Here is a 72,089-nt window from a genome sequence, read left to right on the forward strand (position 1 = left end):
GGAGCATGGGAGGAACAGACAAACTCTAGATAGGGCTGAGGGGTTGGAGGGAAAGAGAGGGGGCATGGGTAATTAATGATGGTGGAATGTGATGATCATTACTGTCCAAAGTACATGTATGAAGACACGAATTGGTGTGAATGTACTATGTATACAACCAGAGATATAAAAAATTGAGCTCTATACGTGTAATAAGAATTGAAATGCATTCTTCTTTCATATATAAATTTTTAAAAATTACATGAAAATAATAATAAATACTGGCAAAATGTGAAAAAAACCCCAAATACATAAAAATGACTAAATTTCAAGTTCAACAATTTCAATTTAATCTGGCACCATTGTATTAAAATATTTGTAGTCAGTGTTCAGCTTTTTTATGTACAAGCTGAATATGTGTTAGGATATAACAGGTTAATGCATTTACATACTCTATACATTAGATATATATTTATTCAATTAGTTTGAAAGTTCAGGCACACTTCTGTGCACTTACGGCCTATGAAAGAAAAAGGTAGAAAGGATCTCTGTGCTCCACATTCTACAGGGAAATAAAATAACTTTAAAAAGTACAATAATACATTAGATGTTGTTCTTATATGACCAATTAAGTAATAATACTACAGAAAAATATTGGAGCAACAAAATAACACCAAGTTAGTTATAGTAAGGAAATTAATGTTCAGATAAAGTAGTAATGGATAGGACTAACAGAAACAAAAAGTGGAATTTGAATAAAGTGCAAAGGGGTGTGAAGGAGTTGGAGTAGTATATGTATGGAAAGAACATTCTAGAAAGAATCAAGAGACAGAAGAAGGTTTATCAGGCACAATGATACCTGGTATGTTTCACAATTTGCAAGAAGTCCAGCATTGCTATGACAGAGGGAGAGAGGGAGAAGGTAAGTTCTGAGGAACATCCTAAGTGGGGGCATTCAGCCACAAAGCCTTGGTCTTTGCTTTGAGTGAAATGGAAAGCTACTGGGAAGTTTAGGGAGAGAAATGATTTTCATTTAAAAAGATGGGTGTGTTGTAAAGAATAAGAAGAAGCTAGAGCACAAGTTTAAAGACTATTGTAGTAAGTTCATATCCCTTAGATCAAGATAATAACAATTGAGGTGATTTAGATATAAATCATGATAATTGTCCAAATATATAAGCTGTGAGAGAAACATTCAAGATCATTCCAAATGAGCAACTAGAAGATGGTGTTATTGAAAGTTATAAAAAGGAAAGTGCAGATGAACTGTATTTTAGGTCAAGATGGTGGAAGGTATGCTTAGTTTCATGAAAAGTGAATTTTGAGAATTTAATTGTACCACCATGTACATGTAGAGGACCTTTATATTCTTAAACAAATTCAAAGGTCAGGAGATTAAGCTAGAATTTGACATTATATGTTGTGGGAAATCAATTTGTGGAAGGTATTTAAATCCAAGTGGAAGATGTAAAATCCAAGCAGTAGATGTAATCTCCAAGTGAGAGAGAAAACAAAGAAAAAAGAGAGAGAGAAATGAGGACTGCATCTGGAATATTCCAATTAAAATGGGTTGAGAGAAAAGAGAAGCCAAGAAGGCAGGACAAGAGGATACTGGAAGTAAAAGGGAAAATGTTCAGAAAAAAGTGAGGTGATCCCTGTGTGTTATAGGGTCTTTGATAAGCTTGAAAAAGCAATTTTTGTGAATCTGTATGAATTAGACAAAAAGCTTCATTGGACAAAAGAGAGTATGGAAAAACAGACTTTGAATAAATTAACCTCAAACATCATTTTCAAAACTTTTGGGAGAGAAGAGCTGAGAAAGACTTGTAGAGTGGTAAATGGAAGGAGACAATTAAAATTTTGTAAAGGTTTTATTAAAATATCAGGTATTTATTAAAATAATAGGTATTTGGATGCTAATTTGAATAATTTAGTAGAGACATAAAATATGATAATATGGACTATAGGAGAATTGTAAGACTGATGACCTTAGGCAAAATGCAATGAAAGTACTTACATATATATTTGACGGTACATAATTGAGACAAAAATGTGAACAGTTAAGCTGTCGAAAAAGTTAAGGAGACAGAAAAGTAAGGAATAGATCCTGGTAGCCTAGTAACTGGGTGTGGGAAATATGTGAAATTCCCTTCTAATTTCTCCATTTTTATGAGTTCATGGAGCAAGTATATGAATTACTAATACATGAATGTTTTGTCTAATATTTGGAAACTAACCTACAATAAGGGGGTGGGGGTCAAGGAGAAGAATAGAACTGCAATAGATTAGACAGTGGAGAATGGAGGTAAGAAGGGGAGATAGGCAAAGGAAAGATGGGAGAATGAAACTGACATATTTTTTCCCATGTACATTTATAAAAATAATACAGTGGATCCCACCACCATGTGCATCCATAAGAATGGGATTTTAACTAGAATAAGATATATTCCATACTATATAACTATATCAAAATAGACTCTGCTGTTATGAATAACTAAACACACACATATGTATGTGTGTGTGTGTGTGTGTGTGTGTGTGTGTGTATATATATATTTATATAATGCATAAAGGGAAAGGGGAACTTTTAAGGAGCTACAAGTTTGAAGTGGTTGTCAAGGAAAAGAGGATAATACAATACAAAGGTACCAGCTACATTATTTACTGGAAATAAAGATCCACTTGAAGTTTTGGGTCATAAATTTGAATTTTAATTTGTACGTTTGATCACATTTGTTTGGGGTTATTCTCTCAAAAATCAATGGAATTTTGGCAATTACCAACCCAAATCATGTAACATTTGCTTTGTATTATACTAAGTGCCTATCATAGCATCTGTCACTTCAGTCAATTTTGTAACATAGAGACTTTTTTCCTTCATAGAGGGAAAGCTTTAAATATAAGCTAATGACTTCCTGTCAATGAAATTTAAGATATAATAATAGGATAATAGAAAGCTTGCCCAAGTGCCGCATCTTTACTAATTAGCATATTTTGATTGGTTGGCATATTCTAACCAGTGCCTTGTAACATTAATTTTGCATTTTATAAGCGAAATGATTGTTAGATTTGAAATGAAAGGTTAAAGATACCTCGATCAAATCAAATGTTTTTTTTTTGTATGTCATTTTTATATGGTCTAAGTTTATTTTGGACCTTAAAGCAAAAATAACAGTGGAAGGTAACCATATAATCCAAGCTATCAAGAGAACTCATTAGGATCATTCTTGCCATGAGCTTGTCCTCCCTCCATGTTGACCTACCTCAATATATGCACATATAGTTTCTTGGCTAATTAAGTGCCATCGAGTTCATTGCAGAAAATTATTTCTAACACTTATATACAGGCTTAAAAATTCCAATTCTGAAGGTATTCTTGGAATTAGCAAAAACTATAATTATAAGAATAGTGTCATGTAAATTCTTTAATGTAAGTTTTTTATTGAACAATGTCTTTGACAATCTTTGTTTTAATCACTATAGTAGTTAGAGATAAAAAAGGCTTTCACTTAGTGAATATTAGAGGCAAGATTTTTTTCCATATTAACATTTGAAGTATTTATTAATGATGTGTCATTAATAGCTATTAGATAACATCTTGATCACTTTATAATATTATGGATTTTAATTAATAAAATATGGTTTAATCAGTGAAATAAAATATTTAGTTTACAAAACATTTTTTCTCTATGAAGTCAGTATAACTGATACCGAGACAGACAAAGGAAATAGTAAATTGCTTAATAACAACATTACTCTCTGAGCTGTTTTCAAAAGTTATTTGATAGTCTTTAGCATTTTAACATGAAACATATTTTTGTTTAAAACTAATGGATGCTCTACTCTTTTAAAGTTCACATAAAAATGTGAAAATTTAGTTTTAAAAAATTAATGGCAAGTTTATATACAATTAACAAAATTAAACATCTTGCCATCTATATAACACAATAGAAATTTCTAATACAAACCCCCAAAACTGAACTGTCAGCTTTTCATTTGCTCTAAAATGTTTATTTTTAAATGTTTAATTTCTCGTCTGTGTATACTACAACAACATATTCATTATTAATGTATACAGCTTGAATGTAGAATATTTTATTTTGAAAATTGCATAATGGAATAATAACATCTCACTCAAATTACATGTTTACTAATTTCAAAATCAACTTTACAGATATTAACTCCTTTAAGACTAACTTTAACATTCTTTCACTATCAAAACACTCAGCAAACTAGGAATGGAAGGAAAGTGACTCAACGTATTAGAAATGAAAAGGTTATAAAAGAAAATTTCATGTTAAATATTATATTAAATCGAATAATAAAAGGCTGCAAGCTTCCTGTGAGATCAAGAACACGATAAAAATGCCAGCTTTCATCATTTCTACTCAGCGTAGTACTAGAAACTCTAGCCAAAGCAATTAGAGGGGAAAAAAACGAAGTAGCCAAATTGGGAAAAAAGGTCATAGATGACCTTTCTTTTTAAGTAGAAAACCTTAATTATGCTTTTAAAAAAAAATCCCAAACAAAAAGCCAGAACTAATAAATTCAGCAAATTTGAAGGTACAAAACACGCAAAAATTGTGTACCTATACATTAAAAATAATCAATTCTATTAGAAAATTAAGAAAATAATCCCAGCCTGGAAAAAGATGGCAGAGTAGAAGAGGTTGCTTTCCTGGCAGCTCCATGACCTGAGAACAGGAAAGCAGATAAGTAACTTCTCAGTGAGATCAGCTAAAAGGAGGAACTTCCTGGGCTTACTACTGCATTTTCAGAGCAGTTTCAGGACTCAGAAATTTGGATACAATAAAATTTAAAAAGAAGAAGGGAGAAGGAAGAAGAAGAAGAAGAAAATAAAACCCGTAGCTAGCACCAGCAGCCATCAGAATGGATCCTCCCTGGGCTAAAGCAGACAGAGGGACTAAGACAACCTGCGTTTCAGGTGGCATTGTGGAATATCTTGATATGGAGGAAGCAGAGACCAAAAACATCCTTGAGGACTGATCCAGTGAGTGAGCTATATTATATTCTCATGTGGGAAAGGTGGGAAAGATGTTGCACATCACATCACAATAAATATTTTAGGAATAATGTAATTGTGTTTTAGTACAAGAATAAAATTATTGAACATTCATTTAAATCCTATGAATATTTTATATATAAATGTAATATTCTGTGCTTTATAGTGCAGCCAGTATGAAAAGCAGTATGGAGATTCCTTGGAAAGCTGGGAATGGAACCACTATTTGACCCAACTGTCCCACTCCTCAGTCTATATCCAAAGGACTTAAAAACAGTATACTATAGGAACACAGCCATATCAATGTTTATTGAAGCATAATTCACAATAGCTAAACTGTGGAACCAACCTGATGCTCTTCAATAGATGAATGAATAAAAAAAAATGTGGCATATATACACAATGGAATGTTACTCAGCAATAAAAGAGAATAAAATCATGGCATTTTCAGGTAAGTGGATGAAGATGGAGAAGATAATGCTAAGTGAAGTTAGCCAATTCCAATAAATAAATAAATAAATAAATAAATAAATAAATAAATAAATAAATAAATAAATAAAAACAAATGCCAAATGTTTTCTCTGATATAAGGAGGCTGATTCATAGTGGGGTAGGGAGAAGGAGCATGGGAGGAATAGACTAACTCTACATAGTGCCAAAGGGAGGGAGGGGAAGAAAGGAGGCAAGGTGGGTAAAAAAGATGTTGGAATGAGATGGACTTCATTACCCTAAGTACATGTATAAAGATATGAATGGTGTGAATATACTTTTTATACAATCAAAGATATGAAAAATTGTGCTCTAGATGTGTAATATAAGTTGTAGTGCATTCTCCTGTCATATATAACAAGTCAGAATAATTTTTTTAAAGGAATTGACTATGTAAAGAAGCCATTTAAACTCTAAGGAATCAAAGGACAACAAATGTAGGGGAAGGTATTAACTCTACAATGAAGGAAGAGTAAGTGTAGAAAGACAATTGGAAGATGCCTAACCATGGCTATGATTCAGAACTCATTGTAAAATGAGGGTCTTGTTTAACTGGAAAACAGAGTAGTTTAACTCTCGAGGACCAGCAGAACTCCCTGGAGCATGGCATCACTGGGTCACTGGCATGTTGTCAACAGTTATCTGCCTAGAAGTTTGTCAGCTGAACTTACTGGAAACTGCAAACTTGTTGCTATCAAATATATTTGTTGTCAGCAAGGAGAGCCTACAAATGCCTCAACAGAACAGAGAAAAAGGCCTAGGTCCAAAATTGCTGTTAAAACCTGCACAATCTAAATGTGAAAATAGTAAAGTGTTCTTATAGTATTGACAATAGGAAAGAAACCAAGAAGTACACATTGTTCCATAACATAAAGTGAATTTGGGTGAGATTTTTTTTACTCTTATGAGAGAATTTTGCTTAACTGAGTATGTCATAATTATTAAAAAATATTAACATAAAACATAACATTTGAAAAAAATTTAAATTATAATACAATTGTCTTTTTGATCTCTTAATAGACAGTACAGATATTACTTCATGGAATTTACATAGAATTTTTAATATCTGACTACTGTATATGCAATATATATATATAGTTACATGGTTATATACTCATAACTATATCTTTATGGTTGTATATGTTTGCATATTGTACAGACACATACACAAACACACATTTTCCCATTTTGTAGGTTCTGTAATTTATTATGTGTTTTAGTCAGTTCTTTGGCTGCTGTGACTAAAAGATCCAACCATAAAAATTGTAGTGGATGAAAAGTTTAATTGAGACATTATGGTTTCAGAAGTCTTAGTCTGTATGCAGCTGGCTCCATCATGGCAGAAGAGTATGGCAGAGGGAAGCAGCTCACATGAAGAGAGAGAGAGAAAGAGACAGAGAGACACAGAGAGAGAGAGAGAGAGAGAGACAGAGAGAGACTTCATTCTCTAGATACAAAATATATACACCATAGACACACCCCCAAGATAACATTTCCTCCAATCACAATTCACCTTTGTCCAGTTACCACTTCATTAATCCCATAGGAATTAATTCACTGATTAGGTTAAGGCTATAACCCAACTATTTCTCCTCCAAACCTCCTTGCATTGTCTCACATGTGAGGTTTTGGGGCACACCATATTTAAACCATAACACTGTGGTAAAGAAAAACTTTAGCCAGGCATGGTGGTGCACACCATGTTTTCCTAGACACTTGGCAGCCTGATGCAGGAGGATTACAAATTAGAAGCCACATGTTCAGCAACTTAGTGAGACCCTGTCTCAAAATAAAATAAATAAATAAATAAATAAAGATGGTTGAAGATCTGGCTCATTTGTAAAGCTCCTCTGGATTCAATCTCGAGTACTAAAATAAGAATAATAACAACAACAACTTATTAACCAAACTTTTAACGAATTACAAACATCATTTGAAATAGATTGTTAGACAATAAATAGTGTTATCAATTGCATTCTTATTTATGAAAAATTATAGATGCTATATTCGTCAGGATTCTCTACAGGAACAGAATCAACAGGAAGTATAAGTATAAAAGGGGGACTTATTAGGTTGGCTTACATGACCAGAAGCTGGATATCTACAATGGCCATCTTTAGGCTGGAGAGCTGGAAGAACCAGTAGCTGCACAGTCCAAGAGGAGGCTAAAGCCCCAGAATAAGAGGGTTCAATGGTGCTACCCCAGTCTGAGCCCAAAGGCTTCTGGAGAATCCACTTTGGAAGAGTAAAGAAGTGAGAGTCTGATATCCTCAGAGAAGCATAGCAGCAACTAAGAACCCATTCAAAAAGAATCAAACTTGCATCTGCTGCTGCTTCCTTGCTCTTCCAACTTGTATTCCATTGAAGCCATCATCCTATTTGTTGGTGCTGTCCATACTTAGGGAGGATCTCCAGTTCAGCTGACTATCCACATGCATGCAAATCATTCTTAGACACACCCTCACTGACAAACCCATAATCCTCTTAATCCTTGGCATCTCTTAATTCTATTAAGTTGATAATTCAAATTAACCATTACAGATGCTGTAGTTTGTTTAGAAAATATAAAAATGTATAGTAAGTATATGCTACATGTGATGGTTTAAATATAAATTGTCTCCAACAATTTATGTGTGAGACCATGCAAAATTGTACATAGGTGAAATGATAAGACTAAAAAGTATAACTTTTTAGTCTTATCATTTGATAACTGAGTGGTAACTATATTTAGATAAGTATAGCTGGAGGAAGTAGGTTGTTGCGGGTGGGACTTTGGGGTTTATATTTGTCTTTGGTAAATAGAACTCTTTCTCTTCTTTCTGGCTGTCACATCCGAAGCTGATTGATTCTACATCATTTTTCCATGATGTTCTTCCTCAGCTTGGGCCTAGAGCTCAGTAGTCAATCTATGGTGGACTGAACCTCTGAAACCATAATCAAAATAAACATTTTCCCTTCTAAGTTGTTCACTTTGGTCACAGTAATGAAACTCTGACTAAAATACTACTTGAAAGAATATTAAGTAAAATAATGTGATCATGTTATAGGTAAGCCTTCTTTAGTGATTGTCATAGGAAAATTGCTAAATTGAAAATCTTACAGGAAAAATTTCTCTGCTACATAAAATAATTTTTGTTGTTTAGAAAATAGGCTTACTTTCAAAGCATAGTTACAATTTATTAGTATAGAATATTATGCTAAGTCCACATCTCTGAGCCAGAGATTTAAAACTTCATGATTAGACATCTATAATTACTTATGAATTTTTGTATTACCAATAAATATTCTTTTATGATTTGAGAAACATCACTACTATTGGTTCCATAATTTATTATAATTATAAAGCCTGGAGTTTAAGAAAATATGTTGGAATGGGATCATTCACACAAATCATATGTTACCTTAAAAGTGATCTGCATTTCTATTTGAAAAAAAAGTTCATTATATTTTCAAGAAGTGTTGGTAAAGGACAGGCTTTTGAGTAAACTTGTGTTATAAACGTACTCAGCAGCATAGTGACTGTGTAAAATTAGGGACTTAAAATTAAGACGCATATTTGATTTATTTTTCAAATATTTTGAATGTTTATTTTTTCAGACACTATGTAAATTATTACTATCTTATATTTCTAATGGTCCAGGAGCTACTTGGTTAGATATTATATTGCAAAATTTCATTCTGGTGAATTAGATATTGTTAAGTACCTGGAAAATGATGCTGGGTGAGCCTTCTGGGCTGAAAAGGCAAACTGGGACCCAGAAGAGAGATAGATCTCATGAAAAGAAAATTCTGGGCCTTCACAATGCTATCAACTTGTTACTAAGTGGATGTTTTCATCTACTGGAGTAATAATGCCATACCAGTTACTTAGGGTTTGGTTTGTGTCTGACTACCTGGGTATTGAAAAGGAGCAGCAGCCACACTAAACTTGACAGTCATGAATCCATGCTTTTGGCCATGTCTAATTTCTGCCTCTGCTATTATGGTCACTCCATTAATGGACTCATTATAGTAGTTTTGTAGCTAGTCGATGGTGAAGGACAGGAGAGTCTATTTAAGTAAAATATTAATAAATGGAAGTGATTGTACCTTGGAGAAGATTGTGGCCAGGTTAAAAGGGAATCTTGTAGTAGGCTTAAAAATGTCCCCAAGGATACCATGGTATAGTTTCCAGAACCAAAGTACAATTCCTTATATTGTAAAGGGTGTGATTCATTATGGGATGGAAGTGGTTATCTGTCATATGAAATCAGACACATCATCACAAGAGATATTTAAGACAGAAAAAGGATAACTCACAGAAGAGGAGAAGGTAATATTGAGACAGAAACATAGACCACACACAGGCAATCATGCAAAGGGTTTTGGAGAAAACAATAAGAAGGAATAGAGAATTGGAAGACAAGCTTCTGACCCCAGCTATTCCTAGCCACAAGGATAGTTCCTTAGCCACCAGCCAACACCAACCATAAAAGGTACTTCCTCTTCTTCCAATAGACCCTCACAGCCACTCTTGTGCAGAGTAAGGCTTAGTAATCACTTTTCTATGGATTTACTGAAGAAAACAATGTAGAGAGAGTTGATTGGCACCTTACTGAATCCTACATCTCACTAGTCATCTATAGGGACAGACCAAACCCATAAAAACCCCTAGAAAACAGACTCTCATTGACATCCCTTGCTTGGAACAGCCTCCCTTTGGGGGATTTCTGCTTTCTTTCTACTATTCTTAATAAATAGGGTTACTTTGCTATCACCCTTGTATCTCTGGATTTCATTCTTTTAATTTGCAAAACAAAGAACCCACCTGACATCCACACTCCATGATACACTATGACCACAGAGGCCAGGATTGAATTTATGCAATTCTATGTGTCAAGGAACAGCAGCAGCCACTGAAATCCAGAAGAAGGAAGGATCTGATTCTTCTCTAAAGCTTTTAGAGGAAAAGCAACTCTGCTAACTGATTTTGGTCCAGTGTTACAAATTTTAGACTTGTAAAATCTAGAATTGATTAGAAAAATTTGAATTGTTTGAAGCCACCAAGGTGGCTTGGAAATATCCTGCAGAGCGTGTGGCATCGCATAAATGCAGTGGTAAATAAAACAGGACATCGGCAAGGACCTTCAATCAAGGCCTTCTAGTGTAAGTGATCAGAAAGGAACATTTCCATGAACAATAGTATATTCTATTGATAGGTATAAATAAAAAGAACCAATAAAAAAGAAAATAAATAAAAAAGAAAGGAAGACCCAAATAGCTACATTCATAGAAAATTGGAGTAGATGAAAGTAATGAATGAGAAATCACAAACTACATACATTTTTAAAGAGTTCTCTCTTTTGAGGTAATAAAATAGCAGGCATCTGAAATATTAATTGGCAAAATATTGAAAGTAAACAGAATTAGAAATAAGCAAAAGAACATAACCGCAGGTGTTGGTGAATTTAAACAGATAATAAATGGATTACACTATACTAATATATTTGAAGATTCAGATAAGATACCAGTTACCCAACCTGATGCAAGAAATCAAAGAAAAAATACAATACATAATGGTCAGATTGAATTTATATAAATAATAGAGGTTACTTTATTAATAGAAATGTCAATCAATGTAATTTAATATACTAACATATAAAAGATGAAAGAATGCATAAATTTTCCTCAAGGTTAGAAAGATAAAGGTGCTAACTAGCAACATTTCTATTGAACATTGGCCTAAAGAAAATAGCACAATAAGGAAAAATAAATAGAAGACACTAACATTAGAAACTACTTTGGCATTATTTTCAAATTATACATAGGACCAAATAGATAATAACTTAACTGCCCTATAGGGACATGATCTTAAAGTAAATGTACAGTAACTAAAATTTCAGGCATATTTTTGCAATATCTTTTAGAGAGGGATAAATTCAAAATGCCTATAATATATAATTATATTAAAATTTAAGTTTATGATATTAATTAAGTCAAATATTTAGAACATAATACTTCAGAGAGTAAGAATTTACCAAATCCTATTAGTTTTTCTTGATTTTCATGGAGGTTAGCAAGATTAAATTTTAGTTATTTGATAAATTTCTTCTACTTATTCCTAGTAAAACACCTCCCACAAAAGTGGTACATTTGTTACAACTAATAAACTTACATTGACATATTATCACCCTAAGTCCATAGCTTACATTAGGGTTCATTATCAGGGTTGTTCATGGTATCTTGGTGTTATACTTAGTGTCTTTTAGTTTTGACTAATGTGTAATAGCTTGTATCCATCACTGGAAAATCTCACAGAGCAATTTCATTGTATTAAAAATTACTTGTGTTCATTTGTCTCTACACACTCCCTGGTAACCACTGATCTTTCTAATGCTATATGATTTGACTTTTTCAGAATGTCATATACTAGTGATCACACAGTGTGTATACTTTTCAGATCATGGTCTTTCACATAGCAATGTTCTTTTAGTGTAGTTCCAGGTTTTCTAATGGCTCATTTCTTTTAAGTGCTAAATAATATTTCACTGTCTGGATGTAGCACAGCTTATTTATATGTTCACCTCTTGGAAGACATCTTGGTTGCTTCTATATTTTAGTAATTATAAATACATTTACTATAAATATCTTAATGCAGGTTTTTTTGTGTGTATGTAAATTTTTGAGTCCTTTGGATCAATATCAAGGAGTATGTTTGTGAAATCATACAATAAGACAATGTTTTTTCTTTAAGAAATACTTAATTGGATTCCAAAATGGCTATACAATTTACATTCATTCCAACAATGAATGAGAGTTTCGGTGGTTCAGAGTTTATTGTGAATTTTGGAAAACTGTCCATATCTTGGTATGATCAGGTTGCTATAACAAAAATATCATAAACTGTGGGTTTTATTTTTTAAAAAATTTCTGACAGTTTTGGAGTCTTGAAGTCTAAAATGAAGTACTGACCCCAATTACTGTCTGATGAAGACTATATTCATTGTAGATGACATTTAGCTCTATTATGAAATTCTAGAGAGGGTGAATAAGCTCCAAAAGTCCAACTTCATAATGCCATTAACTAGAGGGTTAGGATTTCAACATATGAATTTTATGTGGGTACAAGCATTTAAAACACTGGGGTCTTTTATTGAAGATACTTTTTGGAAATATTTTTTCCTGGTGTGTCACTTGTCTTTTCTTTATATTAACAGTGTCCTTTAGAGAGAAGACATTTTCAGTATTAAGGATGTTGTGCAACTCAATTCATGAATATTTTTGGTGTCATATATAAAAAAATTATCATCAAATCCAACCTTATAAGGAGCTTCATATTTCTAGACTTACATTTAGATATATGCTCCACTTTGAGTTATTTTTGAAAGAATATACTGTCTGTGCTTAGTTTCATGTTTTTTTTTCCTGTAGATATCTAAATATTCAAGGATGATTTGTTGAAAGGAGAATCCTGTCTCCAGTGTACAGTCTTTGTTTATTTGTCAAGAATTAGCTGACACAATTAATGGGGATATATATTTCTAGATTTCTAGATCCTCTCAGTGTTCAACTATTCTTCTGACAATCTCACACCACTTTGATTAATGTAGTTTCATAATATAATTTATATTTGGGTATTATCAGTCCTCCAACTTTGTTCTTCAATAATTTGTTATCTATTTATTCATATTTTATTACCTCATCATATGAATTTTAAAATCAGTTTTTGTCAATATTCCCAAAATGACATATTGGGATTTTGGTTGGGACTTCTTTAAATTTATTGATTAAAAATTGACAACATTAAGTCTTCTGATCTACAAATGTGTAATATTTTAATTTTAATAATAATTTTGTGACATCTTTTTCCTTATGAAATGTTGTTATCCTCATGTAGTTTTTCTACTTTTTTATATTTAAAACTTAATATTTCATTTTTGGGGAAGGTTAATATAAATTATGTTGTGCTTTTGTTTTTTCAATATCTATGTGTTTGCTGTTAGTATATAAGAAAACAAGTGACTTGTAACATGCAACCATGATGTAATTACTGTTATTTTCAGAAATTTTTATCAATTCTTTTAGATTTTCCACATACATGAAGATGTTACCTTCAAATGAGCCATATTTTTTCTTCCTTTTCAACATACATACACACACACGTATACATATATATATACATACAAACATATATATATGTATATATATATATATATATATATATACACACACACACACACACACACACACACACATACACACAGAGTATTCTTACTGTATTAAGTAAGATTTACCTTAGTTGAAGAGAAATATTGAGAAGGGACATCTTTGCCTTCCGACCTTTATGGAAAGTTTTGAGTATCCCACCCTTTCTATACAGTGATGTGTAGGATTTTGCAGACATTCCTTATCAAGTTGAGGACTTTCCTCTGTATTCTTAGTTGACTAAAAGATTTTTTTCTTAAATGGGTGTTGGTTTTTAAATTTTTTTCTGTATCTTATAAAATGTGATTTTTCTTCTTCAGCCTAATTGACATGATTTGTTACATTAATTATTTTTTGTATAAAAGAACCAGCATTTCATGACCTAGATAAGTCCCACTTGGTCATGGTATATAATAATTTTTATACATTATTGTCTTTGATTTGATAATTTTAATTGTTTTTATTTGTAGATGGACACAGTATTTTTATTTTATTTATTTATTTTTATGTGGTGCTGAGAATCAAACCCAGTGCCTCACATGTGCTAAGTGAGTGCTCTACCACTGAGGTATAACCCCAGCCTATGATTTGCTAATGTTTTATTAAGGAGTTTTGCATCAGTGTTTGCATCAGAGAGACTGGGTTTTGTCTTTCCTTTTCTTTTAATGTCTTTGTCTGCAATTGGTGTTATTTTAATGTAAGTCTTATAGAGTGCGCTGGTAAGTAGTCTCTCTGCTGTTGTATTCTGAATGAGATTGTTGAAAACTGGGAGAATTGCTTCTTTCTTGCTTGATTCACCAATGCATCCATGTTGTGCTAGTGCTGTTTTGGAAGTTTATTAATTATTGATTTTATTTTTAAAAAAATACTGGCTTATTTAGATTCTCCCTTCCTTTCTTTCCTCCTTTCTTTCGCCTGGGTTTTGGCAGATTGTGTCTCTGAAAACATTGGTTCATTTCAACTATGATATCAAATATGTGGGCATAGAATTGTTCATGGTATTGATTTGTCCTTTAGTGTCCATGGGCCCTAATGGTGACCCCTCCTCATTTCTGATATTAATCAATTGTGTCATCTCTCTTTTTTTCTTAGTTAAGCCAGGTTAGAGGCTTATAAATTGTATTGATCTTATCAAAGAACCAATGTTTGATTTCACTGACTTCTCTGTTGATTTCTTGTTTTCAAAAATTGATTTTTGCTTTATTTCTTTTTCTTTTTTCTTCCTTTGGATTTAAATTGCTCTTCATTTTCTGATTTACAAAGATAGAACCTTAGTTGATTGATATTTGAGTCTTTCTTCCTTGATAATACAAGTATATAGTGCTGCAAATTTCTCCTAGGCATTGCTTTTCTTTGTATCTCAAAAATGTTGATATATTCTGTTTACATATATTTGTATATATAAATATTATTTATGTATAAACATTTATATATATATATTTCATAAATTTTGATACATTCTGGTTTGACATATTCTGTTAAATACTTATATATGTTTGTGGTACTGAGGATAGAACCCAGGAGTACTTTAACACTGAGCTATGTCCCCAATTCTTTATATTTTGTATTTTGAGACAGAGCTTCACTAACTTATTGAGGGTGGGCTTAAACTTTTGACCCTTCTGCCTCAGCCTCCTGAGTCACTGGACTTACACACATGCACTATCATGTTGGGCTAGTACTTATAATTTTTTATACTACTCATCTCATGTATTATTTTAAATATGTTATTTTTTCTCTAGATATTTTTTAAATTTTCGAATTATTTTTTATTATTTATTTGTAGTTCATTTCCAAGGGGATCTGAGAATAGGTACAGTATAATTTTATTTTTTAATTTATTAGGTAGTGTTTTATGGCTCAGAATGTAGTCTATCTTGTTTTATATTTCACATAATTCAAGAACAATGTGCTTTTTCTTTTTAGATGAAGGAATCAAAGATGTCCATTATATTCATTAGATTGATGGTTTTGTTGAATTCAACTATGCCCTTACTGATTTTCTGCCTACTATTTCTGTAAATTTCTGATAGAGGAGAATTGAAGTCTCTACCTGTAATTGTGTATTCATCTATTTTCCTTTCAGATCTATCAGTTTTTGTCTCACATACTTTGACACTCTTGTTAGGTGCATGGACATTAAGGATTGTTGTGTCTTCTTGGAAGATTTGCTCATTTATCATTATCTAATACCTCTCTTTCCTCTGATAAATTTCCTTCTTCTGAATTTTGCAGTTTCCAATATGAATATAGTTATTTCTGTTTTCTTTTGATTAGAGTTCTTGTAGTATCTGTTCCTGCATTTACTTTTAATAGATATATGCATTATATAAATGCTAACATATTAGAAGGTGTACTATGAAATTTTATAGATATATTATTTTAATAGTCATGTGATTAATTTTTTTACACTATGTCATTTGTGTAGACAACATTTATTTGGATCTTGTTTCTGGATGGATTTTGATAGTTGCTGTCTTTTAATTGATGAATTTTAAGCATTGATGTTCAAACAGACTATGGATACAATTAGATTAATATGTACTATATTATTCACTATTTTCTATCTTTTGTCCTCATTCCTTATTTCTCTTTTTATCTTCAATTATTTTCTTCCTTTTGTTGTTTTATTTGTAAATTTTATATGATTCTATAGTTCTATATTTTCTTTTATTTGTGATCAGTTAGACTTTTCATTTAGTTATTCTTATATTGTTCAAAATATACATTTCCAACTAATTAAAAAACACTTTCAAATAACATTATACCAATTAATTATTAGTGAGATTTTGGGGGATAAAGGGTTCCAGGGGATTTAAGTCAAGGGTATTTGACCATTGAGCCACATCCCCAGCCCTGCTTTATATTTATTTAGAGACAGGGTCTCACTGAGTTGCTTAGTGCCTTGCTTTTCCTCCCCCAGGTTCCCAAACACCTGGTATTACAGGTGAGCACCACTAAGCCCTGCTGAGAGTTCTTTTTATGAATAAAATAATCATAATGCCTATAATGCCTTTTACCTGGCTCTTGCATATAAAGAGATAGATGATAGATAGATAGATGATAGATAATACATAATAAATTATATTGTTCATTATTGTGGTTTGCAAGTATATTTTCCTAATGTCTACTGACAGGGAACACCATTTTATGGCTTCTTTGCCTTCTATATATCTTTTTCCTTGAAAAGCCTGTTTATAGTTTGTGGGTTTTCTAATTGGATTGTGTTTTTCTTTGACAGTTTTGAGAGTTCTTTCTGAATTATCAGTGATTATCTCTTGTCAAACATGGATTGCAAGTGTGTTCTCTATTGTAAAGTTTGATTTTTCAGTCTTTTCACAAGAATGTTCATGAATTAAAATAATTTGATTTGATGAAGTCAAAGTTTTCCTTTTACTGATTGTGGTCTGGATTTCAAGTCTAAGAACACTTTGCATAAATCTGGATCCCAAAGACTTTTTTATTTATTATATGTTTTATAGTTTTATGTTCATATTCCAGTATATTATGCACTTTGAGCTGATTTTTCAAAAGCTGTGAGGTTTAGGTAGAGTTTATTTTTGCCTATGAGCATTACATTGCCAAAGCTGAAAAGACTATTCTTCCTCTACTAAATTGCTTGCTCATAGTCTTTAAAAGTAATTTAGGAGGAGGGTAGGAGTTCATGTATACATTTTTAATATTATTTTTCATTGCTCTCATTGCCTATTTCCAATAATAATACTGATTTCTGCATTTATGCAGTAAGCCTGACTAGAGTGATTTTTTCCACTTTATTATTTTATTCTCATAACTGATTTAGATATTCTAAGTCCTAAACCTTTGAATATAAAATTTACAGTTAGCTTCTTTAATTCTACAAAATTTGTCATATTTTGGTAGAAATTTAATTAAATCCAAAGGTCAGCATAGACAAAATTGACATCTTTACTATTTTAAGCTTTTTTATTCATGTATTCAGTGTCTCTCCATTTGTTCATGTGTTAATTGATTTATTTTATTGGAATTTTATCAGAAAAAATAGACTTATGCATGCTGTTAACTGTATATGAAAGTATTTCCTTTTCTTTCAGTGATTGTAAATGGTATATATCTTGAATTTGGGTTTCTGCATGCTCATTTTTAGGATGTAGATATGGGACTAATTTTAATGTGTTTGAATTTATCTTGCAAAATTTTTTTTTTTAAATAACTCTTCTTTATTTTTTTTTTATTGTTGGTCTTTCAAAACATTACATCTTTCTTAATATATCATGTTTCACAATTTGATTCAGAATGGTTATGAACTTCCATTATTACCCCGTATACAGATTGCTGAATCACATCGGTTACATCAGTTACATTTCCATTGATTTACACATTGCCATTCTAGTGTCTGATGAATTCTGCTCTCTAACCTATCATCTACTATCCCCCCACCCCTCCCCTCCCCTCCCCTCTTCTCTCTCGACCACCTCTACTGTAAAACATTTATTCCACTTGTGTACTTCTTCCTTACCCCTTACTTCCTCTTGTATGTAATTTTATAAAACCCTGAGGATCACCTTCCCTTTCCCTGCAGATTCCCTTCTCTCTCCATTTCCCTCCCCCCTCTCATCCCTATTTAATGTTAATCTTCTTCTCCTGCTCTTCGTCCCTACTCTGTCCTTAGTTACTCCCCTTATATCAAAGAAGTCATTGGGCATTTATTTTTTAAGGTTTGGCTAGCTTCACTTAGCATAATCTGCTCTAATGCCATCCATTTCCCTCCAAATTCTATGATTTTGCCGTTTCTTAATGCAGAGTAATACTCCATTGTGTATAAATGCCACATTTTTTTTATCCATTCATCTATTGAAGGGCATCTAGGTTGGTTCCACAATCTTGCTATCGTGAATTGTGCTGCTATGAACATCGATGCAGCAGTGTCCCTGTAGCATGCTCTTTTTAAGTCTTTAGGGAATAGACCGAGAAGGGGAATAGCTGGGTCAAATGGTGGTTCCATTCCAAACTTTCCAAGAAATCTCCATACTGCTTTCCAAATTGGCTGCACCATTTTGCAGTCCCACCAACAATGAACAAGTGTACCCTTTTCCCCACATCCTCTCCAGCACTTGTTTTTGTTAGACTTCATGATGGCTGCCAATCTTACTGGAGTGAGATGGTATCTTAGGGTAGTTTTGATTTGCATTTCTCTGACCGCTAGTGATGGTGAGCATTTTTTCATGTACTTGTTGATTGATTGTATGTCCTCCTCTGAGAAGTGTCTGTTCAGGTCCTTGGCCCATTTGTTGATTGGGTTATTTGTTGTCTTATTGTCTAATTTTTGAGTTCTTTGTATACTCTGGATATTAGGGCTCTATCTGAAGTGTGTGGAGTAAAGATTTGTTCCCAGGATGTAGGCTCCCTGTTTATCTCTCTTATTGTTTCTTTTGCTGAGAAAAAACTTTTTAGATTGAGTAAGTCCCATTTGTTGATTCTAACTGTTAACTCTTGTGCTATGGGTGTCCTATTGAGGAATTTGGAGCCCGACCCCACAGTATGTAGATCATAGCCAACTTTTTCTTCTATCAGACGCCGTGTCTCTGATTTAATATCAAGCTCCTTGATCCATTTTGAGTTAACTTTTGTGCATGGTGAGAGAAAGGGATTCAGTTTCATTTTGATGCAAATGGATTTCCAATTTTCCCAGCACCATTTGTTGAAGATGCTATCCTTCCTCCATTGCATGCTTTTAGCCCCTTTATCAAATATAAGATAGTTGTAGTTTTGTGGATTGGTTCCTGTGTCCTCTATTCTGTACCATTGGTCCACCCGTCTGTTCTGGTACCAGTACCACGCTGTTTTTGTTACTATTGCTCTGTACTGTAATTTGAGGTCTGGTATCGCTATACCACCTGATTCACACTTCCTGCTTAGCATTGTTTTTGCTATTCTGGGTCTTTTATTATTCCATATGAATTTCATGATTCTTTTATCTATTTCTACAAGAAATGCAGTTGGGATTTTGATTGGCATTGCATTGAACATATAGAGAACTTTTGGTAGTATCGCCGTTTTGATGATGTTGGTTCTGCCTATCCATGAACAGGGTATATTTTTCCATCTTCTAAGGTCTTCTTCTATATCTTTCTTTAGGGTTCTGTAGTTTTCATTGTATAAATCTTTCACCTCTTTTGTTAGGTTGATTCCCAAGTATTTTATTTTTTGGGGGGATATTGTGAATGGAGTAGTTGTCCTCATTTCCGTATCAGAGGATTTGTCGCTGATATACAGGAATGCATTTGATTTATGCATGTTGATTTTATACCCTGACACTTTGCTGAATTCATTTATTAGCTCTAATAGTTTCTTTGTAGACCCTTTTGGGTCTGTTAGGTATATAATCATGTCATCAGCAAATAGTGATAATTTAAGTTCTTCTTTTCCTATTTTTATGCCTTTAATTTCTTTCGTCTGTCTAATTGCTCTGGCCAGTGTTTCGAGAACTATGTTGAACAGAAGTGGTGAGAGAGGGCATCCCTGTCTTGTTCCAGATCTTAGAGGGAATGCCTTCAATTTCTCTCCATTCAGAATGATGCTGGCCTGTGGCTTATCATAGATTGCTTTTACAATGTTGAGGTATGATCCTGTTATCCCTAATTTTTCTAGAGTTTTGAACATAAAGGGATGCTGTACTTTGTCGAATGCTTTTTCTGCATCTATTGAGATGATCATGTGGTTCTTATTTTTAAGTCTATTGATGTGGTGAATAACATTTATTGATTTCCTTATATTGAACCAGCCTTGCATCCCAGGGATGAATCCTACTTGATCATGGTGTATAATTTTTTTGATATGTTTTTGAATCCGGTTCGCCAGAATTTTATTGAGGATTTTTGCATCTAGGTTCATTAGAGATATTGGTCTGTAGTTTTCTTTCTTGGAGGTGTCTTTGTCTGGTTTAGGGATTAATGTGATGTTGGCCTCGTAGAATGTATTTGGAAGTTCTCCCTCTTTTTCTATTTCCTGAAATAGCTTGAAAAGTATTGGTGTTAGTTCCTCTTTAAAGGTTTTGTAAAACTCTGCTGTATACCCATCCGGTCCTGGGCTTTTCTTAGTTGGTAGTCTTTTGATGGTTTCTTCTATTTCCTCTATTGTTATTGGTCTGTTTAGGTTGTCTATATCCTCCTGACTCAATCTGGGCATATCATATGACTTAAGAAATTTATCTGTACCTTCACTATCTTCTATTTTATTAGAGTATAAGGATTCAAAATAATTTCTGATTATCTTCTGTATTTCTGAAGTGTCTGTTGTGATATTGCCTTTTTCATCCCGTATGTTAGTAATTTGGGTTCTCTCTCTTCTTCTCTTCGTTAGCATGGCTAAGGGTCTGTCGATCTTATTTATTTTTTCAAAGAACCAACTTTTAGTTTTGTCTATTTTTTCAATTGTTTCTTTTGTTTCGATTTCATTAATTTCAGCTCTGATTTTAATTATTTCTTGCCTTCTACTCCTATTGCTGTTGTTTTGCTCTTCTTTTTCTAGGATTTTGAGATGAAGTATGAGATCATTTATTTGTTGGTTTTTTCTTTTTTTAAGGAATGAACTCCAAGCAATAAATTTTCCTCTTAGAACTGCTTTCAATGTGTCCCATAGATTCCGATATGTTGTGTCTTTGTTTTCGTTTAACTCTAAGAAGTTTTTAATTTCCTCCTTAATGTCTTCTAAAACCCATTGATCATTCAGTAGCCTATTGTTCATTCTCCAAGTGATGCCTGATTTTTCCTTCCTTCTTTTATCATTGATTTTCAGTTTCATTCCATTATGATCAGACAAGATGCATGGTATTATCTCTACTCCTTTATATTGTCTAAGAGTTGCCCTGTGACATAATATATGATCTATTTTTGTGAAGGATCCATGTGCTGCTGAGAAAAAAGTGTAACTACTTGATGTTGGATGGTATATTCTATATATGTCAATTAAGTCTAGGTTGTTAATTGTGTTGTTGAGTTCTATAGTTTCCTTGTTTAACTTTTGTTTGGAAGATCTGTCCAGTGGTGAGAGAGGTGTGTTGAAGTCTCCCATGATTATTGTATGGTGGTCTATTAGAGTCTTGAACTTGAGAAGTGTTTGCTTGATGAACATAGCTGCACCATTATTTGGGGCATATATATTTATGATTGTTATGTCTTGTTGGTGTATGGTTCCCCTGAGCAGTATGTAGTGTCCCTCTTTATCCCTTTTGATTAACTTTGGCTTGAAATCTATTTTATTAGATATGAGTATGGATACTCCTGCTTGTTTCCGCAGTCCATATGAGTGGTATGATTTTTCCCAACCTTTCACCTTCAGTCTATGTATATCTTTTCCTATCAAATGCGTCTCCTGCAGGCAGCATATTGTTGGGTTTTGTTTTGTGATCCACTCAACTAGCCTGTGTCTCCTAATTGGTGAGTTTAAGCCATTAACATTTAGGGTTATTATTGAGATATGGTTTGTTCTTCCAGCCATATTTGTTTATTGATGATACTAAACCTGGTTTGTTTTCCTCTTTGATTACTTTCCCCCATTTACTGTCCTACTTCCCAATGTTGGTTTTCAACATTATTTTCCACTTCCTCTTCCTGTAATGTTTTGCCAAGGATTTTTTGAAGAGAAGGTTTTCTAGCTGTGAATTCTTTTAACTTTTGTTTATCGTGGAAGGTTTTAATTTCATCTTCCATCCTGAAGCTTAATTTCGCCGGGTACATGATTCTTGGTTGGAACTCATTTTCTTTCAGTGTTTGAAATATGTTATTCCAGGATCTTCTAGCTTTCAGCGTCTGTGTTGAGAGATCCGCTGTTATCCTAATTGGTTTACCCCTAAATGTAATCTGCTTCCTTTCTCTTGTAGCTTTTAAAATTCTTTCCTTATTCTGTATGTTGGACATCTTCATTATAATATGTCTAGGTGTGGATCTCTTATGGTTTTGCACATTCGGCGTCCTGTAGGCTTCTAGGATTTGGGATTCTGTCTCATTCCTCAAGTCTGGGAAGTTTTCTCGTATTATTTCATTGAATAGATTATTTATTCCTTTGGTTTGGAGCTCTGTGCCTTCCTGTATCCCAATGACCCTTAAATTTGGTCTTTTGATATTGTTCCATAATTCTTGGATGTTCTGCTCATGGTTTCTTAGCAGTCTTGCTGAGCTGTCTATGTTCTTTTCCAGTTGAAATACTTTGTCTTCATTGTCTGATGTTCTATCTTCTAAGTGATCTACTCTGCTGGTAGTATTCTCAATTGAGTTTTTAAGTTGGTTTATTGCTTCCTGCATTTCTAGGATTTCTATTTGTTTGTTTTTTATTACCTCTATCTCCCTGTGAAATTGATCTTTTACTTCCTGGATTTGTTTGTCAATGTGATCTTTCATTGTCTGATTTTGCTGTCTCATGTCTTCCTTGAGACTCCAGATCATCTGAAGCATATATATCCTGAACTCTTTCTCTGATATTCCCTCTGTTGCAGCTATTACCTCTTCTAAAGTTGAGTTGACCTGCATTGCTTGTGGTCCTTTCTTTCCTTGTCTTTTCATACTGCCGCGTGGTTAAGAGCCGGGTGGGTGGGGCAGCCGTTTGCAGAGCGAGAGATGGACCTCCCGTGAGAGCCCGGATGGTGGAGGGCACCTGCAGGTTGGGTGGGGCGGGCCGCGCAGCTCTGGGTGCCAGCCACTAGCCAAAGTGGGTGCTGGCTGCGGGACTAAACTCTTGCACCCGCTGTGGAGCTGCCTGTGGAGCTGGGTAACTGTGGCCGCGTGGTTAAGAGCCAGGTGTGTGGAGCAGCAGCTCGCTGAGGGAGAGATGGGCCTCCTGTGGTAGCCCAGATGGTGAAGGGCACCTGCCGGTATGGGCCGCGCAGCTCCAGGTGCCAGCCACTTGCAGAAGCGGGTGCTGGCTGCAGAACTAAACTCCTGCACCCGCAGTGGAGCCGCCTGTGGAGCCAGGAAGCTGCAGCCGCGTGGTCAAGAGCCAGGCAGGTGGGTGGGGCAGCCTCTCGCTGAGCGAGAGATGGGCCTCCCGTGCGAGCCCGGATGGTGAAGAATGCCTGCCGGTTTGGGCAGATCGACCAGCCACCGGGTGCTGGCCGCTTGCAGTAGCGGGTGCTGGCTGCGGGTCTAAACACCTGCACCCGCCGTGGAGCCGCCTGTGGAGCTGCGTGGCGGCTTAACTGCGGCCGTGTGGTTAAGAGCCAGGCATATGGAACAGCAGCTCGCTGAGGGAGAGATGGGCCTCCTGTGATAGCCCAGATGGTGAAGGGCACCTGCCGGTTCGGGCCACGCAGCTCCAGGTGCCAGCCCCTTGCAGAAGCGGGTGCTGGCTGCAGAACTAAACTCCTGCACCAGCCGTGGAGCCGCCTGAGGAGCTCTTGCAAAATTTTTGAACTGCACTTTTAATTTCAGTGTTTTGTAGATTTCTGATTATTTTCACTGAAGAAAACTATGACTTTTGTAAATAGTGGCAGCTTTCTTTTTTCTGGTCTTGCTATAAGAATAATATTATCTTCATAACATCAGTTGGTTTGTATTCCATTCTCTCTAATATTTTGGAAGTGACTGTACAAATTTTCTGTAAGTTTGTCCTTAAATTTTCTGTGAATACTTGAGACCAGAAACTTTTTTCCCCTGCTTTTTAAAAAATTATATCCTGAACTCTTTCTCTGTAATTTTTTCTGCTGTGGCTGCCAATGATTCTAATGATGGGGTGTCTTAATTTGTTTGTGATACTTTCTTCTCCTGTCTTTTCATGTTGCTCATGTGTCTTCCTTTCCAGTTCTGTGGTACTGGGGTCTTATTGTTTTTACCCTATAGGTTTGTGGTGCTCTTGTAGGATTCCAAGATCCCTCCTTTGTGGGGAAGGACAATGTTAACAGATCCCAATATCAACAATATATCTCCTATGAACAATTTGTTGTTATTAAGACATTTACAGTTTAGTCTCAATGTACAGAAATGTCAGATTCAATTATTATCTAAAATGTAATCAATAATTTCATAAAAAGGTTTACAATTTCTGATAGTGGACAATGAACTGAGGGTTGTGGGTAAGATGATATGCTGAAGGGAAAAGATGTGAGGGTATATATATCTTAGGAAATGTGAAAGTGAAATCTAATGAAGAGGGTTAGTAGCAAGAGAATAGACAGGAAGTAATTTGGAGTAGACAAGTTCATGGGAGAACAGTAGAGTACATAAAATGAACACACATATGCATTTTTAAAATATAGGATTTTAAGATAGTAAAATTTTCAGGGGGAAGAAAAATGAAAAAAGGAAAAAGAGAAGAAAAAGGGCATATACAGCACCTCTATATTATATTATTCAGATGACTGTGTCCTCAAAATCCTATTTCATTCAAAGGTCTTGATTTTACATATGTTGGGGATGTGAGGGCTGGAGGATAGAGGGATAGAAGAGAAAGAGAGAAAAAAATACTCGAAAGAAGAAACCAGGATTATTGCTAGTTTTCTAGATGTGTATCTTTTCTGATTCTCTTCTCATCTAATAGGTGGAGTTGTCTGTTTTAAGCTGGTGTCTCTGCCCTCAGGATGGTGTAGGTAACCAGGGTGGGAAGATTAGTCCTGTTGTAAGGCATCTGGAAGCAGGGCGTGCCACCCTCCAGTCCCCACAGGGAGACTTCACCACAGGGGTCTCTTTTTGGGACTGCTCATCTGATTTGGGTGCCTGGTATTGTCTCCTCTCTTGCCTGGAGATTTCCCAGCTCCTGGTCTTTCTCTTAGGCTCCAAACTTTAGTTCCATCCCCTCTCACTTAGCAGTTCCCACCTGCAGGACCTGTCACATCAAGGATCATACCAGTGGATGAATGGATTAAAAAAATGTAGCATATATACACATTGGAATTTTACTCAGCAATAAAAGAGAACAAAATCATGGCATTGGAGAAGGGAATACTAAGTGAAGTTAGCCAATCCCCAAAAAACAAATGCCAGATGTTTTATCTGATATAAGGAGGCTGACTCATATTGGGATAGGGATGGGGAGCATGGGAGGAATAGATGAATTCTAGATGGTGCAGAGGGGTGGAAGGGAAAGGGAGGGAGCAGGAGATTAGCAAAATGGTGGAATGTGATGGACATCATTATCCAAAGTACATGTATGAAGACAAGAATTGGTGTCAACATGCTTTATATACAATCAGAGACATGAAAAGTTGTGCTGTATATATGTAATAAGAATTATAATGCATTCTGCTGTCATTTATTGTTTTTTAAAAAATAAAAATAATTTGATTTATTTAGTATTTTAGGCTAGGCTTATTCAAAATGTCTACTTCCTTTTAGTTAAATTGGCACTCTGTTTTTCTGTTTGCTATTTATTTTCTTCTTCTTTTTTTAAGGGATTGATCCATTTTTTCTAAGGTATTTAATTTTGACTACAATATTCTTCATAGTATTTTCTTATTTTTTATGATTATGATATTTGTAAGGTAGTCTACTATTTTAATCCTGATATTGAAGACTAATGTTTTTACTTTAGTCAATTTTGCTAGAGACACGAACTTTGACTTTTATTTAGAGCTTTATGTTTCAATGGTTTTCTTTATTGTTTTTTTTTCAGTGTTGTTTATTTCTGCTGTTAAATATATTATTTTTGTCATTCTGTTTTCTTTCAGCTCATCTTGCTTCTCTTTAGATGGATTCTTAGTCATGAGCTTATATTTTTATATATTTGAAGTTTTTTTTCTCTATTCCAATGTAATGATAAAGCAGAAATTTCTCTGAAATCACTTCTTAAAAAAAAGTCATGTATTTCTTATGTTGTGTCTTCATTTATATTTAGTTATTTTTAGATCATTTTTTACTTCTTTGACATACATATTATTTAGATGGTTAGAAAACTTGTGATTCTTGATCCATGTTTGGTTTAATTCTTTTTTTCAGAGATTGTACTGCATTTTTAAAAAATTGGGGTTTATGTTCTTTATATGGTTTCTCTTGGTGAGTGGTCAATGTATGTTAAAATATAATTATTATAAATAAATATATAAATAAGCTGATTCTGATTTGCTCTGTGTAGTGTCATAGCTGTAAATTATATAGTGCCAATTGATTATCTCATTCAGATCTTGACTTGTTTAAATCAACATCCTTGTTGATTTTATGCCAGGTGTCTATTAGTTTGTAACACACAGGGATCATTAAAGACCTCAACTGTAATTATAATTTATGTAAGATTTTCATAACAGATTTGCTTCTATTAAAAACCAGGGAAACTACCTTAAATGTTTATCACAGGTAAATGATTAAAGAAATTTGGATATATTCATAATTTAATTAATCAACTAAAAGTGACAAACTACTTATATATGATATGACATAGATGATTCTTAACATAATTGTGCTAATGAAAATAAGAAGAATATAGCATATACAATATATGATTTTATTTATATATTCTCGTAAGCAAAAAGTAATATAATATGGCAAGAACAGATTAGCCCTTGTGTAATAGAGATAAAATGAAAATAGACCAGGAGGATTAAAAACGGAACAAGATAAATTTTATAAATGAAGGATATATTAATTATATTAATCCTGGTGATGGCTTCAGGAGATACAATTGTGTCCAAACTTACTTTTGTACTTTAAAAATATGTAGTTTACTGTATGTAAGTTATAGAAAATAACTAGGAATAGTAGGCTCAAAATAACATTTGAAAGAAAATATCAGCACAAATGGTCTTGAATTGGGTCAGTACTATACATTAATTCACGAAAAAGAATAGACTATTAGTAAAACAGAGGAAGAAGAAAAGTGAAAAATAACAATATGAATGTGAGAAAAATGAGAAAGAAAAAAATATTTTTGATGGAGTTAGTAATGAATTTATACTTAGAAAAATGGAAGAATAGAGCCTGGGATTTTATATGATTTTTAATATTCTCTAAAAAGATTATGGAGGAAAATTAACATGATTCATTATAATTTAATGACTTTGTTTAATGGAAATATGTTTGACCATGATTAACATTCTTCCTGTTTTTTCTACTTCATTGATTTTTCTCTTTGCTAACTGTTATCAAATCATTTTTAGTCTTCAGTTAAAAACTTTTTAAATGATGATGGCACAGCAATTTAATAAAGCTGTATGAACGAAAAAATCATTGGAGTACATTTTATGAGTCTACATATTACATTACTTCTTTCTGAAAATAATTTAATGGAAATAGAGATATTAGAAAGTAAGTCATTAAACAATTCAAGTACCTGACTTTATTGCATCTGGAGTATTCCATTAATTTAGATATGATTCATCAAAGAATATTTTCAGTCAATTCACATTAACCCATACTTTAATATTTGTTAAAATGTATTTATACTTGGTCCATAATAAAATTTCAATATTATAAAAAAAGTTCCTTACAACTTCATGTTAATGCAAAGCTTGTACTTTGCACATTTCATAGGGACAAAAGATGAAGTTTGAGGATTTATACTTCTGTATTCAAACACTTTACCAGTAAGCATGTCTTTTTTAAAAAATATCTTTTTAGTTGTAGCTGGATAGAATGCCTTTATTTTATTTAATTTTATGTGGTACTGAGGATCAAACCCAGCGCCTTGCATGTGCTAGGCAAGTGCTCTACCACTGAGCGACAACCCCAGCCTTGGTAAGCATATCTTACAACAAAAGTTAAAGAAGCTTTTTTGGAGAAAATAAAATTAATGAAGGTCAAAGAATAGGATCTATACAGAGAAATAAATAGTACTAGAAAATGAATGTATAGGTAAATAAAAACATTTTTATTCTTAATTGATATAAGAGCATCTTATTTAAAATAATGAGTAACAATATGTTGATTAGATTAGTCTTCCAGGAAAGTTCTGTTGTCCTAAATTCCCATTATCATGATTTTTCATGCACCCCTATCATATCTTTTCCAAGGCTCATGCTGACCATTTTCTTAATATCTATAAACTTTTTTTAAATAAAGTGATGTCTTATAGTTTCATTTTTCTTTTTATTTTTCTAATTACAACTGGATTGATTATCTATTCACATATTTGTTAGTGACTTGGGTTTTCTTTGCTGTGAATTGTTTGCTTATATGACAATTCTTTTGTCATTCTCTCTTTTTTTCCTATTATCTATAAAACTGTTAGTTGATGGAATTGTATGGGCCAGTCATGTATTGACTATTTTAGTATTTTTTCTAGTTTTGCCTGTATTGCCTGTGTATGTTTTGTTGTTTTGTTTGTTTTTGTTTTGTTTTTTTTGTGTGTGTGTTATTTCCATCTCAACAGCTCATCTAACATGGGATCGCAAATCACAGCCCTATCACCTTGCTGGAATATCAAAGAATTTGTGGCAGTGTTTGAACAGCATTGTAAAATGGCTGTCCATGATAAATTGCATTATTTGTACAGAGAAAGCAAAAACAAGTTATAGAGCTGGGCCAACAGCAACGTGACTAGCAAAGCACCTCCCACATGGTATAAGAACAAAAAAGCTTTTAGGTATAAGAAAAAAAAGCCTTTCTACTTATTACCAGCAATTCAAAAAAACCAACTAGAGATTATCAGAAGTCAGCAGAAAAATTCATATGGCATTTAATGATTCTCCAAACTAATTTTGAAATTTTCAAAGAAATGTTTTAAAAGAAAGGAACCTCCTTATCATCATAGTTTTTTTTTTTTGGGGGGGGGGTCAAAACTGAAAGCTGACTGCCTATATTTGTGACATTTGTTTTCTTTTTCTCATGATAGACTTGCAATTCCACTATTTCATTGCATAACACAGCAACAACTGTGATTCAAATAAGTGCCAGTTCTCAACTTCAAAATTTTCTCTTTAAATTTCAATTTATTAAAATTCACAAAACAAAAAGTTGGTCCTTTGAAAAAATAAATAAAATAGATAAACCCTGGCCATGTTAACAAAGAGAAAAAGAGTGAAAACTCAAATTACTAAAATACTGTGGCTATATAGTCATGATGATTGTGTGAAGCTTACCCTAGAAGATCACAGGATGTCAAACTAGATGCTTTCTGAAAAATAACATCTTTTTTTTTTATTAGAGTTAAAGGCTGAAGAATAATTTTAATTTTGTTTCTTATCTCAAAAAAAAACTAATAATCTTTCCCCAAAGTTGTTATTTTCTAAGTTAAAACTCAGGGTATTATAAGTTTGGAATAATTGATTACAGAAATTAAAAGGCAAACTAATCGGAAACAATAGGATCTTAAAATTACACATAACTTTGTTTAAGCCTTACAAGTCTTTACTTGTAAGGCTTTACATTTACATTTACATTACATTTTATAGAGTCATTTCATAGGGAACAATGTGGAATTTTGAGTTCTACAATTCTGATCTTCAAATATTTGCTATATTACTAATTGTGTATCTTTAAGAATATATTTAACTTTTTTATTCAGTAATTTTCTTATCACCTAATGGACCTCATCAGTTTTAGGTGATAATTAGGTACAATGTCTTTAAAATATCATGTAATATATGTCATAGTCATTTAAAATTAACATTTTGTCATACATTAGAAAATATTTTATCCTTCATCCTACTCATTTTTTAAATTGATGCTTTTAATTCTTTCTACAAAAAAACCCCTACAGATTACTGAATATTTTTCATTGATACACTGCACTTTAACAACTTAGTCTTCCTATACTTCTACTTCAAATACCATGTTTATTTCTATAAGTGCTTTTGCCAGTTATACTTATGATTATATTACCTAATTGAATATGACATCTATTATTTAAGTAAGACTGTAAAGGATAGTTTTGTATTTAAACAAAATAGTCTGTAAGTTACTTGAATTTAAACACATTTGATGTGGAAAAAAAAACTGTAAATGGTAGAGTAGGTCTTCTTTTTAAAAAAATGACTCATTGTTTTTTTTTTACTCCTATATCACTTCTATTAATGAGACCATACTGAAGCAAAAAGACTTATCTACTACATTAATGTTCCAATATATGAATACTTACACATTTAAAATGAACTTATATCCATTTTTAGACTTTATTGCTCTAATTGCTCTTGCTGGTTAATTAAGTATACTTATAAAATTAATCGATTTTTCTCTTTGCTTTATGGATGTGACATTTACCTGTTTGTTATCTCATCATAACTTCTACATTTGCTCCTCTACACTAAATCCCAGAGTTTAATATATTAACCTTTGCTAGAGAGTATTTCCAACTCTATTCCAGAATGTCCATAAAGTCTAAAGTAAGTATATTAAAATCTAATCTGATATCTTCATTTGGATTTTGAATTTCAGGTGTACAAAATTGACCTTTTCTTCTAGTTCACAATGTTCCAGGCACACTTTTACTTTTTTGCTTCCTTAAACATATTCTCTCTCCTCTTCCTCCTCCTCCTCTTCCTTTTAAAAATCTTACTGGCATCCTAATATTTTGAAGAGTACTATTTCCAGATTTTCTCAATCCTCATTTGAATCAATTAAATTTTCTGTTTTTTTTTTTTTTTTTGTAGATTCAAACAGCAATTCTTTATTCCCGAACTCAAACCGGTCCTCTACACACGTTCTGGGGAAATCCAAGTTCTGCCGCCCCCAATTCACGTACTCCACAAGGCTTTTTATCCCTATTCCCAGCAAGAATAACCTTAAACCTGGAACTGCCCTAAACCCAGATTGTCTTAAACCGGAACGCCCTAAACCCAAGGAGCGAGATACTTCCTAAAACCTGTAGGATACACCCTAAACCTGGATCCACCCTGGTCCTTGAGCAGGGTCACCTTTCTCAAACACACATGCAATGTCACAGCGAATTTCCAAGGTAAGTCCATTTAACATGGGGTACACTGGCAAGGAAATTTCGATGTGTCATTCCTACTTGGCAATGGCCCTCAGCAGTGAAAATTATTTTTGTCTGCTTCTGATCTCTATCCTAACTGATTTGTTAAATATATCTATTTTCTATTGTACCATCAAGTTGAAGTTTGTCATTGTTTTTGTAACTAGGGAAGGAAATTGACAAGTAATTGTAACATCAACCAATATATTAAAGGTTCTGTCTCATAAGGCAGGAAAACAATGTAAAGTGAATTATTTTAAAAGTGAAAATAGGTGATTTTATGATCTTAAATTTGCCTGAAAAGAAAAATTAAACTAGTATGGGATAGAATAAAGATCTTCATAAAACTGGTTAATAAATTAACACCAGTCAGTTTCTAATGGAAGAAATGGTTGTGGAATTGATGAAAGTTATTACTTTTGTTTTGAAAAAAAACCAAACCCAAATTTAGATTTCCTTTTTAGTGATATGAGCATATACATTAGTATAAATCCACAGAGCTTTTGTTTTACTTATTCTAATTCTCTTCTTAAATTTTCTGTTTAAATTTAAATTTATTAAAATTCACAAAACAAAAATTTGGCTCTTTGAAAAAAAATAAATAAAATAAATAAACCCTGGCCATGCTAAAAAAGAAATAAAGAGAGAAAACTTAAATTACTAACATACAAGATGAAGAAGGAAATATCACAACAGACATGTCTGAAATATATAAAATAAATAGAAAATATTTTGAAAATTTATATTCTAATAAAATAGAAAATATCAAAGACATCAACAAATTTCTAGAACATATTACCTACTCAAACTGAATGAGGAGGTCATACATGGCTTAAACAAATCAATTTCAAGTAAGGAAATGGAAAATGCCATCAAAAGCCTACCAATTAAGAAAAGTCCAGGACCAGATGGATTCTTAGCCAAGTTTAACAAAACTTTCAAAGAAGAAATAACACCAATACTCTTCAAAGTATTCCATGAAATAGAAAAGGAGAAACCCTTCCAAATTCATTCTTTGAGGCTAATATCACCCTGTTACCAAAACCAGACAAAGACACTTCAAGGAAAAAAATCTTCAGACCCTATATCCCTGAGGAACATAGATACAAAAGTTCTCAATGACATTCTGGCAAATCGTGTACAAAAATATTAAAAATAGATAGTGCACCACAATCAAGTGGGATTCATCCCAGGGAAGCAGGGTTGGTTCAACATACAGAAATAATAAATATAATTCATCATATTAATAGACTGTAAAACAAAAATCATATGATCATCTCAACACATGTAGAAAAAGCACTTGACAAAATACAGCACACCTTCATGTTCAAAACATTAGAAAAACTAGGGATAGTAGGAACATGCCTCAACATTGTAAAAGCTATATATTCTAAACCTAGGGCCAGCATCATTTTTAAGTGGAGAAAAATTGAAAACATTCTCATTAAAAAACTGGAACAAGACAGGGATGTCCTCTTTCATCACTTCTATTCAACATCATCCTTGAAACTCTAGCCAGAGCAATTAGAAAAAAGAAAGAAATTAAAGGGATACAAATAGGTAAAGAAGAACTCAAATTATCACTATTTGTTGATGCCATAATTCTGTATTTAGAAGATCCAAAAAAATTCCACCAGAAAATTTCTAGAATTAATAAATTAATTTAGCAAAGTAGACAGGATATAAAATCAACGCCCATAAATCAAACACATTTCTATATATCAGTGATGAATACTCTGAAAGAGAAATTAGGAAAACTACTCCATTCACAATAGCCTCAAACAAAACAAACAAACAAAAAACCAGGGACTCAATCTAACAAAAGAGGTAAAACTACAGAACACTAAAGAAAGACCATCCTTGTCTGTCTCTCACCCTGCACAAAAACCAACTCAAAGTGGATCACAGACTTAAGCATTAGAACAAGAGACCCTATAACTATTAGAAGAAAAAGTAGGCCCAAATCTTCACTACATCAGCCTAGCATCCGACTTCCTTAATAAGATTCCTAAAATGCAAGAAGTAAAATCAAGAATTAATAAATGGCACAGATTCAAATTTAAAAAGCTTCTTCTCAGCAAAGGAAATAATTAATAAAGTGAGGAGAGAGCCTACAGATTGGGAAAAAATCTTTACCACTTGCACCTCCAATAAAGCATTAATCTCTAGGATATATAAAGAACTCAAAAAAAAAAACTTAACACACACAAAATAAATAAATAACAGATAACCCAATCAATAAATGGGCTAAGCAACTGAACAGACACTTCACCAAAGAAGAAATACAATTGATCAACAAATACATGAAAAATGTTCAACATCTCTAGTAACTAGAGAAATGCAAATAAAAACTACTCTAAGATTTCATCTCACTTCTGTCAGAATAGCAATCATCAAGAATAAAGGCAACAATAAATAGTGGTGAGGATGTGGTGAATATCCTTATACATTGCTGGTGGGACTGTAAATTGGTGCAACCACTAAGGAAAGCAGTATAGAGATTCCTCAGAATATTGGGAATAAAACCACCATTTGACCCAGCTATCCCACTCCTTGGTTTATATCCAAAGGACTTAAAATTATCATACTATAGTGATTCAGCCACATCAATGTTTATAGCAGCTCAATTCACAATAATTAGACCATGAAACCAACTAGGTATCCCTCAATAGATGAGTAGATAAAGAAAATGTTGTATGTTTACTCAATGGAATATACCTTAGCTTTAAAGAAGAGAAAAATTATGGCATTTGCCAGTAAATGGTTGGAGTTGGAGAATATTATGCTAAGCAAAATAAGCCAATCCCACAAAACTAAAGGCCGGATGTTTTCTCTAATAAACGGATGCTAATTCACAACAAGGCAGTAAGGTGGGGGGAACTAGAAAAGAATAGCATTACCTGAAATTAGGTAGAGGAAAGTGATGGGAGGAAAGGGGAGGGGATGTGGGGATAGAAAAGACAGTAGAATGAAACAGACATTATTACTGTATGTGTATATGTGACTACATGACCAATATGATTCTGCAACATGTACACTCAGAAAAATGAGAAATTATATCCCATCTATGTATGATATATCAAAGTGCATAAATGCATTCTACTGTCATGTATAACTAATTAAAACAAATTTTAAAAATTAAAAAAAAATAATTTCTTATAAAGACTTTACCAAAGATGCTTCCTTTAGATACACCAGTCTTCATATCCTAAAACAGCTGTGTATTTCTTCATAGCATTTTTCAATACTTATATTCACAATATGCACTTATTTCATTTATGATTCACATTCATAGTGTCCATTTAATAAAGTCTTCATGAAAAGAGTCTATTTAGTCATTATTATTATATCCATATCTTAATAAAACTGAAACCTAGAGCCCTGAAACATTTTTAATGAATTAATTCCTTTGGTCTTTTAAAAATATCATATTTGGTTTTACTTGTGTTTTCATTTTCACTGCTTTTTACATCAATTGATATACTGTGAAGAAATCTAATCGTGATAGGCAAAATACCAACCTCTCAAAGATGTCTACTGCCTAATCCTTGAACCTGTGACTATATTACCTTGCATGGAAGATGTGATTAAGTTTAAGGACATTGAAAAAGAATAATTATCCTGAATTAGTTGTGTGGGTTCAATCTAATTACATGAATTATTAGAAAGAAAGAAAGAAAGAAAGAAAGAAAGAAAGAAAGAAAGAAAGAAAGAAAGAAAGAAAGAAAGAAAGAAAAAAAGAAGGAAGGAAGGAAGGAAGGAAGGAAGGAAGGAAAGAAGGAAGGAAGGAAGGAAGGAAGGAAGGAAGGAAAGAAAGAAGAAAGAAAAAAAGAGGACCTTTCTTGGCTGTAGTCAGAGGAAAAGTAACTATGGAAGAACTGTGGTCAAGATGCTACATTGCAGGGTTTGAAAATGAAAGAAAGGACCATAGTTTCAAGAAGTTGGGAGAAAACTAGGTTTTATGGTTTAGATAATAGGTCTCCCCCCAAAAAAAAACTCATGTGTGAAATAATGCAGGAAAATTTAGAGGCAAATGATTTGGTTATCAGAGCCTACATTTAATCAGTGTGTTAATCCCCTGATAGGAATTAACTGAGTGATGACTGCAGGCAGGTAAGTTGTGGATGGAGGAGGTAAGTTTAAAGGGACAAACCTTGGTATTTAATTGTGTCAGTGAGGGGAGATCTCTCTTCTCTCTCTCTCTCTCTCTCTCTCTCTCTCTCTCTCTCTCTCTCTCTCTCTCTCTCTCTCTCCTTGTTGGAGCCATGCTCCCTGCTGCTTTTTTCATCCACACACTTCCACCATGATGTCTCATCTTGGGCCCCAAGGAGTAGAGCCAGCTGTTGTGTGTTGTGGTCGGAGACCTCTAAAACTGTGAGCCCCCAAATCAGCTTTTTCTTCTCTCATTGTTCTTCTCATGTCTTTGGGTCACAGCAGCAAAAAAGATGACTAAAACACTGGGAAATAGATTCTCCCCTAGAGGCTCAAGAAAGAAATAAAGCCCTTAGGACAATCTTATATTTTAGGCCAATTGTTAGACTCTTTACTTATATATCTCTAAAATGATAAATTTGTATCTTTTGCAGTACCAATTTGAAGTAATTTACTACAGTAGCAATAGAACATGAATGTATTAGTTTTGTTGACTATTGTGATACATTCCAGGAGTATATTAATATTATGAATATTCCTAAATATTAAAATTGATTAGTATTATAATTTTGACCATTATAAATATTAAATATATAGCATAATGTATATAGATTATTATAATAGGTCTTATTCTTACCAAGTGAATAGTAGTATAAAGGAGATGGTTTTATCAACAGTTACAATTTAAGGAGTAGCAATGTTTAAATAAATGACTGATAAATAGAAGTACAAAGTGAAATGATGGCACAAAGAATGGAAAATCAACTTCCTGAATACAGGATGGAAAGGACTTTCTAAAGGAAGATGCTTGCAGGGGAGTCATGAGACATGAATGAGATTTCAAAAGGAAGAATAATAGAGGTTGGGTATTTTCGGGCTGAGGAACAAATGACACATAGCAACAAGTAGTAGTTATGAAAATGTTTTATTTCAGCTTGATTTCACCTTTAGTTTTATTCTAAGAATAAATATAAAGTTACCTGGACCTAAACAGCTCATAGGATTAATTTCTCAGACAATTTGATTTAATTGAATTGAGAAGGAGTTCTACTTATATTCCTAAAACCAAACTGTTCAAAATAATTTTAAAAATTACAAACCTATATATCATACTATATTAAGATATGTACACAATGAAAATTTGTGTGAACATATCATGAGAGATCTATCCAGATAATAAAGTTGATTTCCTCTTAAAATATTATTCTTTTTTTTAATGAAGTCTTCTGAGTATCTTGAGCAGTTTTTTAAAGACTGTATAGCTTTCAAAAGTAAAAGAGAAAATATAATTAACAATTCTTGTTTTGGATAAGATGAGTTATAAACACTATAATACTGGTCCATTATGAAAGAAGGTTTTTATTTTAAAGAGGGAATTTTGCAAAAACCAATCAATGGTTTTATGGAAAAATATTTAAAAAATTACATATGACTTATAATTTAGAATATGATTATTTGTCAAGCAACAGTTGCTTTTATACATGGGACTAACTGTAGCACCTATAGATTTATATGTTTAAAACCATTATATGGGTTTCAAGGATTTTTTTTTCTGATACAACCCTATCTCAGCTTTCAGGATTTATATCATAACTGAAGGTGTGCTATGTGATTCTGTATTTTCACAGATTTTGTCAAAAAAAAAGGTATGACAAGGGTTTTTTTTATCACTTTCTACATTGCCTTAAACTTTGAATGTTTATACATTTTTACCTTATAATTTAAACATCTCATAATATGTTTCAAATGTGTAGATATATAATCTAATCTTTGAAAGTGGTTTTGGAATTATGTCAACAATTTAAAAGACTGAGAAAATTTTATTTGTAGAATTTAATAATAATCCTAATACAAAGATTATACATAAGTAACTTAATAGCAAAACATTGTAATTAAAATCATCAATTTACATTTCCAATACTTTTTGTTTTGCTCTACTGTTTCATTTGGTACTGGGGACTATACCCAGTGGTGCTTAACCACTGAGCTACTTCCCAAACCCTTTTTTGGATTTTATCTAGAGACAGAGTCTCACTGAGTTGCTAAGGGCATGGATAAGTTACTAAGGCTGGCTTTGAACTCGAGATACTCCTCCTTCTGCTTCCCAAACCCCTGGGATTACAGGTGTGCATGTCTGCTTATTGCGTCACCATTTCAGATTTGAGTACTCACATTATGAAATAATTCAACTAATCCAAATACTCATTAATACTATGGAAAAACAAAAATACGTAACTACCACTTAGTCAAAATCATGGCACTGTGAATGCAGGTATAATCACAGAAGAATCAAGTATTTCAAATGTCCATTGGGCCTAGACTGCAATCTCCTTAAGAATTATTTAAGGCATTGTCTAAATATTCTTGAGACCCCTAACAAAGAACAAGTGAGAAAATGCAAATGAGAAGAATAGGAATAAATGATTCATTAACATTGCATACAATGTTAATGTAAATACTACATTCCTAGGATTTGTACAGCTCTTTTTAGAAACTGCTAGGTCATAATGTACTGAGAGATGCTATTATACATGACATTTCTGAAGGATGTGTGAATGACTTTATAATTTAAACATTTACTTTCTATACTGGCACAATTATAGCAGAAATTGGGTTACTTTAATAAAAACAAGTGTGATCTTAAAAAAGGAGTATATTAAACATTTAAAGTACCATATATTTTAGTATAAGAAAATCTAGAACCTAAAACAAAACTTTGTTTAAAAAAAAAAAAAGCATCAACTCTATTAACAACAACAATGTCCTAGGGAAATTCTGTGAACTGTCTATAAATAGGATGCATCCATTTTTACTATTTTAGTATTCAAATATTTTTCTTTTTGATCTATGTGACTGATGATTTATGATATTCACTATTATGTTCTAAAATAGTAAAAATGCCATCCTCATTTTTGAACTGCAGAAATATTTAGACATAGAAATAGATTTGCTCTAAGGAAGGGACTATCACTTCAATTATTGTAAAACAAAATATGTAGAAAGTATTTCAGGACTGCACAGTGATTTCAAAATTTATAGCAATAATTGCCAAAATATTGTTTTAATTAATGGATATAGAATAATATTCAAACTTCTTTTTTAGTGACTTGATCTTAAATTCCCCAGCCGCTAGAACCAAGAAAGTAAATTTTTATTCTTTACAAATTGCCCTGTCTGATATATTTTATTAGAGTAGCACAAAGTGAACTAAGATAATATTAATTTTCTATTAATGCAGAAACTATAGCTAAATGAAATTTGCTGATTTCTTTCCAGAAACATACAACTAATGGAATTTGTGACTTTCCCAGGGAATGCTCTTTGACTTGTAATGTTTTGTAACCTCATCCAAGAAGAGTAATAGACTTTTATAACTTGGATTTAAAATGTGTATTCTGTGCTAAACTCCATTCCTAACAATAATAAGCAATTCATTGCATCTTTTGAGATATAATATTATAAGTATAGAATCTATAAAAACAAATTGCATTGAGGGTTATAAATTTAATAATACTCTGTAAAGCTGTCCTATAAGCTAGCGACTAAAACTGTTAATACTATAAAACATTTTTGTACCTTGGCATAATTAACCCGTTGATGCTAGCTACCTCAAGTCAAATAGAGATTTAAAGATAGTAGATTCCCATAGACATAGTTTGTATATTATGCAGTTAATCAATGAAGTGAAATTCATTTTCTTAAAATATCAAATATAAACAGCATAATTTTAAAAATTACACTAGACTATATACTATCACTTCAATTAAATCTTATAACTATAACTTTTATTGCTATAATAATTTGCTATTTTAATTAAATATAGAACTGTATCCATTTGAAAAGATGTCTTTCATTCTACAATATTATATAACTAGATCACTAATAAAATGATTTTCTTTCCCAATCAAAAATACCTTACTATAACTTCAATAACATTTCTAAGCAATTTAATCCTGTTATTAAATTTAAACTTTGAAAAGAGAGAATTGAAGAAAAAAGCTCAGGTGGGTGGAATAGTCCACTCCTCTAACCCCAGCTACTACTGAGGTTGAGGCAGCAGGATTGCATGCTCCAGGCCAGCCTCAGCAAATTCGCAAAACCCTGTCTCAGAATAAAAGTTCTGGATATGTAGCTTAATAGTAGGGTGCCTCTAGGTTCAATCCCCATTACCAGAATAAATAAGTAAGTAAGTAAATAAATAAATGAAAGCCTGAATCACTGACTTTGAAGACGTTTCTGTGGTAATCAAAATAAGTATAGAATATATATTTTAATTTTGATATGCCAAAATTAAGTTAGTGAATGGCGTGGAAATAATTCTTGAAATTTCAAGTTTCTTGGTCAATAAAGATTTCTGAATCTTGAACAGAGAGCCTGGTTAACTGCTGTGACCTCCTCACATGTTTTCTGGCATGAAATATTTCTAATTGTACTGATAAATGCAAGGTATGCAGGGAAGTATCAAAATATTAGAGCTAAGCTGAGCTGATACAATGGTTTTCTTATTATTATTCACTAAGACAATAAATATGCACCAACTATCTATTAATTAAAACACATTAAAGCTCCACTTATCAAAAAACTACCATGTAAGAAAACCATGATAACCGCAATGCCTAACATGAGAATGTTGTTGTGTTCCTCTAGGCTTAATCTGGGTTACTATGTAAGCAAGAAGATATAAAATAGCAAGATAACAGATCTTAGATAGAAATCTTCACTGCAACAAAATTTAATTGCAAATGGAAAGATATAATGAAAATGATGGAGTTCATCAAGGCATAAATGAATAAAGAAAATATTGTGTACATACACAATGGAGTTTTATTTAGCCATAAAGAAAAATAAAATTATGGCATTTTCAGGAAAATTGATAAAACCAGAGACCATCATGTTAAGCAAAATAAGTCAAGCTTAGAAAGTTAAGAGTTGGATGTTTTCTCTCATATGAGGAAGCTAGAGCAAAAAAAGGAAAACAAAGTCTGGGGTAGATCTCCTAAAAAATCAAAGGGAGATCAGTAGCGGAAAGGGGCAAGAGGGAGGGGAGGGAGAGGGAGGGGGGAAATCTTGGGAGTGATGTTGGACAAATTATATTGTTATATTGTGTGTGCATATGAATATGTAACAACAAATACTATCAATATGCACAACTACAATGACCAATTTAAAAAATGTGAAAAAAAAATGGAATAGAAACTTCAGTGCAGGCAATATGCACTTAGTAGTTTAACGAGTGCCAAGGCACATAAAAATGACATTATGTTATTTATATTGACTTAATATTTTGTCCATTATTTTTCAAGGATTCACATATTTTATCTTTTTTTATTGCCTAAATAACTGCATGATTTAATTATTACTATGAGCCACATTTTACCACTGAGAAATCTGGGGCTTCAAGGGATTGATAACTTATCCAAAAAAATCACACAACTGGTTAGTGCCACTATCATGAGTCAAACTGTTGCACTCAGGCTCCAGATCCTGAGGTCTTGATGTCTTTGTTGTATTCTCTTACCTGTATACATCTCCCCAAAATGTTCTATATGTACATATATGTTCAAACTTTAACGCCCTTGGATGCTAATGGATTTATTTGTTTCTTCAGGAAATACTCTTTGTACTTTTATACATGCCAGGTACTATAATAGATGTTGAATTTAAAGTAATGGAAAAGATAGCAGAAGAAAAGTCTTTCTAACACTTACTAAAATGCTTAGGAAAGCCTTTTTTCAAGACTATTATAATAGGTACTTAATAGGGAAGAGTTTAGGATCAACTCTGAATAACCAATAAGCAGAGTGAAGAGGATCAGTAGAGACATGAAGAGCAGAGAATTTTTTGTTAAATGAATTTAAAGGGTTCTTAGTTGAAGGAGGCTAGGGTTATCAGATATTAAGGGCATAGGTAAGGAATTTGATTTTGAGAATGACAAGATTTTCCCTAATCTGATCTAACAGGATTCTTGTCAAAACTGGACTAAACAGGTTGAGGACAGGCCCAAGGAAGACACCTACTAGAAAAGATCTATTCCCTCTCTCTAATCTCTCAAGATTAGCTATAGCTTATGGTAGGAAGGATATGATAACTTGGAACATTTTCTCTCAAGAAAACCTTAAAGAATCCATCGGAACTTCCATTTTATCAGAGCATTTTTTTAAAATTTCTTCTTTTACTTTACTTTACCTAAGATAGGAAAATGATTTAGAGAAATATATTAATCCAAAATCAATTATTTTTAAAAATCCTTAATTAAATATGATAAAAAGCTTTGAGGAAATGTTATAGTTATATAATTTATATACTTATTTAAAAAGAAATCTGAACAGTAACACTAAGGGAAATGATAGCTTCAGCTATAACTACAAGGAAGGATGTAAATGAAAGACTAAGACACAGTTATAAAGGGCAAGGGATGAGTATTTGGAGAATACATTCAAAAGGATAGGAAAATTCACTTCTTGAAGGAAAAAGTTCAAGACTAAAAGTCAAAATGTACATATTCTGTGCCTTGGTATTCAGGAAAAGGGTATATCATTGTGCTTGACTGAAGGCAGCAGCCTGATAGAAAGTGACTCTGAGATATAATCACACAAATACAGAACAAATAGCAGAGAAAGGTGAAGGAAATGAAGAAACTAAGGGAAAACAAACCTTCTGATGAAGTATAAAAGAACAAGACAGGTCAAACTATGCTTTGGCGACCTACAGCCAATGTTGTCTACTGTAAGATCATACTTTACTATACTGACCAAAGAGGTACTTTTGAACACAAAAGGTTGTTCCAAAAAGGCATAGAAAGAGAAAAAAAAAAAAAAAAAAAAACAGACAAAACTCAATCACCTCTGTTCTACTGTACTGAAAGAAAAAAAACAGAAATGTAAATTATTACATTTCAGATGATAAAATGTTTATAGTAAAAAATGCAAAACCTAAAGAGAGAAATGAACAGAAAAACTGGAAGCGCATCTAGTTCAGATCAAACTGAGCAAATAAATTGAAGGAAAAGATTCAAGAAAAAAATAAATGATGCAAATGAAAAAAGTAATAATAGAAATCCAAAAGGTGGAGAAAAAACAAAGAACTGATATCCATAGCATTGAAAGTGTGCATATGGGCAAATAATATAGGGAGTCAATATTCACTCAATGTTACTTTCAATAAATTATAATAATAAAATGTTTTCATTTTTGTCTTCTTTTTCTGCTAATGTTTTTAATCTTCCAAATACCAGTCTGCACCCTAATTAAGGGAAATAGTCATTACCACTGATTAAGAATCTATATGATTTTTATTAGTTATAATGTATATCACATTTTGGCATTTGTCAGTAAATGGATGAATCTGGAGACTGTTGTGCTAACTAAAATAAGTCAATCCCCCAATCCCCCCAAACCAAAGATCGAATGTTTTGATATGTAGAAGGTGATCCACAATAGGGTAGGGATATGAGTAAAAAGGTGACAAGAATAAAAAACTTCAGTAGATTAGACACAGAGGAATGAAGGGAAGGGGGTGATAGGTATAGGAAAGACAGTGGAATAAATGGGACATAACTGTCCTATGAATATATATGAATATACCAGTGAATCTTGCCATTGTGTACACTCAAAAGAAATTTTAAAAAATAAAAAGAACTATGGCTAAATGGCAAAAAGATCAGTAGAGAGCAAAGGGTGTAGGGGAGGGAAGGGGGAGGAAAGGTACTGGGAACTGAATTAGAAGAAAACATATTCCATATTTTATAATTACGTCAAAAGAGATTTTTTGTCATGCATATCTAAAAAGCCAATAAATAAGCAAGTAAATAAATCCATTACTACATGTTTCATAAGGATACTCAAATGTGCCTATCAAATATATCAGATTGGTTGTATTATCAACAAAATGAGTGATGTGATTAAAACAAATAAATAAACCCAAGTGGAGCAACTCATTGATGATAATAAAGTTTCATTCAATAAAACATCAGATGAAATATTATTTTGCATCCAATATAACAATAACTTAAATACATAAGATATAAAAATAAAATAAACCAATTGTGATAATCCAAAGTTTTGCTAAATACTATAAGCTTTCATTGATTTTGCAGAAACACGGTATTTTCATTTTCCAATTTAGGAATGTATTTCATATTTTATTTCCTATTGGGGCTAAGCATTTCCTCCTTTCCTCTCAGCTGGAAATATCAATCACTTTATTTCTTTTGCTTTTCACCTTTTTAATACAATATGTAACATTTCAAACTCTTACCTAACACAAAGTACACTTTTTGAGAGTCAGAAGAAAGCAGTCAGATGGAGGTATGGCATGGTGATAATACAAGTGGAGCTGAGAACACAGACAAGAGAGAATTCTTTTGGTATGGTGAAGAAAAAAGAAAGCTGTGAACCAATATTCCTGGAGATAAATTGTTTGTTCTATCGTACAGCAAATACAATTTTTGCCTCACCAATTCTGAAATACTGAAAAACTATTTCATATACATCCAAATAGCTAAAACAAAATACCCTAATAATACCCTTAACCTTGGTAGATATTGCATTCAGAGGTTACCAGAGGTTTTCATTGTACTAAAGGGAATTAGTAGAAGAATGAGTTTGCTCCTTAGTGCAGCAAGAACTTAGTGTTAATCCTAAAATTAGAAAAATAATATATAATAGATATGCTTTACTCTGTAGAGGATGAAAACTTATTCTTTTTAATAGTCTAGGATTTCTAAGATTTTTCACAGACTATATAAGTCTCTTCATTTTCAACTCTAATTTAGGTATGGATAAAGTATTCAAAGTAATGAACACAGTACCCTCTTTTATATTTTAATTCATTAATAGGAAATTTCTCATAAATATAGCTCTTGAGCTTCTAGATATTCCTCTACCTAGGGAGAGTGGCCAAAATGCCACAAACTCTTCTTCTATACAGGAAATGGACACCTGGTGAGGTCAGAATCCTTGGTCTATGACTTTGTGCTGTGTGCCTCATGGACTTCTTACTTTGGGAATTAAAGGAGATTCTCAGTTTGGTTAATTTCTTGTTCAGGGATTGTACAGAAGTGCATTCAGTCAAGTTTCTTAGTTGCAAAAGAATAAATTTATTTCCTCTGATATTATTTCCTTGTTCTTTTTAAGTATATTCAAGAATTCTTATGAGAATAAGTATTCATCAAAGTGTAAAGAGATTTGTTAAAACCATTGATTTATTTAAGACATTCTGAGGCAGGCACTTGGGATTAATACTTCACTATGTTTTCCCTGTTCATGCCCAAAGCTGATATATTTTATAAATCTAATTGAAATATAGGTAGCATTAATAATACTCAAGATCATGTTATGCTTGTTCTGTATGCATTCCATGAATGTATTCAATATTAATGTCAAATCAACAAAGAAGTTATTGTTATCACTCCAATTTCCTGGGTGAAGAACTAACACAGAGGAATTGTATACACATTCTCCAAGACCAAGGTGCTAATAAGTAGCAGTTTCGAATTCAGAGAGTCTTGACCCCAGAGTGCATGTTTGCACTCACACATAGTTTTGCCTGAATCAACACAAGACAGAATCCCTATAATAAGTGAGTTGTCTTTGAAAATATTTTAAAAGAGCATATAAAAGTTGTATTCAAAGATTAAACGGTTAAACTTTTAACTTCAAGTTTTAATAATGTTCACACAAAGTAAAATATCAAAAAACATTTAAAATAATTTGTTTTGTTTCACATAATTTGCATAACCATAATAAGAATACTTATTTTTAATAACAAAAATCAGTTAAACATGTAAAATCATTTTCTTGAGTGTCAGAGAAGTTATTTAAAACATTCTGTTTATAAAAATGTAGTAATGTAAATTAGCTGTTGGTCCTCAACATGGTGACAGTCCTGTTCGTAAGAATTATCTCACCTTAGCATTTTTGTGCAAGTACATGATTATGTATACAATTAAGATGAGGAAAAACATGTTAGCAGACTCATGTTCATACTCTGAACATATTTTGTTTCTTCTCTGTTTTTGCATAATATTTTTTACTTATTTTTTCAGAGAATATTAGTTAAGTAGTTACATGGGAGATAAATCAACTAAAATGGGGATAGAGATGAGATAAAGGTATCAAGAGCTTAGACCCCAGAAGGAGTGAGTGTCAATTAAGCACCACAATGCCACATGTGTTAATTTAGGGTAAACCCAGAATGCTTTCAGAGCATAGAAGAGAAATCTAATCTGCAGAGTAGAGAGGATCTCCAAATGGTATCTCCCCAAATGGGATATAAAGTGTGAGGAGAAGCTAGCAAGTAGAAGCAGAAGAGGGTACAGAGAGAATAAGCAGTGATTCCAAAGGCTTAGAGATAACAGAACCATTGGTGAACATGAAGAAAGAAGAATACTTCATACATTTATTACCTGGTTGTGGAAAATAATGAGATAATGTTGAGGAAGTAATCAGTCAAAAGAACTTGAACAATTGTGTAAACCAAGCTCAGTTTTGAGTTTTATCCTGCACTTGAGGAAAGGAACTAATGCATTTTAATGAAGAATATGATAGTCTCCCATTTTCACATTAGGAATCTCAGTAGAATCGTACAGTCTATAGTTTTTGAAGTAAGAAAATATTTGGTAAAGCAATATTTTATAATATAATCTATGTTATTATTTCATACATGTTTATGTAGCTATGTATATGTATACTCAGGCACATAAATGGAAAGAGAGAGAGAGAGAGAGAGAGAAGAAGAGACCCTGCCTTTATAAGGTTTGGTGTAAAGGACTTGGTTAGCATGTCTAAGGCCCTGGATTCACTCCTCAGCAACACACACACACATACCCACACACACACACACTCATACACACACACAATGAATTCTTATTATCTTTTCTATTAGAAAGGTTCAAGCACTCTGGATATAATAATAAGTAGTCATAACAAATGCATAGAGAAATTTCCTCTAGTGTTCAGGAAGATTAAGGAGGCCAGCATAACTTAGAGCTGAGTTAAAGGAAAAAGTAATGACAGGAGCTTTTAGGCCATTATGTGAAATTTGGCTTTTTGTTTGAAGAGGACTTGTTGCACATTTTGAGTCATAGGAGTGATATACTCAATATAAAATATACTGATATTTTAAGAGAATCATTCTGAGTTTTACTCTCAGAAAAAATGTAAAAACGAAAGTATAGCTGCCGTAAGACACTTGTTAAGAAGATATTACAGAAACTCCAACAGGAATAGACTTTTAGTAATGACAATAAAGGTAATCACTGGTCATTAGTTAATGAATATATTTTGAATTTAGAGGTAACAGTATTCCCCAAGGTATTTGTTAATTAGTGATATGAAAGAGAGTTGTCAAGGATAGTCTCACTTCTGGGCAACTGGAAAATTGTAGATCCCAAGTGAAGTCCTACGGTAGCATGTGAAATAAGTTTTAGGGAAAAAACATACATTTAGTTTTGGAAAAGAGAAATTTGAATGTTATTTCTCATTTCAGAAGAGATTTCAAGTAGTCAGTTTGATATATGATCGTGAAGTTTCAAAGAAATGTCTTCCAGAGTTAAATATTTGGGAGTCTGGAGGACATGTATGAAATATATGGGGTTGGATAGACCCACTGAGAAGGAAAAGGCGAAAGAATGAGACACAGGCAACTCGTTATTAAAAAATCAGGAATATCGAAGGATTTTTCATCAGCAGCTACCTTTGAAAGTCAGAAAGAAAATGGATGTTTCAGTTTGGTCAAATACTTTTCTTGCTCAGGTCAACCCTCTGAGGTATGTGAGGTGTAGTTATTTGCATCACCAGTCACTGGAGTGCCCATGCAGAAGCTGAAAACTTGGGAAAGAAATAACTTTCTTAAATATGTATATGAGAGAGAGAGAGAGAGAGAGAGAGAGAGAGAGAGAGAGAGAGAGAGAGAGAGAGAGAGAGAGAGAGAGACTCTGAATACAGGTATAAGAGTTGTAGGCTAGGCATTACAAATAAAACATATGAAAAGCCAGATAAGTGTCTTAAATTTTTACCCAGAAGAATGTTAGCTTAGAGAGCAGAGATTGTGTGAGAATGAATGAAATACTTCACATTTCCTGAAAGAGTTTTGCAAATGGAGACTATTTTGACATGGGGTATTTACTTAACTTGTGGAGATACTAAACCTGACAAATATAGGAAATTAGATTGCAGATAGAAAGTCCCAAGTGGTTAATAGTGATTTTCAAAGAAATTTAGAAACACTAACCTCAAATTTTAATGGGTAATGCATATCTCTAAAGAGTTTTATTAAAATTAAAAAAACTGAGGAAGTCTTATGTGTATTTTGACATATTATACATACATGAAGTATAACTAATTCTAATTAGGACCCCATTCTGTGGTTATACATAATGTGGAGTTTCACTGGTTACATATTTCTATATAAATATAGAATAGTTATGCTGGATTCATTCTACTGCCTATTTTCATTACCTCCCTTCCCTTCATTCCCCTTTGTCTAATATAATGAACTTCTATTCTTCCCTCCCCACCCTTATTATGTGTTAGAATTCACATATCAGAGAGAACATTCAGCTTTTGGTTTGAGGGGATGGCTTATTTCACTAAATATGATAGTCTTCAGTCCCATCCATTTACCAGCAAATGCCATAATTTCTTTCATTCTTTTTATTCTGGTGTGTGTGTGTGTGTGTGTGTGTGTGTGTGTGTGTGTGTGTGTGTGTGGAGAGAGAGAGAGAGAGAGAGAGAGAGAGAGAGAGAACATTTTCTTTATCCATTCAGCTGTTGAAGGGTACCTATTTTGGTTTCATAGCTTGGCTATTATGAATTGAGCTGTTACAAACATTGATGTAGCTATGTCACTATAGTATGCTGATTTTGAGTATATACTGAAGATTGGGATAACTAGGTCAAATGATGATTCTTTTCCATATTTTCCAGGGAATCTTCATACTGCTTTCCATAGTTGTTGCACCAATTTGCAGTCCCACCAGCAATGTATGAGTGAACATTTTCCCACACATCCTTGCCAACATTCATTGTTACTTATGTTCTTGATAATTACCATTCTGACTGCACTGAGATACTTTTTAAATTTTTTTTATTTTTATGTTTTTTTAAGTTTAATAGCTTTGAATTTACATGCCTGCTAGCCTTGGGTGAAAGAGATATCAGTGAGCCTAACCACCTGTGAGGCTCCAGCTGCCTGGAGGAGGAATAATTACTGCACAAGTGATAAGACCCCAACTGGATCAACCAATTTCCCACAGCCTCTCTTATTTGCTTTGAAGAACCCTTCCTCACAGTACATCCCTTTGATGTGTTTCTCTATAAATAAAGCATTCACAGGCTTTTTCCCTTTGTCAGGATAAGATCCGTCAGGACTTTTCCACCTGTAAATGTCCTGCTTTCAATATATTTCTTAGTCTCTTTTGTTTTTATTTCTTAATACTACTCTTTCAGCCTTTTATTTCAGCTGGCCCACACCTCCGATGGTTACTTATTCCCTTTGCAGGGCAGGATATGATGAGAGGACTTAATGCATACACGATGGCAGAGTGTATACTATAGACACCAGCTACCACCCACTGTGCCAAGAAACAAATCCAATGACCTTTGACCTATGCAGTCCAGAGGGGAAGCAGCCCTATAGGACACCAAGCAGCACATCAAACAGACAACAATGTCACCCTGAACACTCTAACATATTCAGTGGGCTAATCCATACTGGATTTGACAGTGCTGGATGTTTGGAACTTTTCTTCAGGGAGGCATACAAGCCTAAATCCCCTAAAAGAAAATAAACTGCCTGCTAAGCCAAAGACAATTAGGGGTCATTTCCTCTGACCTAACAAAGAGCTACTAGGAATCTAGACACATCAAAAACTTAAGAGGGTTTCCTAGGATTATATTAGAGGTAAGATGGCACTATCACTACCTCCACATCCAGGGAAAGTTAGAAGTGGTGGGATTTATTCCTTTCTCTGTTTTTGTTCCCTTTGTTCATTTTTTCCCTTCCTCTTTTCAATTCCTACATAGTATAGTAGTAATTTTACTATCGTTAATAGCTAATTTTCAACCTATTAAAGAACATTACTACACTTTTATACCTGGAATAGGGGAATTATGGAGGACATCATCAATAACTTTTATGTTCTCAGGTTTATCAGCAGGGCTTTAGTCTGAAGTGATTGCAGTTAATTGGGTTCTATCAAAGTGGTGCTGATAACTGGGAACCACAGAGAACACACGCTGAATGTGAGTATCAGTAGTTGAATATCCACCTGGACTAGGCCACTTCAGAGGAAAAAAAGCACACAAATAGTCCCTTGCGTAAAAGTAAAAGAGTTACTCATCCTAGTAGTTGCATAGATCCATAGACAATGAAAAAAACAAGGGAAAAAATTACAATACTGTAATAACTCATCCTATTTACAACACAGTGTAAATGTTAGATAAGAATTTAGAAAGCTTATAGTTAAAATGTTCAATGAGCTAAAAGAAGAAGTCATTAACTAAGAGAGAAAATATAGGAAGTGAAATATAATTTCAATGAAGAGAGATTCTGAAATAGAACCAAATAGAAATACTGGAAATGAAAGACTTTGAACAAACCCAATTAAAAATTCAGTAAAAGGCATCACTAATAGATTAGACCACACTGAAGACAGACTGTTTAGCCTGGAAGATAAAGTATATAATCTAGAAAATAAATGTGACAATAAAGAAAATATGTTAAGGGAACATGACCAGAGTAGTCAAGAAATCTGGGACAATATGAGAAGAAATTAAAAAAATCATTGGTGGCACCAAAATACAAACTAAAGGAATGCACAACTCTTTCAATGAAATAATAGCAGAAAATTTTCCAAACCTTAGGAATAAGATGAAAATTCACATACAAGAAGTAGTTAGAACCTTAGATAGGCAAGAAAGATTCTCTCCAAGACACTTCATAATTAAAATTCCTAAGACACAGAAAAAATATTTTTTAAATTTATTTTTTAATATCTTTATTTTTATTTGTAGGTGTATACAATACCATATATATATATATATATATATATATATATATATATATATATATATATATATTTTGCTAAAGATTGAACACAGTGCCTCATGCATGCTAGGTAAGCACTTTACCATTGAGCCCCAACCCCAGCCCCAAGGATAGAATTTTAAAAGTTGCAAGAGAAAAAAAAAAGGCGGGCAATATTTACAGTTAAGTCTTTCAGAACTTTTACTGAATTCTCAGCCAAGACCCTAAACGTCAATGGAGTCCTGTCTGACCATTAAGTGTAATCTCTCATATATTGATTTTCTCAGGTATTTTGTTGAGGTGATGGGCAGCTGACTAAACAGTTTAAGAAATGTAAGCAACATATATAAGGCCTGATTTATCAATTCAGTAGTTTACATTGAAAATAGTTCTGCATTTCAATCATGCTTTTTATTTGATAATGTTACAATTAAGCTTGTTACAAGGGAAATGACAGAAAGTCACAGAAATTCCTTTTCTAAGATATCATTTTTTAAAAAATATTTTTTAAATCATCATAAACATATATAGGTTGTCATTTAATAATTTGCTCTATCGAATTTGACTTATTATACAAATACATAATTATAGTATATTTCATGAATTGGTAATTTTCCTAGCAGATTAGAAAAAAAATTGCATACATATTTATAGAAAATTCACCAAAAAAATTAAGCAACTAAGAGAAGGGGATAATTCATGGATGATTCTGAAATACAGTCAATAGCTAGAAAAAGTGAAGCCAATTGGAGAAATGGATCAAGGAGGAGGGAGTGTTCAACTACAACAAGTACTGCTTTTAGCTCAAACTCTATGTGAACTGAAAATTGACTATTGAATTTTCCAAAATAGAGGTCACTGTTGACCTTGACAAGAGCAATTCTTATAGCCTGAGAAGTAAATTTGGTTCAAGAGAGCGTGGAAAGAGAAGAATTGGAGGCAGAGTATAAAAACAACACACCTGAAAAGCTTTGCTATATAGTGGAGGGGGAAAAGAAACCTATGTTTACACACACACACACACACACACACACACACACACACACACACACACATATATATATATATATATAATCAGATATATCTACTATTGACAGAAGATGGTTATCATCAAGAGAAAATTATGTTTCTATGCTTATAAAAATGATGAGGTAAAAACTGAATTTTCATATTGTCAATGAGAGAGGGGAGAATTCCTCAAAGAATAACTTTATTTAGGCAAGAAAGTATTGACTTGTATTAGAAATGTTGATATTTTATCATCAGATCATAGAAATTTCATGGTAAAATACAGAGAAAATGTTTTTCTATCCTGGTAATTGGGTAGTTATGTGTTATTAGAGTCTAAAAAATTTTGATGGCTTCAAATTTCTAAATCCAATAGGAAGAAAACTATTGTGCAATGGCCAAATTAGAGAAGATGAAATTTTTTGAAACAACAGGAACAATCAGAAATTAATTCCATGAGTAGTAGTGCCATTTGTGGACTGACAAGTTCCTGTATGTGTACTTCTATTTGTATATATAGGTTTAAAATAAGACTGTTTAATGTAACTTTGTGTTTAGTGATTCCTTCGCTGAGCAAATCACAGTAAGAAGGTTCATTTTTGCTTAAAGATTTAGAGATTCCATCCATGATCAATTATTCCCATTGCTTTGGGTCTGTGGTGAAGCAGCACATCATGGCAGAAGTATGTGATGAAGGAAAATCACTCACTGGATGGCTTAGAAGTCAAAAGAGAAAGAGGCTGTGATGCCATACTCCCTTTGAAGATATGCCCCCTGTAATCTATAGACCTCCCACTAGCCTTCACCTTCTAAATGGTCTATCATCTCCCCATAGCTTTCACTTGGGGACCAATCCTAAAAATATTGGTATTCAGGGGACATTCAAGATCCAAACTATAGCATATCTACGTAAATCAGTAATTTGGTCATTACTGAGATTATCAAGTATAATGTACTGTACATGATTTTATATCTACTTCTTCAAGACTGGAAGTGCAGTATCTTGTGCTTGTTTGTAACAGCATCATCCATCAAGCATATGGAATAATGAGCTGCCTATGACACTAAAATGATTGTGATGTAACTATGTCATAGGAAGTTTTCAGCTTCATTATTATCCTGTGAGAACCATTTTATATGTTTATCCTCATAATGTGGTGCTTGATTGTATTCAGACCTTTGTTACCAAGAGAATATTAAAATCCTCCATAAATCTATAATTTTTAAAATTATGATATTCTTTAAATTTTTGTGTTTCTTTAACTTGATAATTTTTTAAATTGGTATTCATAAGAACTAACATCTTGGAACCTTCTCTGTGGGACTGTGAATAAAACTATATTTAAATTAAGGAAAACCAATAATTAGTTAATAAATATTTCAAGGTTACAGGCTAAATCCATATATTTTATTTTGAATTTAAAATAATCTTGTTTCAAATAATTATTTTTGAAGTTTCCAAGCATAATAGTGAAATTTCTTATCAAAATCCTTCAAAGAAGGGATTAAACAACTTTCAATTTCAAGCAAATAAAAGTTTTTAAAAATGTTATAACTACTATTTGGTGAAATTTTAAAAGAAGCATAGATTTTATTTCCTTTCAGTTTTTTTTCATTTGAGAAATTAAAATCCTAGCTAAGTTTTAAAGTAAATATCAAATAAGTTAAGATTTAAAGTAAATAGCAAATCCATTCTTCAATACAATTTTTGAGAAAGCTTAAGAAATGTCTTATTTCTTTTGTTTATTATTCTCAGATTAGCTATATAAAATATTTTTTAAAATCCATATAGGTGAAATAATGGTGGAAATGCAACTGTATTCATAGCTAAAAAAATGAAAGTTGATTGTCCTTTGAACTAACCTGGTTTCATATATTATGACTGTTTTATAATGAAGTGCTTTACCTCTGAAGGAAGACAGTGGGATGAGAGTCACATGTTGTTACAGGGAATTCCATGAAATTAATGATGTCTGGTTGCAAACTAAAAACAATGTGTACATTTCACATTTTTTTTGTGCTAGATAATGTATTTCAAAGAAATCAGTAGGTGTTATAAACCACCATCCTTGTTCCTATTAATAAATCCTTTAACTCCATCACACCAAGCATTTCTTTGAGACACGCTGCTATGCATAAGAAATAAAAGTAATACCTCATTGTTGTTTCAATACACATCAGAGTATCTTTCCACCAGTGTTCAATATGTGAAACTACTGATGTATCTGAATTATTCATTCCTAATAAATTCTTAAAGTTTTTCCTATCAATTTTATTGAGTACTGTAAGTTCTATAAATTTTAAATACAAATTCTATATATCACAGACAAGTCACTCATCTTCTGATTTAAAATTTCAAATAGTCCATATACAAGAATGTAGGGAGGAGGAAAGATGGGCATTTCTGGTGCCAATGCACATTTCTAATAAAATACATACCAGTTTCAGGAATACCATCCAATTCAATAAATGAGTTAGGTGTATATATTTATGAACATTTTGTAGACAAATTGCCTGGGTTCATTATCATACTCAGCTAACTCCATAGCTGTAAGCAAATTCCTATCTTTTTCTTTGTTTCAATTATTATAATTTTGGGAGCTTACATTTTTTTAAACCATTAGTTTAGTTTGTTTTGTAGGAATGGATGAGTAGAATGAGACTGAATTGAATATAGGATAAGTGATTATTACAGATTTCCTTCATCCATCTTTGTGTTTGGTTTTATTTTCTGATAAACTTAGAATTTGAAATAAAATTTTAAAAAATTATAATGCTTTTAGTTTCCACGTCACAGTTATAAATAATTTATGCTGCTAAGTTATATCTGTGTATGTTTTAAATGTGTATTTAAATGATTTAAATTTTTAGTGTCTTACTACATTGTTCTTTTACTTTGTTGAAGATTTCATTGAAAACATTTATATTTAAGACCAACCCAGAGCTAAGTAAATCTTTTGAATTATTCATACAACATTCTGAGAATAGAAAGCATAATCAGTGCCTGCTGGTGATTTGTCATCATTAGGTAAACAACCAAGACCTAGATTTCATTCTACCAGTAAAAGTAATACTTTGGTTTCATATTCAATCAAACATCAATATGAGATGCCAAGGTCTTGGCCTCCTGATCATCTTTATTAACCTGATCATCATTCAGTGGCACAGAGAGCTTTTGTTATGAAAATTTAATGTATGAATAATTTCCAGAAAAAAAAGTGTTAACTTTTCAGCTATGGTATTTCTTCTATGCAGAAATAACTGTGAAATATCATTCAGGCAACTTGTATGAGAAGTGTTTCAAGAAATAATTCCATTCCTTGCCTTTCCATTTCTGCTTCAGTTTGACACATAAACACATTTAATAAATTTGCTTAAAGCCAATTGAAGACTTTCTTTCCTTTTATGTGCCCCACAATAAAATCTGATCTCTCATTCACAACAACTTATATTTTACTTCACTGAAATGTGCTCAAGTGTTTATTCTTTTCCAGAAATGCCTCATCCTTATTAGTTTTTGAACAAATTATTAGTTTTTGAACAAATTCAATTAGGTTCACTTCTGACAACATTCAAAACATATATGCCAAAATATAAAGTTATCGTTTTGCAAAGATAAACAAAATATGAAACTTACTATACTCTGGTAACATAATTCAAAAATAATGTTATTGTTATAGCTTTGGGCATCCACAGATCACTTAAATCAAATTATGTTCCCATTAGCTAATAAATTTAAAAAATTATACATAAATTCAAATGAGCTAAACAAAAGAATTAAACTTAACAGGTAATATCAGTAAGAGAATAGTGCTTTCAATTCTTCAACAAAAAAACCAAACAACAACAACCAAAAAAAAAATAAGAGAAAGAAAAAAGAAAAAATTATCAATGGACAAGTCTGCACAATCATTAGTTTTAGTTTTCTTTACTCAATAATAATTTTTATTTAATTTGAACATTTTAGCTAATGATTATGTACCATAGAAATATTGGAAAACGCTTAACTCATAAATTTTGTTTAATTGAATAAATATGAATTCAGTTAACTATGGAAAAATATCTCATTGAATATTCCTTTCAACACTGTTTCTAGAAGCTAAATTAGAATACGTCACTCTCATATGGTGAAATATTGCATTTTTCAGCTTAAGAGAGAATGGTAAATGGATTCTTAGTATACTCTTTTCTTAAATTTGAATTTGCAATGTATTTGTTTGTATCCGTGAAAGCATTCTGAAATGTTTGTTACACATGACCAATTTATCTTCCTCGTGGATGAAAAAAATAATCATCAAATATTGGAGGCCATATATGAATTTTCAGTATTTAACTGTGTGTACCACAATGATTAAAAAAATTATCTTCAACCACAGAATATCATATTTTAGCTCCAAGTATTTAAGTCATGACGACATCCCTGAACTACATTACTTGAGCTCAAGTCACATACAACCACAGAAATACATTTCCATTATTAGTGTCTCTAGATGTAGTACACAAAGGAACATATCCTCTTTCTAGCTTTTAGCATTTCTTTCATCACCAAAACTGCTCAGTTATTTATTTTCATAACAAAATGTTATCAACATCTTATACTCATAGTTTTGACTACTTAATACAGAATCAAAATTAGGAGGCAAAACTTTTAATGACAATTGTTCCTTGAATAAAGTTCTATTTAATTTTACTGGTGTATACTGTATACTCTATCAATACTGCTCCTGACACTCTTAATCTGCATTATAACATGCCAATCAATTCTTCAATACAACGAAATAAGTTGTCCACTGCATAGAATTTTGAAAATAAAGAAACAAATATGTCATCTTTTGTATTTATGTGCTATTTCTATATACTTCTCCAGCCATTGGTTTTATACAGATCTTTCTAAATATGAATGTTATTGCTCATGTAAATTAAATATGAATTCAGAAAGAAATATGAAATAAAATAAATATGAATCCATTAGTATTATTTTAATTCATTTTTATTGTTTATAACATTATATCACAGAATGAATAATTTACCAATAACAAATTTATTTTCTTACAGTTCTGCAAGCTGGGAAGTCCAATATCATGGCACCAGCTCTGATGATAGCCCTGTTGCTGCCGTATCTCAAGATGGACAACATCACTAGACTAAAGAGCAAAGAGAGAGAAAGAGTGAGGTTGGAGAGAGTTTGAACTCATCTTTCTATAAAGAAATCATTCTGGAAATAATGATGTTAATCTATTTATGAAGGTAGAGCCCTTATAGTCCTTATAGTCAAATTATCTCTTAAAAAGTCCTGCTTCTTAATACTATTACAATGGCAATTACATTTCAAGATGAATTTGGGAGAGGACAAACATTCAAGCCATAGCTCTGGACATTGCTATTAAATGTTAAACAAAAATATCAGTGGAGAAAGATGGGTGACAACAACTCATTTTTGTTGTTGTTGTTTAAATTGGAAAATTAGACTTCTCAATTTCTCAACAACATTGTTAGGTTATTTTTTAAGAGAGAGTGAGAGAGGGGAGAGAGGGGGAGAGAGAGAGAGAGAGAGAGAGAGAGAGAGAGAGAGAGAGAGAGAATTTTTTTCAATATTTATTTTTTTTTAGTTTTCGGCGGACACAACATCTTCGTTTCTATGTGGTGCTGAGGATCGAACCCGGGCCGCACACATGCCAGGCCAGCGCTACCACTTGAGCCACATCCCCAGCCCCAGGTTATATTTATTGTGTCAAATTGTATTTTCCAAAGATGGCCCCTTCAATATTTTACATGACCCATATTATTCTTACAATGTGACTTTGGCATTAATCATAACAAGAATGTACATCTGCTCAAATTGAATATGAGTGACTGTGTTACTTTTACAAAGTAAATTTTAGGTGTTTACACTTAGAGACAACCTTTTGCTACTCTTGTCTAATTATCACTTTTGAAATTAAACTTTTTCCCCGCTCTTCTACCCTTTTACTTCTATTTTATAATGTTTGTAAAGCATTTATTTTATTGCAGCATAATATGCATAACATAAAACTGGCATTTTAGTAATTTTAAATGTACAAATTAGTGTCATTAATTACATTCAGAGTGCTCTAGAACCATCACTTTTATTTCTAAATCTTTCATCACTCCAAACAGAATCTCAGTAGCCATTAACTAATAACTGTATCCCATTCTCCACTATACAATATTATTTTAATTATTTTATTTATATTTTTATGCTTTTTAAATTTCATCTTCAGAATTATCTGGCTACCCATTATTATAACCTTTTGAATATTCCCTGAATATTAGTAGAACTTTAGTAAACTTATTTCTAACCAATATGCTGTGATCACCACTCTATGAAGACCAGTTCTATTAATGTCAATCAAAAATTATTAATAGAAAAAAACTCTGTTAACTAAGTAAAATATGTTTTTCTTATTTGCATGAGACAAATAATACTAACAAAAATAACTTAGTTCCATCAAAAGCAATCACAAGCTATATATATATAAAGGCATTGAAAACTATGAACATGTAAAAATTAAGTATATTCTAATAATTCATTTAATAGTTTCCAAAGCAAATGGAAAATAAAAGGTAATTTTTTAGTGCTGAGGATTGAAAAGAAGATTGTTCTTGGTACTGCACTACATCCCCAGACATTTTTTTTTTAAATTCTCATTTTAAAAGAGTGTCTTACTTATTTGGGTATCTTGGATTAGTCACTACTTTAACTAGCCAAGGGTAAATATTTTAACTATTTAATAGGTTTCATGCAAAAGGGAGAAAAGAGCAATATTTCTTTTAATTTTTTTTGGGGGGGCATGGATTTCTACTTTATAAAACCATTTTAAAGATTTACAAAAAAATAGAAGTACTCAAAAACACACTTTAGTATATAGTTTTACTGATTTTATGAAACGACATTTTCTTATGAAACATGCCAAATTAAAATTGTTCTCTGGGCAATATTGACTTAAGCATGGGTCAAGTGCAAAGATATTTTTTTAAAAAATTGTTCATTTGCCACAAGTACCTGTAATCACAGAGTCTTGGAAGGTTGAGACAGAAAGATTTCAAGTTTGAGATGAGTCTCAGCAACTTAGCAATTTCCTGTCTCAAAATTAATTTAAAAAAAAAATTCTAGGGATATAGTTCAGTGCTAGAGCATTTCTATGTTCAATCTCCATTTAAAAAAATTCCATTTGTTTAATTTATGTGTGAACATTCCGTAGTACCTCATTTTCAGAGACATAAGTAACTTCTGTAGAACACCTGCTGAGACAGTACTAAGTATTTCACTTTAATAAGTAGAGTTTAGACTAATTGCTTTAAATATTCTGAAATGTACAAGTAATTTTGCATCAAGCATAACTTTGACTTCACAAATTTCAGAATTACAAAAATTTTCAATTTTATCTTCCTGATATCCTAGTAGAAAAGATTTTGTAACTGAAGAAATTACTACTGTAATTTTAGTAAATGGCAATATATGAAATATTCTCTTTTGTGTCTTTCTACTTCTCTCTGTAGAATTACAGGAAATGGTATTTTATTTGTGATTTAGGTAGTTCTTAACCTAATACATTTATAGCCAGTTGTTTGAAATCATTAATCTTCCCCTTTTTTAAAACTAAAGTGAAATAATTTAGTCAAAATCTGTTTAAATATGGTTCTATCCTCCATTTCTTCCTAAGATTTTGGTATTTTCTATCTGTAGGTATTTTCTTTTTTTTTTTCTTTTTTTTATGATCTTTTTTTTATTAGTTGTTCAAAACATTACAAAGCTCTTGACATATTATATTTCATACATTTGATTCAAGTGCGTTAGGAGCTCCCACTTTTACCCCATATACATATTGCAGATTCTCATCGGTTACACATCCACTTTTTTACATACCGCCATACTAGTGTCTGTTGTATTCTGCTGCCTTTCCTGTCTTCTACTATCCCCCCTCCACTCCCTTCCCCTCCACTCCCATCTTCTCTCTCTACCCCATCTACTGTAATTCATTTCTCTCTTGTTTTTTTTTCCCCTTTCCCCTCACTTCCTCTTATATGTAATTTTTGTATAACAATGAGGGTCTCCTTCCTTTACCATGCAATTTCCCTTCTCTCTCTCTTTCCCTCCCCCCTCTCATCCCTGTTTAATGGTGATCTTCTTCTCATGCTTTTCCTCCCTGCTCTATTCTTAGTTGCTCTCCTTATATCAAAGATGACATTTGGCATTTGTTTTTTAGGGATTGGCTAGCTTCACTTAGCATAATCTTCTCTAGTGCCATCCCTTACTCAATGTTTCTTCTGAAGCATAATTTTTCTGATTTGACCCATGAACAAAAACTAAAAAATATTGGTATATCCTGAGATTGCTACAAATAATCAGATAAGCATATCTCTCAGATCTCTAAAATCAACTAGAAACCTCATATTTAATAAGTTAAGAAATATATATATTAGATTCTGTTATATTTTTATTGAAAAGTTATGTCTTAAATTATAATAACTCCACTATCATGACAACCATTTTCTAGTCCTTGCATTCATTTAACAGATTCAATCACAAGGTTACATATATAATAAGCAGCTAAACATGATTATCAAGTCCCACACTATGAAATACCATCTTAAGAATGGCCTCAGATTTTAAATCCAGAAGACAAAGAAACCCAGAAACTTTGTAAGGCATTCACAAATACAACGAAGGAAATGGAAAAATATTTTAACAGTTTTGTTAAATGCTTTCTCTTCAGATATCTGAGGTGGCTACAGAGAGGGGAATAGCTGACAGTGACCTAAATGTTAAAGAAAAGGAAATTTGAGGGAAAAAAGGGCTTTGTTTTCTAAAACCTTCCAGTGATCACCAAAGTGAAACACAAAAGCAACTGGGTATATTTCACAATTCTCATTTGTTGAATGTCAGTAATTAATGCTGGCACTATGTTGCAATTTACAGAACACTAATGCAAACACTGCTGTCTTCGTTATTCCTGCAATGTTTTCATTTGAGAAAACCTGCAGAAAAAAGTCTGCTTACACCTAAACAAGTAGCAAGGAAACAGGGTACCATAGAATAATAAGGCCCTAAATGAGTTAAGAAGTATTAATCATTATGCTCCTCCTTTACTAAAAGAAAACTGATATTGCTTATATAAGGACAACTCAGCTACGCATTTAGTAACCTGAAGATACTGCCACAAATATCTGTTTAATTTTATACTCTACCTCCGTGAGTAACTTGGACTTCTATGGGACATAATCAATGAATATCCATTATTTCCACTGAGTTTTAAAAATATCCTTCTTGTCTGCAATGTTTTCTACAATCATGTTTCCAAATTTGAAATTCTATAAAATTTGGGTTGCGTCTCTTATAACATTGATCATAAAATATCTTGTTTTGCTCTCTCATATATTTTCTTGGGCATGGACTATTTCTTTCATATTATTCTTTTATTTTCCCCCATTTCTTCCCCTAAATGTTTATGACACAAATGGTAGGAAGTATGTTTTATTGCTGTTATTGCTCTGAGTAGCTACTAGCTATATTTTGGCTTCTTAGATAAGAAACCTAACACTTATCCCAAAACATAATAATTTGGTCAATGTTTTCTCTTTATATAATCACTGGCTTATTAAGTCCTTGTATATATTTTCTTGCTACTAGTCCCTACTTTTTACAATTTCTATGGCAATTAAATTGCCTCTTTTGTTCATGTCTAGGGTTTGTATTCTACTAGCTCATAAAGTTGTATTGTTTTATTATACAGTATCATTTAAGAATGGCATAATACAAACCCATATATTGGTTTTAAAAAGAATAAAAATTAATTTGTGAGCTCAAGGAATGAAGATTATAGAGGATGGTTAATATGTTAGGAAAGACAGCAGTAGAACTCACTTTACAACACCAAGTAGTCATCAGCTTAAAGTGCTTGGAGCTGGCTTTTTTCCAATTCCTCACTAAGATTCAAGTCTTGACAGCTTAAATTTCATGACCTATTCTAACAAGCCTTGAAGGGGAAATGGAATACATACTTTCCATTCTAATCATAGATCTTTAGCTTCACTCAAATTCAATTGACTTAGTTCAGATACATTTACTTTTTAATCACCCACCGTGGCCCAAGTGTATGCTAATTAAAGAAAAAGTATTCTAGAATTGTGAACGAAAATGTCAATTCCTAAGTGAAAAGTGCTTTTCCTAGAAAAATGCTGCACTTTATTTTCAAAAGGAAGTAGGAAGTTACACCATTATTTCAGGAGAGTGCAGGGTTTCTAAATCTGCTTAGGAAATGCAAGTTTTTTGAGGGCTAAGCATGTCCTCCATGTCTAGCCTAATGTCAAAAGCACAGAGGTAAAATTTATAGCGTGATTTTTGTTGTTGTTGTTTTGATATTAGGGGGTGGTTGATATATCTGTAAACTACAGACTTCATTTCATGAGTTTTCTCCCACTATTACTAATAGAGATTTAGTTTTAAATTTTGTATGTATTACTTTCCCAGAATTTAGAGAAATAACTAGACTTAAAAAAGAAATTTTTTCACCCTAATATATTCCTACTGTGTAAAAGGAGGAATGATTATGGCCAGGTAAAACGTACAGATTGAGATGTTCAATCTTAGGAAAGTGGTGTGGATATATCTACACAAATGAATTTCCACAAATATGTATTTATTTCTCTATGTGTGTAGATAGATAGGTATATGCAGATATACATACATATCTATGTATACAAATACATAAATTAGCTCATCCTATCAAGGATACAGCTACAATAATAAAAAGAGTTCCTATTTTTTTAAATAAAAGATTATATAGGTTCTTTCTCATGACAAAAACATTTCCAGTGCTTTCATTTTTTTCCCCTATTTTAAAAATTCTTCCCTTTTTATAAACTTTGAAAATATTGTGAATCATCTTGAAATTACAAGCTCCTTTGTTCCAAAACTTATGGACAAGTTTAAAAACTAGATCAGAATTAAATTAATTCAGCCATTGATATAAAATCCTGAATCCTACCACTAATAAGTAGTAGGATTAAAATAAAAATATAAATATAATTCTGCCTGTAATTTTCATATATTAATAAATGCAAATTTTCAATCACAAAGCCAACTACATAGAAATTGACTTTTGACCCATTCATTTGTGAAATAAGCAACTTTTTGCTCTATTGATCAGATATCTGGTTTTTAAATTAATAATGTATTCTATAAATTGTTTCTGAGCATATTGATTTTAGTCTTTGAAAGTCATGGGTAAGAATAGATATATTTCCCCAAAATTTATGTTATGCATAGTTATTTCAGCAACCTTACATGCTACATTATATACATTGATTTTTTCTAAAATCAGAGAGAATATATAAATATACATATTTATTGATATAGATGATGCCTAACATATTCAATATTTCTGGGTAGATTTTAATGGAGCCCACTCTTTTTGCTTGAATTATTCAAAGATTCATGCCTATCCAAAGACAACAGGGAATCATTTCTGGCAGAGAATTTATAATAAACAAGGTTTGTAAGCTTACCACTTTGCATGGAAAAGAGGAAACACATACACATATAGTGAGTTCATTATGACTAATTTTACAGCTTACTGGTAGATTTATGATATGCTAAAGATGTCTCGACTTCTAAAATATGTTGTACAAATCATATTAAGTATCCATTTTACCACTGAAATTTTACACAATCTGCTAGTTATAACAAGACTTATTATTTTAGTTTGACAATGCCAAATAAAGGTCCCTAGCCCCCACTGTTGTATTTTATGTTGAGTACAAAGTTGATATTTAAAATAAACATATTGTTTTCAATTTAAAAATTGCAACATTAATATAAAAATTCAAAAAAATCTTGACATTTTTCTATATTTTATTTTTTCAAAGGAATTTCTTTAGTAGTATTCGGATCCCAAAGTCAGGGGAAAGCATCATATATCAGTTAAAGAATCCATTTTAAACTTTATTCTAAATCTGTCCCATGGCCTAGGGGCTCAATAAAAGACATCAATATATGAAAATTATAACAGAATTATAAATTTTATGTTTTTTCTTTCACATTTTTAAAAGGAGTTCCTCGATACTTTGAGTAAAATGCATTTGAAATCTGTACATTTTTAAAAAATATCAGAAAATCTTCATTTTCTGCTTTTCTTATAAAATTCTTCTCAACATGAATCTATCCTCTACATACCTTAGAAAAACTGATGCTAAAAAGGCTAAGGAAGACTAGATGAATTTGAGCCATGAGCTAAATAGAGGGATCTTCTATGACAAAAATTATTTGCTCAAGTAATATTAAAAGTCTGAAAATAAATGGTCTTGTTTTCAATTGAGTAGGATAGGGTAATAAGACATTGATCAAAGGCCATGTTCTGGATGAATTGTGACAGTTGACAAATGGAGGTTTACATTTCCTTCTGGACATGGAAAGAGGCAAAATCAAATATGCAAAATCTTAAGGTCACCTCAACAAGATTGAGATTCAGGACTTAAGTCTTGTTTCCAATTAAGTAAATGGAGATTTAATCAAGAATTTAAAGTGAAGACCATCATGTGTTCTGGATTAATTTAGTTTGGGAAAAGAAGGGACAGTCACTGCTACTAGGGTGCCCATTTGTCCAGTTACCACAGACCATGGTTACTTAGAGAGGCAAGAGTAAGTGAACTTTTATATATATATAAACACTTTATATATATATATATATATATATATATATATATATATATATATATAAACACTTTTTTCAAATTTTAGAAATGAAAGGAAAATCCAAGTACAAGAATAAATATAGAACCCCAAATAGGTGAAATCACAAAGGATCTTCTCAAAGGGAGTGGAAGAAGAAGAGCTGGGGACTGAATTGGGGCAAATTATATTCCATGTTTTTATAATTATGTCAAAATGGAATTCTTGTTACATATGACTAAAAAATAAATAAATATTAAATTTATAAAAATCTGCTCCAAGCCATATGTAACTAAAATGCTAAATATACAGAATAAACATAAAAAATTTTAGAAGCTACAAGAAAAGATCAGGTCACATATTGAAGTAAGCCAATTCAGATTGTAACTGATTTCCCAGTCCAGACCATAAAAAAACAGGAGGGCATGGATTATAATATAACGAGCCCTGAAAGAAAATGAATATTAACCAAGATTACAGTATTATGAGCAAAATTACCGAAATTAAAGATTTAATAAAACCTTCCATGACAATCAGAAACTGAAACAATTCATAAGCACTAAGCCTAAACTAAAAAGTACATTTAATAAAATATTTTATGCAGAAGAAATGAAAAAAATAAAGATGAAAACCAGCTGAGGAAAAAAATTCCCCCTAGAAAAACAGTCAATTAAAGGAAAATCAAGACTAAATTCAGCAATAAAAATAAATCAAAATGGCATGAAGTAAAACTTATATCTTCATAACAAAAATATAATTAAGTTGAATTGTCTAATTAAAAGACAAAACTTGGCATGTTGGATTAGAAAACAAGACTCAACCATATGTTGTGAACAAAAGATTCAACGTATAGGCAAAGACATCCTCAAAGCAAAGTTGAAAGGACATTTCAATTCCTCAATTCTCTGAATCTCACCCTTCCTTGCCTGTCTACTTCTGGCTTCACTTGGATAGGCAGAATTAATAATATCAAAATGGCCACACTACCAAATTTTGTACCACAATTATTAATTAGGAAACAACTAGATATTGAAGAAGTCTAGTTAGTGAAGAAAAAAATAATATGATAATATTTCAGTCAAAAAAAAAAGGACTACACACAGGAGAAATTTGCAGTTATTCTAAACCAGATCCATATTTATCTCCTTCATGATATTGTAAAATATTAAAGTCAATATTGGATCAATACATTTGATAGTTTCTTTTATAGAATTTTTATTCTAAAATCCTCACAAAAATCACATTTTTGTGAAGGGCAATGAAGGGCAAACCTTTCAACTAATATCAAATAAAATGTTCTGAGAAAGACACTACATTAGAAATTCACATATGTTTTGATAAATATTCTTCCATTTATAATAAATGATTTATCCCTAGGTTAAAATTTTCTTTTCTTTTTTTTTTTTTTGTATTAAATAATGACATGAGCTGGGTGCCATGGTGTATGTTTATAATCCCAACAATTTGGGAGACTGATACAGCAGGATCACAAGTTCAAGGCCAGCCTCAGCAATTTAACAATGACCCAAGCCATGTAGCAAGAACTTATTTCAAGATAAAAAGGGTGGAAGATGTTGTCAGTGGTAAAGCACCCGTGGATTCAATCCCTAGTAGCCTCCTCCCAAAAAGAAAGACAAGACACAAAATGGATTAGAGACTGGGAAGTAGTAGCAAATTTAGAACAGTGAAATTGTAGGCCATTATATAAAAATCCTGTGGTGAAAATATTAAAGTCTAAACAAAGGCAAAAGGTCCTACAGCCAATCATGTGTTCCAGATAAAAAAACTGTGTTTTCTAGTCTTGCCTACTAAAATTTCTGTTTATGGAAAAACCTTTCTCATCTCAGTCCTGAGAGAGGATAAAAAAAAAAAATAGAATAAAAACAATCAAGTTTATGATTTTGGTGTCCTTGACCAAAGACCAAATCTGAAGCAAGAAGTTTTATATTCTTGCTTATATATTTTTCTGTTTATAAAGGGAGGAAGTCCATGCATAACATGTTTATATACTTTTGAATAAATGTAATCCTCTGTGGGAAAAGTATAGAATATTAAAATAAATCATAATCTAGTGTTACATTTATAAATTCACTATCAATAAATATTATCAAATCCACAGCACAAACAAATATCATTTAATTGGTAACAACTCTACTTGCAAATTAATACTAATTTTAGTAGCCTCATTGGAACTGATTCATTTGTCTCTCTATTGATTTGACTAACAACTTTAATCAAGTATTTCACCAATTTTGCTGTTTGAAGTAATGGCACTAATCATAAAAATATCCCTAGAATGTCATAGAGTTCTAGAATATTTTCTAAATAGATCTATAGTTGTTTCATCCAGAGTTTACCAGAATCTTATAATCTTTAGGTCATGAACTTAAAATAATCAAAAGGACACATAAATCAATAGAAAGCTGATAGATTTTAAATAAGTGATTTCCCCCATAATTCAAGTTAATTAGACATAAAATCTATAAGTAAAGTCACTAAAATAATCTTATATCTCAAGTCAACTAAAAGCCAAATACTTTATTTTTATTCATTCTAGCTAAAAATAAAATAAAGAAAAATATAAAAATTCATATTAGTTTAAAAAAATTAAAATGCTATATTTAAGTGTATGTTATTTAAATGCCTTCAAAGAATCAATAGAATTTCTTGTGCCATGTAATTAATTATTAACAATAATATAATACTAAATAAAATAAAATATATGATTTGATAATTTTATTGCTTTAAAATCATTAGCTTTTCAAACTAGTAATTTTATATACTTTAATTCATGTCTGAAACACTTTATCTACCTTCTTGTACTTTTTCAAGATTATTTATTTTTTCATATGCCATTTTTGTTTGAGTCAGGAAGTGATCTTAGCAGATTTAAAATTGTACAATTTCATCCAACTCAGTTTATTACCAACAAAGTATTAGATAGTATGCAGGGTAAAGTTTATTTTATTTTACTTTTTTTGCAAATGAATTGTGAGCTTTTGTACTGAGAGTTATATGGATATGTATTTAAAGAATTGAAATAAGTATTGTGAAAATTGGAAATGAGATAGAAGATTGTCCAGTAACACAGGCACAGTTGAGTTCAAACCTTTTAGTTAATAATGGAAACACATTTAAGTTTATATGACTTCATCAGAAGTATTCAGCAACCTCAGATCCAGCACACAGACTGAATGGCGATGCATTTTTGGAGTTTATATGACTTCATCAGAAGTATTCAGCAACCTCATATACAGCACACAGATTGAATGGTGATACATTTTTGGAGTTGCCAAGTCTATAGTTTTACCAGATAAGTTTAAATAAAGGACTTGAAGAAACATGAGTTGAAATTCTTTATAAAAATTAAAATAATATGGCATGACATGTAAATGGAATGCCAACAGGACAAACCAAAAAGGAAGTTGATATAAAAAAATTATTTAAAGCTTAGAGTTTAAAAGATTAGGGTTCTCAATAAGACCAAAGAAGAAGTATAGTTGGAATAATTGAATTAAAATTATGGTCCTAAAAAAGGAAGGGGTGGAGACATCTTAGAAACAACATTGAAAAGGACATTATACAAAAGGATACCACTTGGTTCCCACTTTCCTGGTTTTGGGGCAGATTGTAAGTGAAAAATACAAAGTCTTCACTTGATAGGGTAGCAGAGAAAAGTCTATTTTTCAGTTATAGGAAAAAGATAAAGGGAATGTGGAAGGCAGAAGTTAGGAATGAGAATGTATTTAAAAAAAGACAAATAGAGTTTTCAAATGCAGTGAAGTAATCTGGGAATACAAGAGCAGGCTTGAGTCAGAAATAAGTAAGTACTTAACCATATGATGATGAGAAAGTGGGAATACTATTCAACCAGAGGGTTTCCCATCTTTGTGATTATAAACAGTAGAAATATAAAATTAAGCAGATATAACTGGACAGCATTTCCTATAGTATTTTTCAACTCCAGTACAGCAAAAACCCCAGAATACTGTTTTCTGATTCCAACAAAAGAATTTGGAGGACTCAACAGAGAGATTTTGACATTTTTTATTATTCACAAACTCACACTCCTTGATGACAGTAGATTGGGATATAATGGAGGGCTAAACCTTTCCCTCTAAGCAGGGGGAATATATTCAATAGGTTGCATGACCACTGAGCAGGTGGTTTTCTTCATATTTTTATGAATACAATCTTTTGCTTTATAACCAGGGCCACTCTGTTTTGATTCTCATCTAAAGATTGGAGTTAGACAAAATATAGCTAGTTTCACCTCTCCATTTCCTTCATTGTCACATTTTTTTTATTTCTTATTTTTATTTTGGCACCTGGGATTAAACCCAGGGATGCTTAGCCACTGAACAATAGCCCCTTCCATTTTTTTATTTATTTTTTATTTTGTGACATGGCCTTGCTAAATTGCTGAAGATGGCTTTGAACTTGCAATCCTTCTGCACAGAGCCACTGGAATTATAGGCATGCACTAACGCATGTGGCTCTCATATTCTTTCAAATCTTTTTCTTACTGCAAGCATTCCTAGGAACTAATTAGGTTTTCCCCTAAGTTTTACTAGTTAGTGTTTACCCCTATAGTACCTTGGAAGCCCCTTCATGTTTGTCATAATCTCAGACAATCTACATCCTCTGCATGAGTCCTTAGGTACAGGGCATCTGTATCTTACAAAAGTAGTACAAAGAGCAAGAACCTATCATAAGCATGCTAAAATAATTGAAATAGCATTAATTTGTTTATACACTTGGATTAAAACATGAGCGATATGGTGTTTAAGTTCAGTTCTGCTTTATCTGAGTCCATTCTGTCTCATTTGTAAGTTGAATAACCCAGGGAAGTTCTTGTGCTTTAGCCATAGGAATTCTGAGTAGATCTAAGAGTGAGTCTGCTTAGTGTGATGAGCAACTTCCATTACCCAGTCCAGAAATAGGTTATTTGTTGTTAACCTGTGGAGACTATAAAAACACTTAATAGACAAAATAATGGCAAATATGCTCCATTAGGCTTATTTTAGTAAAGTGGCCTACACTGTAGGCTTGCCTGGGCAAGTATATCAGGACATTCTTTAGGGGTTTAAATAGAATAAGACACCTCTGAATACATAACTGTCTTAAAGTGACACAAAGTGTTCCTTGGATGATGATACTTGAGGGTCATCTGTACTTATGAAGGCCAGTAGTCTATACTTATAAATTTAAACACTTCTTCTTCCTTCGAAGAGGTCAGTAAGGCCAACCACTAGGGTCTTACTTGGACAGTCCATGACTAGCCAATGCTCCTTATCTCTAATATGATGTTTTGGGAAGCCAACAACTATAGGTTGTTACTTGTATCCCAGGCTTATTTAAGAAAATGTTCAGTGGAAGTGTTCCTTATCTATAACCTTAATGCTGGCAACCAAGGGCAAGATAACAGAAATGTCTATGGGCTGCTGATGTCTGGGTTTCTCTTTTAGTGTACTCAGTGCCTTGTACAGAAGAGCAGTTGACCACTGCATAGAGTTATGCTGTCTTTAAGGCTCCTTTTGACAAGTCAATCATTCTTGCAATTAATCTAGTTCCTGTTGGATTTTATAGCAGATGAAGAATCCATAGATCCTTGTATTGAGCCCACTGTTGTATGTCATGGTCTGTGAAACGAGGTCTTTGACCACTCTCAACTACCTGTGGTATGCCATAGATAGCACTCAGCCAGATCAGTCCCTTAATATTTGCCTTCCAATTACTCTTTTTCTTAGAAAGGCTTGAATCAACCCTGTAATAGTGACCACACAAGTTAACACATATTTGGCAGCTTCTAATAATGGGAGAGAGCTAATGTGGTGTATCTGTTATTACTAAAGAGGGGCGTATACTTGTTCAATATGTCCCTTGGTGGCGTCAAGTCATTGTGGGTAGTGCTTAAAATAGGTAAGATAATTCTACATGCAGTAACAACACCAGAATCTTTATGGGAAGTCTCCAGCATATTACAGCTGCTGCCATGGTTTTTTGACCCACATGTTTTATTCTACAGTATATTAAAGTTGCTATTATTTTTGCTGGTACTTTCTCCATTTTATGTTTGGCAGTTGTACAAACTCAACTTGAACATCTCTGGCCATGAGCTACATGGCAAGAAGAGAAATATATGAAGTATAAATTATTTTTCCAACAAGTCAAACATTCTGCTTTCTTCCATAACTGTGACCACAACTCAATATGGGTCTTATGTCCCTTAATCTGCTGCTATAAACTTTATCCAAAGATGTACAGAGTGACATTAACAATAAGTTCAACAGTTTTAAATGTGACTAGTATCACAAGAACTTATGCCTGTTTTAATTTCTATTTTGTCTAATTAAAAGCCTCTGTATGCCAGTCTGTTTAGTCCCATGCTTTATCCCTCCTACACAAATTATGTAGGTGTTATAATGACAGAAGCATATGAATAATTAAAGCCCTCCAATAATATTATAGCCCCAAGGGGTATAACCATTGTCTTACTTGATCAGATAATACTCAAGCATTTCTGATAAGCCAGGGCTCTGCACTTTATCATCTAGTTCCACCTCAGCTCCTGCACAAAAGACCAGGTGGAGGGGAAGGGAGGAGGCAACTGATCTGTGCAGCAGGCTGGATCTAGAGAGCAGGAAAATTACTAAGAGAAAATGACATCTTAGTGTTCTTCTCAGAACTTTCAGGAAAATTACTTCCCTTCAACCCCTGCCCTTAAAGATATTATGGATAAAGAGATTAACACTAACTCTTGAGAAAATTGTCAACAAAGAAACCAAGAGTGATAAAAATGTATTCCTTATAGAAAACAATTAGAAAAAGATAAAGGGAAGTAATTTTGTTATAGACATTTATCATTGGAAATCATTTAGAGATACATGTTAGGGATATCTTAAAATTCAGACAAAATGTATAACTAGAAAGAACCAATAAAATTTTTAAAAAGTGTAAATCTTTTAAAAAACTAAAAATGAGTAGGTAGTATGTGGGAAAGAGATGATTGATCTTCAAGATATCCTTTCATTATTATTATATTCTTACATTCTTATTCTTACTCTTTTAATAATCCTAATTAATATTTATTTATCTCTATTTGATCCAAGTCTTTAAAATATTTGCATTTCAAATGAAATATTTTGCCTATGTTATGCAATTCTATTTGATTACTTTCTCTTTCCAATCTGTCACTAGTATATTTATTTTTCACATTCATTCATTGTCCTGTGAATATTTATTCATTGCCACTTCGAGCTACTTAGGTGGCTAGGTGTTGTGGATAAAGAGATTAAAAATATGACCTATCTCCAAAAAAAGTGCACTGGTGAACTAATCTGATAGAAAGTAAATCAAAATTTTGATACAGACAATGCAAAGGGAAGATGCAGGTAACTAGGATTTTAGAAAGATAAACTTTTATGTGTGTGTGTGTTTGTGTGTGTGTGTGTGCGTTTGTGTGTGTGTGGTGCTCAGGATCAAACCCAGGGCTTGAACCTATGAGACAAGCACTCTACCAACTGAGCTATATCCCCAGCCCTAGAAAGATAAACTTCTTAATGCAGCTGAACAAAATAAGAAACTGCAGAGGAGAGCTGAAGTTATACTTCCCGGCCATGTACACTGAATGGGTCTTTGTGTGCCCTTGTAAATTAAACTAAGGTCCTCTAATTAAATAAGATTGAAAAATCATCATTATCAAACATAGTCCTTGTTTTGCTATGA

Source organism: Ictidomys tridecemlineatus, chromosome 9 (assembly GCF_052094955.1).
Source record: "Ictidomys tridecemlineatus isolate mIctTri1 chromosome 9, mIctTri1.hap1, whole genome shotgun sequence".
Lineage (NCBI taxonomy): Eukaryota > Metazoa > Chordata > Mammalia > Rodentia > Sciuridae > Ictidomys > Ictidomys tridecemlineatus.